The sequence below is a fragment of the Populus nigra genome, chromosome 1, assembly GCF_951802175.1.
Source record: "Populus nigra chromosome 1, ddPopNigr1.1, whole genome shotgun sequence".
Lineage (NCBI taxonomy): Eukaryota > Viridiplantae > Streptophyta > Magnoliopsida > Malpighiales > Salicaceae > Populus > Populus nigra.
Window position 1 is genome coordinate 35,162,797 of NC_084852.1, and position 72,089 is coordinate 35,234,885.

Here is a 72,089-nt window from a genome sequence, read left to right on the forward strand (position 1 = left end):
GATAAAGGCCGATAGTCTCTAGTTTTTGACAACAGTAGTAGTGGAAGAGATAATAAAAAGTGCTAAGTTTTTCTCATTTATTTTTCCTTTTTTTAAAATTTCTCTTATTTTTTATTGTATGACTTATTTTGCTTCTTTGAATTTTTTTTTGTTGTGTTTTTTTGTTGTGTTTCTATGATTTCTCTTGTTTATATATAACTTGTTCTTAGTGGTTATCTTCAACCTATTCTAATATTTTATCTCTTCACCCCTTTTTATTTTTCTCGCAATTCCCTAATCTTTTTATTCTTTATCTTTTAAACTTTAAGTTATTTTAGAAAAGGACTTAAATTCTCATATTTATTTTGGCCTCTATGTCCTTACTTACTTATCGTTTTGATCACTATTACTTAGTAATTTATTTTTTTTTTTTATTTTTGCTCAATTATTTTTAAAAATATATTTGGAAGACAGGGATAAAGAATTGCTTATGACCAAAATCATATCTTATTTGAAGTGTTATTGGTCTAACCTATCAATGGCTGACAACTTTCCATGAAATTTTGTTCGTTGTTTAAAGTTATAAATTGGTTATCTAAATCTTCAAGGTTTAATAACCATAAACACAACATTTAAGTCAACCTAAATATTTTTTTTTAATTTTTTCAATGTAGTAGTTATTAGGACATAAAAATAGGCCAAAATTAAGCTAATGTAGCGGTTATTGGGACACATTATCGGTTCCCTAACTGCCATATAATGTGTATAATTGACATGTGTCTTGACCCTAATTAAAGGAACCAATGGGTGTTATCCATAATGAGCAAGATAAGATACTGAAATAATCTAAACTACTTTTCATATAAATATGGTAGTTAGCAACTTGTGGAACAACTTGATCCATTTCGATTATGGAAACATTTGCCAATATATACTTATAAACACTTGTAGAGGTTTTTTTTTCTAACCACCAAGCTATTATGAAAATTGACACTTTAATGATTACATGACTAATCATCCACGTATACTAAAGTTGTATAAAACAATGCATTGATCCTTTATCAATTAGTTAGGATTGTTTTTGCCAGGATTACTGCAACTAGATTAACTTGGTTTCTTTCAACCTTAAGCAAAACATTGACTATTTTAAGACTAATCACAACCAATGCTGAGGGAAATAATACTAGCCCAAAGATACATACCAATATCTATAACCTATTAAGAACTTACTGGTACAAATATTTTTCTCCTTGAACTTTTCATTGAACCAATCTTTTTATGCATTCTAATGCTAACTTTCATTACATGCTTTTCTTTTTACTCCACTTTTATTTTCATCAGCATTAAAAAGATTTGAAATTATTTGGATGGTTTTGCCATGCTGATGATGGTAATAAATTATGTACATGGATTTAGGCATTTGTAGAAGCTATTAATACTCCTCATTGATGGATACCTTGTCAATTGTTCCCAAGGTGAAACAAATCCTAAAACCATTTTATGGCTCTAATGGCCAATATTTGAAAAAAAAAGTATTTTTAACTTCAATTAATTTCTTGTATTTCTTTCAAAATACATGTTTTCTTAAATGTCTAGTTTTTCCCAACATATATGGAGTTTGTCAACCTCATTAATGAAAAACATTTATTTTAGATTAGATAATCCACAACCTAATCCTAAGCTCAAATAATCTACCTTTTGTGGTTGTAATGATTCAGACTTTTGCTGGAATTGCTTTTGGATATATTTTATGATCTTGGTTGTTTTGTCATGCACTTATAAATTTCATGACTAAATTATAAAGTGAAGGCTTCATACTTATCAAGCCCACCTAGTGATATTACAAGGAGATTTTTTAGGACAAAGTTATAGCCATTACATACAGGTAGATTGACTAACTTATTGGTCTTAAAAGGTCCCTTACCATTTGGGTCAAGAAAATCTAATCAGCTACTAATTGTGACCTCGTAAACTTCTAATAAGAGTTTAGGATTTTATAAATGCTAGTCTAGGACAAGCCCATCGGGGCATCACTATTTCCCTATACTAACCTAAGGCAAGGTATGTGCATAAAAAGGTATTGTGTAGTAGGTGGAAATGCATAAATCCATATAAACCATCAAATCCAACAAATCACGTAATATAGGCAATCATATAAAAATAAATAGCACAACAAACATATCATTTTTAAACAAGCAAAAAAAGCCTAGCACTTACCAAATGTCCCTAATAGGGTCAACATTTTGTCGTATAAGATATCTCAGGCTGATTAGGATTGATAGGGATAGATTAAAAAACAGAAGAAGTAATTGTCACTTAATTTTATGGAAACTAGGAATTCTAACTAGTTTTTAAAAGTTCCAAGCATGAAAATATTATTGCTGGTGGAAAACAATAATGATAAGGTCAAAGCTGGGTTTGACACGGCCACACCCTAGAAACTAGGGTCTAGCAAAGGCGCCATACCTTTTCATTATTTTTAATATTATTCATATAGATATGAATAAATTTGAAAAAAAAAATTATTGCTATAGAGAAGAAACTATAAATTTGATTTCAATGGTAAAATTAAAAATTATTTATATAATTATTAATAAATATGAAATTTTTTCAATATATATATATATATATATATATATATATATATATATATATATATATATATATATTTGATACAAAGCTTTGATACCAACTCACGTAGATGAAATGCAGATAACAAAGATAGAAAGAAAAAACAACATAAAATTTTACAGAATAGAGTTACACCATAAATTCCAATTCAAAATTTTATTACTAAATATTGTTTTTTAAGTAGTCTGTCTTTCTAAGATGTTTGCAACGCTTTAAATAAATCAAAAACCAACTTAAACAAACTAAAAAACATAAAAATAAAGAAAAAAAGTAATAAAAGTCCCAAACAAATTAGAAAAAATAAAATTATTACAAAAATTATTTAATTTTCTAAACTAAATGGGGACAAATAAAAATAATTAAGGAAAAATATTTTTTTATTAAAAACCTTACGGATTAGTCTCCTAAGATGGGAAAGAAAAACTCATTCTCAAGTTTAAATTACTATTGCCTTGATCCCGTGGATATCCAATTAAAGCTCCTCAACATCTTTTCTTTCTTCTTTCAAGTTAATAATAATTTTAGACATCAACTTTAGTCCATTCATCTTATAATTTATTTAAGAAATAATAATTAGAAAATCATTTTGTTTTCATTGGCTTCTAGAGTAATAAATTGTAAACCTCAAACTTGCATCATCAATATATATTGTATCCATATAATCCTTCAATATATTTACCTTTGTGATAATTGTAGACTTGCAATCAAAAGAATTAATACAGTTTAAATCACTATATTTTTTTGTCAAGTATCTTTGATATTTTCTTTGCACTCAATCTTTAAATTATCAATGAGGACACCATTGATGATATCATCACTACTATTATTGTCATTATATATAATATCATTATTAACATAATCATTATTAAAATAAACATCATAAAATAGTGGATAATATCAATCCATATTTGTCTTATCATAGACAAGATCATCAAAATCTCGATGATATTCATCCTAATCTAGAACTTGCCTACTACACTTATGCCTACAAAACAGGTTCTCAAAACTGGCCATGAATTTGTGATCACTATCCTCTAGTCTTCTCTTTTTCATTGCTATTAATTGGCATGATAATTCCTCAACTTGTCTCTGCAACTTTATTACCACTAATCAACAAGTCAATTTTACAATATGTCTTTGTATGTCTTTTATCACTAGTTCTTGAACGACTATTTGCTGAGGAAGAAACACCTTATCTCCTTTTACATGAGCACACCATGTTCTTCTACTTCTTTCAGCCATGGTTATTCCAGCACATAAAAAGAAAATAATTATCGAGATATTGGGCTTTAATACCAACTGACATATAGCTTTGATACCAATTGACGTAGATGAAAACAACACAAGAAAAACAACAAGAATAAACAACATAAAATTTTCCCGAATAGGACCACACCACACACAACCATGTTTGTCTCTTTAAAATGTTTACAACTCCTTCAATAAATATAAAACCAACTTAAACAAATTAGAAAACCTAAAAATAAAAATAAATAATAAAAGTTATAAACAAATTAGGAAAACTAAAATTACTAAGCATATTATTTAATTTTCTATATTAAATATAAAAAATAAAAATATTTTTTCTTAAAAACCTCATGCATCAACATTTTTAAATATTTTTGTTTACAAATTTTTAAAATTAACGGGTTCAAAGTTTTCCTTGAACCTAATTTTGATTAGTTGAAATGCTTTTAGTATTTTAGATAAAAAATAATAATAATGGACTAATAAGTAAAAAATTTAGGTTAAGTGAAATATTGATCATGTAAAACTAATTCGGGTAAAAGAAAAAAAAGAATTCTTGTCAAGTAAATGAAAAAAAAGTTCCTGTTAATGCGAGCAATTACCCCAAATGTCAATTTTTCACCAGAATGCTAACCACGTTACCTTGTCACACCCTAAGTAGCTCTAGTCCTTGTTATGGATAAACGATACCCTGATTTTAATGATTTAAGACATTGTAAGTGGAAAATATTTTATATATTAATACAATATTTTTGTTTTGACAAGATGATCGTGAACTTTAGAGCTTGTGAGATTAATCAAGATATGTATAAACTGGTTTGGACACCCACATTAATAAAAAAAAAATTAACTCCTAAAAAATCAATATAGCAATAATTAATATATATTCTATTGGAAAGTACAACATGTATACAAAGTTACAAAAAAATAAATTAATTTGTAGGTTTAAAATTAAATTATATTTTTCATTATTATTATTATGATGATTTAGAAAGGATCAATGAAAATTCAATTTTTTCTCTTTCAAATATAATTATTTAATTATCTCCCATTTGATTCAGTATTTTATGATAAATATATAATTTTGTAATAAATTGCTTGTTATAAAAATTCAACATGTATTTTTTATATTTAAAATATCTCTTGCGGATGTATGGTGGTGCTTTATCAATTATGCTATTACATTAAAAAATATCACCAAATAAAAAAAATGTTGAGGTAAATTTCTTTTTATTTAAAAGTTGTAAGACTGTAGTGAATAGTTAAACTTCTATGAAATTCATTAAAAGACAATGTTCACCATACCTGTTGCATAATCTTACATCTAATTTGCTAACCGAAATGGTTTGATCATAGTCATAAAAAAGAAAGAAAGAAATGGTTAGTCCATAATTATAAGCTGCACTTAGCGTGTTTTTAGAAGGGTGGTTGTGGTTGTTTTTCGAAGTACTTTTCACTTGAAAATGTATCAAAATAATATTTTTTTTATTTTAAAAAAATTATTTTTGACATCAGCGTATCAAAATGATCTAAAAACACCAAAAAAATTTAATTTGAAGCAAAGAAAAAAATAAAAAAAAATTAAATTTTTTCAAAAACGCTTTTGAAACGCAAAAACAAACAGAGCCTAATCATCTTTACAAATTACTATATAACATGTTGCTTTCGCATTCATCACTATATCAAGTGCATAATTATATTGTTTGATTTGCGACTTGTGTTTCACATAGAATATTCTTGACTCCTCTAATAGAGACATTCAGAGACAGTTTATTCTGTCATCAACTCTCTGAAAAAAAAAACAGCAATTCACACAATCACAAATAACTATTTCTCCACCATTAAAACACAAGTAACATAAGTAGCTCATAATATATTAAATTGCAAATAACAAATGCATACTGACAATTAAGACAACATAACATTTTATTGAAAATTAATCTAACTATATATTTATTCACAATTATCATAACATATAATAGTATTTAATTATATCTAATAATCTCATTAGCTCGTTCAACTCGAGGTCGAGTCTGTAATATCCATGCATGTTTGAGGAGGAACAATATCATCCCAACTTGTGGATGGACTTGGGTCGCTCGTGGACGGGCCTGGGATGCTCATAGACTTATCAACATCCCCAACACTCTCATGTTAAGCAATCTCATCTTTCACTAATGCTACTTCAAGACGCTCAACCCCCCAACCTCTTGAAGTCCACCACAACATAAATTAAATGTGGTGTTGGTCACAATATGCCTCATCTCACCGACACCTTTATAGATAGTCATTGTTGCTTTCTGAGCTTCTCATACCAAGTAATTAATCTGTATACATACATTAATGAGTCATAATCCATAATAAAATTATTTTAGTATTTAATAATTGTAAAATAATATTGCATATCAATCGATAATGTAAAATATTAATGAGCCATTGCTACTTTCTGAGCATCGAGTTGCGTGGATTTCTCATGAAACACAACCAGATCGGTGTAATGAAATGACACGTAATGGATTTATACCATGTCATGTATGTATCTATATCAATCGTAGGTTATCAGTCCTCAAAAAACACGATCTCTTCTTGCATTCTAGAGATCAAGGTAAGATGCATGAATTATCAACTAATTTCCCTATGCTTATCCTGACGATTAACGTTGTGCAACTCCTCTCTGGTATCAACATAATGCGGTATATGTTGAGATAGTCTAAATTGCTGCATTATCTGATCTGGACAATGCTTCTCAACAATGTCAAAGTAGTGCAAAAGGACTTGTGCTAACCAAACGTCATATCCCTCACAGTGTATAGGCGAAGTTGAAAGTATCAAGTTCTCTATTTATGGAATCCATATAAGCAATCAAAGCATATAAAATAGTCATCTCAAATAATCAATTGAACTAAATAATTAACATTAAAATAACAAAAAATTACATACATTTGTAATATATACTTGATACGGCTACTATGCGTCCAACTCATCTCGATAAAACTAGTGGACATGAGTGAAATTTACTATGAAATGTCTAGCCCCCCACCATCTGACAAGACAAGCCACAAAGCCAGTATATCTTTTTACATTCAATTTATATAAATAACATATTGACTACAATCAATTATATTTTATTATTACCTCAAAGCAATGAAGAGCGGCACCTGAGTGACAGTGTCAATCATGTTATTACCTCAGCTCTTTGAACGCCTAATATGAATATGCTTTTATGACTAGAGTTATATTAATGAACATTGAAAATTATAAGTTAGTATTTAAAATGTCATTAATTCTAGTAATCAAATAATTTAAAATACATATACCTAAAGAAATAGAAAACACCTGACAATTTATCTTCTCTTTTTTAGACATGTTTTTCATAGTTGCCGGTATAAATATGCAAGCATAACTCCTCCCCAGCTGTAATTCTGAATGGACTAAAAATCATCAAGTATCGTAAAAAAATACAATGAAAGTGTTTAATATATATTTAGGAGTGAAATGCAGGTGATTAGGGTGATCAGTGGTGAGTGGTTTAGTTGAAAGATCCAACACCCGCTGCTGGTACAGAGAGAAAGTGTGGCTGCCGCAAGTAGAGCTAGAGAGAGAGAGAGAGAGAAATGAGTGTTTTAGATAGAGAGATGAGTGTTTTAGGGCTGCTTGGGGGTGGTTTTGGTGGAGAAGAGAGAGATCTCAGCCAGTGGTGAGAGGGGTGAGAGGGGAGGAGGGGGTAAAGAGAGAGAGGAGAAAAGGAAAGAGAGAAAAATATGCTTTGTTTTTAATTCAAAACAAGTCGCATATGTTATTTGCGACTCGTTCAAGTATGCTAGTTTTTTAATTATTTTTTTAACTGTGTTACTTTACTAATTTTTTTAATATGTTAAAAAACAAAAAAAAAACTCCTTAAAATACACAACAAAACAATTTTATAATTTATAAATGACACATTAATCTACTTGTTAAATTACATAATAACCTTTTGTTTTATAACTAATTAACACCCCCCCCTCTCTCTCTCTCTCTATATATATATATATATATATATATATATATGAGATTTTATACCTTACAACTTGCTAAAAACATTGCAGAAAATACCTTAGTAATTGAGGAATAAACACCTTAGTAACATTTAAAGGATTAGTTTTGATAAAAAGAAAGCTGGCATGGCAAAATATTTTGAGAGGACAGAGAAAGACACGGTAATTATTACTTATTACGTAAGTACAGGAGGTGGCAAAGTACATATTATTATTATTATTATTATATACATTTCTTTTCTTCATTCGGATTACGATCCTGTTCCCTGTTTCCCATGAAATGTATTATCACCCTTCATTAATTATGACATGTTCGGCAACGCCGCGTGGCTGGGTGTTTGAAAAAAAAAATATTTTTTAATTATTTTTATATTGTTTTGTTATATTAATATTAAAAAAAATTAAATTTAAAAATTTATTTTAATATATATTTAAATAAAAAATAATTTAAAAAACAAGTATTATGTCAATACTAAAAAGACTTCATGATCTTGTTTGATATTGCGGTTCAACCATGTTTTTTAAAATTTTTGAAATTTTTTTATGTTTTTTAATTTTTTTAATGTGTTGATATAAAAAATAAAATAAAAAAAATATTATTTTAATATATTTTTAAATAAAAAATAAAAAAATCCTAAATCAATGCAATCTAACTTCAAAAGAAAATATAAAAAAACAAGAAAAAACTTTGAAGAATTTAATACAAAAGGCAGCATTATTTCTGTTCACAAAGCATCCAATGAGCCGCCCGCATTAGTTGACTGTGCAAAAATAGGCAATGTTGCTTAGGCAATAATTCTTCACAGTAGAAGTCAGTACGAAGTGTGCAATCTCCATAGTTCCCACTAGATTTGTTACCCGCAGTTCACAGCGGCAGAGCAAATTTATTTTTGATATAAAAAAATATTAGGGTAAAAAAAAATCTAAGTCTCAAGTTATTAATTTAAATAGTAATTTAAATAATACAAAAAATAACAACAACAAATAAACTAATAAAAAATTGAAAAGAATAGACATAAATCTATTCGGACTATTAAGCAACATAATGCTAACCTAATAAAAAACAAGCCTAAAAGAATATCAAAACAAAATTAACTAAAAAAAAATAAAGAAAACATAAGTTTTTTTAAAAAATAACAAGTAAACTCAGATAAATTTTTTAAACTTGGTCTAATCTTTAAAATTTACAACTTAAACCAAGTTTTAATTAAGAAGCTTAACTCTTAATAAATTTAATTTTAACCAATGAAATCATTGAAAAATATTAATAAAAAAACTTGCAAAAGCCCAAAAAAATAGAAATAAAAAGAATGATGATAAAATTTAAAAGAAAAAAATTTAGGTAGGGTGAAATTAAAAAAAATTTAAAAATAATTCAAAATAAAATAAATAGCAATTAAAAGAATGAGGACAAAATTTGAAAGATTAAAAACTCATAGGGGGTGAAATTGAAAAAAATTATAATTTGATAGATTATTTATAGATTAAAAAATAATAAGAGGCTAGCCTAATAAAATTAAATTGAAAAAACAAAAAAAAACAAAAAAATATTTTAAAAAAGAAAACATCAGCTTTAAAAAACAGAAAAAAACCAAGCAATCCCAGGTGAATCTCCTAAACCTGATCTAATCTCTAAAACCTACAATTTGTGAAATTCTATACCTTAGTTCAATCAAGAATCTTAACTCTCAATAAATTTAATTTTATGGAATAGTAATAATAATAACTTACAAAAGAAACCATAAAAATAATGGAGATAAAATTTGATAGAAAAAAACCTAAGTAAGATGAAATTTGTAAAAAAGAAAACAATTAAAAAAATAATCACAAACAAAATAAATAGCAACTAAAAGAATGATGACCGAATTTAAAAGATAAAAGAATTATAGGGGGTGAAATTGAAAAATATTTATAATTTGATAGATTATCTGTATATTTAAAAATGATATGGGGTGAAATTGAATTTTTTTTCTAATTTCATAGATTATTTATATATTAAAAAAATAATAAGAGGTGAAATTGGAAAACACTTGTAATTTCATAACTTATTTTAAAATACAAAAATAGTTATCAAAAGGATATGAACTAAATGTGAAGGAAAAAAAAATTGAAGGGACTACTCTGAAATTTTGCATGGGTTGCGCAAATTCAAGGTTGAGAGAGAGAAGGGAAAAAAGGTTTTTAGAGCCAAACTAGCAGTGCTTCTGATACACGTGCCACACCACCATGTAGAGAGCCTTGAGATCTAATAAATACCTCCTTAGAAGGCCATATTTGGTGGTCAAACGAACCTTTATGCATCGTTTGAACAGCGTAGGGGCTGCTCACAGAATGATACATGCATTGCAAGCACTAACAGTTTTTTGTTAAAAAATAATATTTAATATATGTCAATTACAAGAATATTTTTGAACAACCTTAAAATCTATAACAAAATCAATATAAAATGACCAAAATACTATTACGAGAGAGTTATATTATTTTTTTTAAAAAAAAACATCAAAGTAATTTAACTATAAAAAAAATAAAAGGATAAAAACACCTTTGAGGCAAAAAGCATAAGAGTTTTTTTTTATTTCAAAGCCTAAGTAATAGTTTTATTGTGCATAAAAATTAAAAATAACAAATATAACCCCATATAATATATCAAAGACACGTCTTACGTCATTGTCTTTTTAAAGAGTAAATTTATAATTATACTGTTATAATAAATAGTAATTCATGTCTTGATGCATGGTAATATCACTAGTAGTTTTAGTTTTTTTTTTTTAATTTATAATTTCTCATCCCAGTGGAAAATCTCTTTCCTTTATTCAAGAGAAGAAAAGAAAATAATTCAAAGTTGTTTAAAAAAGAATGCTCCAACGGTTTAACCTTATGTAATAAAAAATAAAAAAAGAACATGTATGCCTAATCACGCACATTAAGAAGTTAATCCCCTTTCTTTTCTTTCTAGCAAATGCAAGAAAAAAAAAGCAAGGATCTTATGTCACTTCATGTGAGAAGAAACAAAGTGTAGACACACAGTAAACAAAAGTGTTGTAGTAATTACAATCGTAATTAATTTCTTGCTATCCTGTTAATTAATAATTGATATTCCACGTCACCACTTCCAACCAAGCATTGGCCCCACCTGGAAGAGAGTGTGTGTGCGTGGCCTTATAAGAGCACGAGAAAGAAAAGAAAGCACAGAAACTCTCTGCAACCAATTCTCAATCATCTCTTCCTATCCTCCTCCTTCATAGGCGTGGCTTTTGGCTTTCATTACTCTCTCTCTCTCTCTCTACTCTCTACTCTCTTCTCTCTTTAAGCCATCGAGCATACAACAATGAATATGTCTGCTTTGTTCGTTTGTCTTTTATATTTCACATAGTGAGAGAGCAAAAGGACCAGAGTTCCAGTCTGTTTTGTCTTGGTTTTCTCTTTCACATAATCATTCTGGCTTCCATGATCATCTCCTTTACTTTCTTTACCTCTCTCTTCCCCAGCTTTTAGCACTATTTGAAGCAGACAGCAAAGATAAAACAATATCATTCAATTTGCTACTATTTCTTGTGTAGTACTACTGTACTTCAAACAACATTCTCTATAAAGATATAACATGGATAGATGGGAGAAACCACTAAGAGATGATAGGTATAGACACCAAAGGCAGAACCCATCTTTCTCCTCTACTCTTCTTGATGTTATCTACCGTTCCATAGATGAGTCTGGCAATGGCAAAGGAGAAGAAGAGCAGCTGATTTTCTACAGAGAAACCATGAGAAAGAAACATGAGATCAATCATGGCTTTAAAGGTGAAGAAATGACAAGTTTGCAAAGAGCATGCATGATAGAGAAGTGGATGGAGAAGAAAGTTAGCCATGAGAAGGTCTCCGTTAGGAGAAAATCCATGGCTGATTTCGACAAGAAATCTCGAAAAGATTTAGATTCTGTGCTGTTAAATTCAAGCTCGAGTTCCTCAGAATCTAGCTGTGGTGGTGTTTTTTCATCTTCAGAATCCGAATCAATTTATGGTGTCAACTCATCAAGATCATCAACAACTAGTTACACCATGCAAAGGCCTAAGCCTGTCAGAACCAGCATTTCTGCTAGGCCAGAGAAATACCAAAGACGTGAAGATCTTCATCAAACCGATACGTTTCAACATTATGAGAGGAATTACGCACCAAACCAGAAGGCAAAACCTGAAGGCAGTTTTGTCAAGACAAAATCAAAGGCCTTAAAGATTTATAGTGATCTCAAGAAGGTCAAGCAGCCTATATCGCCTGGCCGCAGGCTTGCGAGCTTTCTTAACTCTCTTTTCACTACAGGCAATGCAAAGAAGGCCAAGATTACGACGCCGGGTGGAAGTTACGAAGAGCGGAAGTTAAAGTCCGATCAAGCATCTACATGCTCTTCAGCCTCTTCATTTTCAAGGTCTTGCTTGAGCAAAACCCCTTCTTCAAGAGGTGGGAAATTGAGTAGCAACAATGGAGCCAAAAGGTCAGTGAGGTTCTATCCTGTTAGTGTGATTGTTGATGAAGATTGTAGGCCTTGTGGGCATAAAAATCTATATGGAAGTGATCGTCAAGAGATGAGTAGTACTTTAGTGGCAGCTGCAGTTACAACTGCTACAAGAAACAACGTTCCCACAAGTGATGAAGAGCTTAAGCTGCATGTCATGAATGAAAATCGCCGAATCGAGGAAGTTGCAAGGGATCTCTTAAAGAACTATCAAAAGAAGAAGGAAGAGCAGTTTGATCATATGAGCACTGATCTTTGCAATGACAATACTCATCAAGTGTGTAGTGAGGAAGAGGAAGAAGAATCTGATGACGATGATGATATAGCAAGTTGTGCAAGTTCTGATTTGTTTGAATTAGATAATCTTTCTGTTGTTGGAATAGAGAGGTATAGAGAAGAATTGCCTGTGTATGAAACAACTCATCTGGGTACTAATCGAGCCATTGCTAATGGCTTATTCCTGTAATTCTAAAAAAAAAAAAGAAACTTTTTTAATGAATGGTGCGGGGGTTTACATCAAGGAATAAGATTTCTCTTTGTTTTTTCTTTTTATTATATATTAAAGAGAATCAAATTAGATAGATTTTCAAAGAGAAACTAAGATATAAATATGTGCACAAAAGACCGTGATCATTATATTCATATAAAGAGAGAAGAAGAAAGTAAAGAAGGAAGTGGCTCCAGTTTCTACAAGCTTGTTCCCACTTGAGATGGGAAAAATCAAACAAAAGGGTAAAGATGGCGAAGTCAAAAGCATAGGCAGATTTTCTAACTCTGTCATCCACTGCAAGGGAGAAGGATCAGCTACCTTTTTTCCTTCCTGAATATTAAGTGGGTCCTTTTTTTCCCTTCAAAATAACACTACCTCACCCAATTCGTTATTAGCCAGGATCCTCCATCCGTTAAAACTTGGATTATTTTCTAGAAATTCTTGATCAAAACTCCAAAGGAGTAAATAGGTAATCGAGGAAGAACTGTCCGTCTTATGCGCATGCAACATGATATATATCTATTGAGTTTTCCAGTTAAAAAAATGGGAACTTTGATTTTCTATTGAGTTATTTCCATTCGAGTTAATGGCCAGGATGTAATTTTCCGGTGGAGGTAGTAGTTAATGGTTCTGAGACTAAAAGACAAGGTATATTGATGAAGTTAGTGGGGGAAAAAGAAGAGGAAGATCGATCCATGTATGGTCTCCAAAGATGTAGACATAGGATCTAATATTTGATCCTTTAAGCCTGGATGTCAATTTTGATTGCTTGTAAGCTAATAAGCATGGTTTTCAAGTTTTTGACGTGTTTTTCTCCACAATTAGCTAAACGATGCAGCAGCAGCCTCACAAATTTCATTTTCAAATCAGTACTCCATTTGTGTTTTATTTAATATTTAATCCTGTCTCGTGCTCATGAGATATAGTAAAAGAACTAATTTATAGACCCACGCTTTGTTGCGGGGATCAAAATTTTTATAGATCTAAAAAACAATAGTAAAATTATTTGATATTATTAATAAACTCTTCGATATAATCTCTTTGAATTTTATTCCCTTTCAAGGTACTTATTTTAGCTAATGCAATGTTTTAAACTGTAATCATTGCTTCTCTTAAAAGAAAAATATTTTATGATTGTTAAAGAAATTTTTTTAAAAAATCAAAATAATATGTCAATATTTTACGTGTGATTGAAAACTAAAAAAAAATTATAAATGTGATAAAATCATGTTAAACATATTTTTGAAATTAAATAAGAAAACACTTTGAATCAGATTTTTATGAATAATTTATTATTAGTATTATTATTTTCATATTAGATATATAATAATTGAAAAAAAATTAAAATTCAAATAAAAAATTATAATAGTATTTAAAAATCATGTTAAAACCGAAGAGTAAGTGAATCTATTAAATTTTTTTTTGAGGGTAAAAACAAAACCAAAAAAAAAGAAAAGGAAAAGGCTAGCCTAACGATTGGCTTGCTAGTAATAGGCTAAGCATGCGTGAGCTTGGCCTAATGTTTTTGAAAAAAAAAAGCATAAATGATTGGTGTTTGTACTTGCTGCAAAGAAAATGGAGCACACCTCCCTCAACTCGATCTTGTAACCTTTGAATTACATTGTACATTATTATGGAATGTTATTATGTATATTTGTACTTATCTTATATAGGTTTCTGATCATGTGTAGTATACTATATGGTTAGTATTATGTACAACCTTACATCCATATATATATATATATATATATATATATATATATATATATATAAGTGGAGTGCTCTACACAACACATTATAACCTCTAAAATATATTCTAAGGCTCCTTCTCCTTTAAACTTCAACTTGGTATCAGAGCATTATACTTTCGAAAGGGCTTCTATATACAATTAGTGCCTCCCTCTTCTCCTCATGGACCCTACCACAGCTCAATCCTCTCCTCTTTTTACAGCAAACACGCTAGCCGCATCACTTCCTGTTCCCTGCTAATTCTTCAATTATGTAACCTGCGTCAGGTTTTTCAATGGCACCTCCACCTGTATTTTTTGCGTCATCACCTGTTCATTCTCTTAGATGTAGTTTTCCTCTAACAATGGCAGCAACATCTTTCTCTGCACCGATTGTTTCGGCACTTTCTGGACTCCCTTCTACAGCGTCAATTGTTCCCAACACACATCTTTATAGTGCTGCGGTAGTTCCTCTCTCAAATACTCATCATGTTATCTCCTTGAAACTGACCAACAATAACTACCTACTGGAGAATGCAAATGAAACCATATTTGTTGGGTCAAGGTGTGTATGCTTTTGTTGACAGGTAATATCCTTATCCTGCACTCTATATTACTGCCACCGATACAACAACTCCTGGTATCAATCCATTCTTTCTTTCATAGAAGCAACAAGACCAATTAATTATGAGTGCTCTCCTCTCCTCTTTATCTACTGAAATTCTACATCTTGTGGTTGACTATAACACATCTTATAGCATTTGGCAAACACTTGAAAAAACTTTTACCCCACCGTCACATTCAAGGATTATGCAATTACATGGTTCCTTTCAGGATTTGCGTTAGGGGGATGATTTAGTTAGCGCTTATCTGCAGCGAGCCAAGGTCCTCTTTGATGAGTTGGCTGCTACTAGTTGGCCTATTTCCTTAGAGGATTTTAATCTTTATGTATTTCGGGGCTTACACAGTGATTTCAAAAAGAAAGAGACATGAGTATCAATAGGCTTTAAGAAGAGATAATCATTTCAAGCCATACAAAGACTTATAAAGACGACAAAAAAGGGAAGAAAGAGTAGAGTGAACAAAACTAAATGGATGCTCTATATACACTTCTTCTTAAAGTATCATATTTAAGAAGGAATTATGAACATCTAGTTAACTAATTTTCCAACCTCGAGAAACAACAATAATAAAACCAAATGTTTAATAGTTGGCTTAACTACTAGATTAAAAGTCCCAAAATAATCAATCTTCTCCTGTTGAGTGAACCCTTTAGCAACTAAATGAGTTGTGTATCTCTTAACACTACCATTAGCTTGCATTTTAATTTTATACATACAACAACTACCAACAACATTCATAGATTAGTGAAAGGCAATTAAAGTCCATGTACTATTAGAGTGTAGAGCCTGGATTTTCTCTTGCATGGCTTGATGCCATGTCAGATAACAATTGGCATTCTAAAAATTAATCGGTTTCTTCTCATGTAAAGTAACACATGAAGCAAAAAAACAAAAGAGTGGTATTTGCTATTCTAGGCTTACTTATATAAAGAACTATAAAGTGTTGTTGTGGAATCTAAATATAAGAAATTCAATTAGAATTCAAAATCTACTTAAGAGAGAAGTTAGAGAGATCAACCACTAAAGGCTAAAGCCAAGCTAGGAGGTGACAAGTCATAGGTGGATGGTGAAGAATAACCCAAGGCTGAATCATGTCGTGTAAGTATATAAGAAGCTAGAGAACCATGTGGACATTAAGAGAAAGAACCTGTACCTTAATAACGATCAGTAGAAGAGAAAGCATACAAAGATAAATCATCAGGACTATTACTCATTGAAATAGGTTGATTATGTAAAGTATGTGTAGGTGTTGGGTTGAGAGATGAAAAGGGAGAAGGTGTCAAGGTAGGAATAAAAGTACTTATAGATAGTATAGACAATGTTTCTATCTATTCAAATTCTTCAATAGGAAAAACATTTTCATGAAACCTAATATGATGAGAAATGTATATTCATTTAGAAAAAAAAAAATCAAGACACTGATAACCCAAGTAAGAGGATCTATATTCGAGAGACATAAGGAGTAAAACAAAAATCTAACTTATAAATATTATATGGATAAAGGAAGGGAAAACATATAAAGAAAACTATAATTTGGTGTAGACTTAAAAAGAAATTTAAAAGGCATTTTATTATTTAACACAAGTGTTGGCATGCAATTTATTAAATAAATAGATGTTTCAAATGCATAAGTTCAAAGTTTTAAGGGTGTTTTATATTGACCAGGAAGGGTAAGACCAATTTAAATAATATGTCTGTGCGAACATTCAACTGTGCCATTTTGTTCATGATTATATGGACAAATCAATCTATGTTGAATACTAATAGTTTTAAAATAAATTTTTAATTTTTTTTATACTCACCACCTCAGTCCATTTGTACAGATTTAGTTTTAGTAAAAAACTATCTTTCAACTTGAACTTGAAATGGTTGAAAAACAATAAAAACATTAGATTTAGTAACTAAAGGAAAAAAAACCTAATATATTTAGTATAAACATCCATAAAAATAATAAAATAGTGAAAACCATCAGGAAAAAAAAACAAACATAGAGGAATGCCCCTCAGCATCACTAAATACCAATTTAAGAAGATTAGGGGTTTTGTGACTTTTAGGTTTTAAAGACAAACATGATGCTTTTCTTAAAGAACATGTTGAACAATTAAAATTAAAATGTTTTGAAATACATGACACATTTTTATTTGACACTAAAAGACTCAGAATTCATGGATTAAGAAACACATGCAAACAAGAAAGGCTTAAGGTAACGACATTATAGAAGACTCGGAGATAATATAAAGACCACCCCTACATATATTAAAGTTCTTCACATTTTTTTTTACACTAGGAGTAAAGACGAAACCAGTTTATCATTTATTTTTTCACTGATTACCTAGCTAAGTTCTTATTAATGTCTTATTTGATATTTAAAATTTTTATATCAATTTCAAATAATTATAAGTAGCATCAATTAGCAAGTTGTTTCACGCGTTACTCCAAAACTCCAAAAAAAGAATTACTTTGTATTGTTAATGACGACAACAAATTTTAAAAAATTAAATTTGAATAAATGTTACTCATGCTCCGCCACGAGTATGAATTTGAGATGTTAATAGCATTTTTATGAGCTTTTTTCACTAAATTAAATTAGTCCAAACCTGAGATGACTAAAAAATATTATAAAGCAATGATGATCAAACTTTTTTTGTTGAAAAACATAGCAGCATTATTTTAATGAACATAAAAAAAAAGAACAAGTCATGAATAATTATGTGATAATATCTTTAAACTTGAACAAGCGGGTTAATCTTTAAACTTTACACACTCCACTACGAGTCAAAGAACAAAATGCCCAAAAATAATATGCATGCATTGATAGTGCTTAGTGCAACATTTTAAAAAGCAAAAAATAAATGTGTGTTTGCTAAAATAAATCAAGAAGCATATCCGTTAAAAATCTAAATTTTTTTTGATATTTTATTCATATAATTAAGACTGAATACGACCAAATTTTAGGGTGACATATTTCTTTTTTTTTTTTAATATTAAAACATTGATAAATTGAATTGACACTGAGTAATCCAGGTTAACCGCAACATTCGCGATCCAAGTTATGAACATGATCACAATGTGCTAACAATGCGGGGCATCTATCTCTTTCTTTTTCATTTTCATTATTCCCTCCTAATGTAGGGCCTTCATTGGACTCATGTTGGATGAAATCCTAGACTAAATTGAAGAGTTATCAGATAAATATGAACTAAATTGAAAGAAGATGGCTTGGGTTCAAGTGGAATTAAAATCGGGACTCAATTAAAAAGTTTTAATAGATTCTAAGACCAAAATAAAAGTGAAGGAAAAAGATTATCATGTAGGACATGCGCTAACATGTGGGAAATGACCACAATCTTTAAGAAGCGCGTGAGACATCATACATCCTCTCGAAACAACTTTTTTTGGTGTTATTAGAATTATCTCACCGTCTCGTTCTGTCAAGACAACACATGCATGAAATAAAAGTTTGGTGTGTCTCCAACAATTATTTCTCTTTCTTTCTTTGATAGACAAAAAAAAAAGCCTCTTTTTTGGCTAAGATTCAAGTGTAGTCCTTCTAGTTCTAATTATTTGAAAAACAAAAAGTTAGAATATTTTTATTTTTTTGTAAAATTAAACGTGAACTTAAAACCAGATTTTCTTTTTACACAAAGTTAACCCTATATTAAGATATCAAGCCCATATCTCAAACCAACAAAATGTGAAATTACCTAATAAAAATTAAGGATGAAAAAACATGCAAACAGTGGGTCCAAATTAGTTTTTAGTTAATCAATTAATAATAGTGTGTTTGTATATAACTTTTTAATAGAGAGGAAAACAAAAACAAAATATACCAATATTGGGATCTGGGACCTCTTCATAGTAGTTTTGCCCCCTTATTGCCACGCAAAAATCAACATGATTCATCACTTGATGCCTATTCTTCCAACCACTCGACACATCACCTTTCCTCAGCTAAAATTACTGAAATGCCACTGGTAGTTGTTTTGAAGTTTTCTTAGGCATGGGCATGATTTTGGATATAGAGAGGTAGAAGAGGGGGCTTAATGTTTTTCTCATCCTTGAATTATTTATTTTGTTTTTACTATATATTTTTTAATCTTAATATCAACTATGTATTTTATATTTATTATTCTTACATTATATTGATAGTTAGTGTCATTAACGTCGTTAGCAGTTTTTTTGCTAATATACATTTTCATCCTTGGAATTATTGAAAATTCTACATATTATATTTTTTACAAATAAGTCCATATTTGAAATCTTTATCACCATATTTTACACTTGAATACAATTTAGTCCATAAATGATTTTTTTTAATAAAATTAAGTCCTTATATGTCAAATCATAAACTTAGTCAAACTTTGTCAAATAATTAAAAATACATTGATGAGTATGAATTATGTGGATTTAAATAGTTGTGTTATTAAAAAAAAATATTTCATATGATATCATATATCTATTGTTATAAAAAGGTTTTTATCCTTTTTAATCCATTTACTTGATTTAAACCTAAAATAAATATGATATGGAATTCTTCTTTACTTGTAATTTTATTATTAATTTAAATAGGTGTACTTATTTAAATTCACTAACCCTTACCTTATCTTCCAATACATTTAAATTATTTAACTAATTTTTGATAAGTTTATATTTGACATGCATGGACTTAATATAAAAAAAATCATCCAAGACTAGATTGCATATGATTGTAAAATATGATGATAAAAAAACTTTCAATTAAGGACATAATGATAAGAAAAAATGTAGGGACTAAAATAAATATACAAAAATTCTAAGGCTCAAAATGCACATTAATAAAAAAAAAATGCCTCTGGACATGTCAGTTTTTAATAGTGTTAATGATACTAACCGATGAAATGATGTAAAAAAATTAATAATAATAAAATAGTAATAATTAAGACCTTTAAAATACAAAACAAAGAATATAAAGAATATAAGGATGCAAAGAAATATCACCCGCAGAATATAAAGAGTATAAGAGGGGCACGAAGGCAACCTTTGTTAAAGTAACCTAAATAGATATAAATGGCAATTTAATTTTATATACAATAGATACCCTCTTTAAATTGATTGAATAAAAAAATATATATAATGTAAGGCTACATATATTAGAAATATTATTTAAAAATAAACTTTTTTAATTTCAAAAATAAATTTCATTTGTATAAAAGATAGAAAAAAAAGTTATAGATAAATTAGAAAAGGCGTTTCAAATATTAAATAAAGACAAAATAAAAATCTATATCTAAAAAAAGTTAAATAAGCAAATTTTTAAAAAACGCATATATGAGTGATATTAATTGAAACATAAATTTAAAAACTATTTAAAAAAAAACATATTAAAAAAGGTATGAATAAAAAAACAAAATTAAAAAAATTAAAAGTATGAGTTATGGTTTAACTTGTCAAACATGTGATCTGAGTTATGGACTCAACCAAGTTAAACAATTGTTTTCTCTTAAATTTATAATTAACTTATATATAAATTTAAAAAACAACAAAGGACCAAAAAAGAGCCCAGGCGCGGGGGTGGGCATTTAAACCTAGTCCTGCGCGTTTGAGATTCTTTTTATTTTACTTTTCAAAGGGGCGGACAATATTTTTCTAAAAAAAAATATGCAAGCGACACATCGCCTGAGAACCCAAATTCCAGCCACCAGTATGGTGCCCGGAAAATCAGGACAACGCCTCTTTTGCAATAAGAACCTAAATATTAAGTCATTTCAATCTAAAAACACCTTACTAACACCACTTGGAACAATCACAAATCAATCCATCAACTCAAAACACTTAAAAAATTAACCCAAAAACATGTAATCAAACCCAACTAGATTAATCTTTCTTGAGTTAGATTTTTTTTCTTCAAGTAACATTGAGACTCTAAACAACTATCATCAAGCTACTCTCATCTTATGAAACATGTGAACACCAAAAAAAAATTCATTTTGGTGGCCATAAATGGTTTAAATGACTTTCTCTCTTATCTTTGTAGTCCAAAGACCATTTTCTCTCTCATCTCTTTAACCAAAAATTTAAAAATAATACAAATAATTTTTTATACAAAGACTTAATTTTTTAAAAAAATAAAAGGACCTGAATTGTATAATTTGGGTTATTTTGAAACTTTTGAGGATCTAGGTGTATTTTTCATGAAGTCTCTGCCACGCCACTCATGTTTGGCACTTTCATTTCGGTTTCTTTTCTTTCAATTCCATTATTGCTTAAGAAATCAAAAGTAATTTGCCTTCAATTAAGATTAAATTGCCTAAAATAAGACTTTAAAGACCAAAATCAATTATTAAAAAATACACAATATGTCTAATGTGTTTTGTGAATGTATAAACAGTGCCGGTAAAAAACTCACACCCTTCCCTTTTGAAATTGCTTTCTAAACGGTATTTTTTAAAAAAATAATTTTTTAACTTAAAAATAATTATTTTAATATATTGATATTAAAAATAATTTTTTAAAACTAAAAAATAATTTTAATATATTTTTAAATAAAAAATATTTTAAAAAAAAACTAGTTAATCCATCTCAAACTTTCCCAAAATGTTTTATATAATAAAAGGTGAGGCCAGAAGAGAAATTTTGATGATCCCGCGAAGATTATCGTGGGAACTATTTTATCAGAGTTGCAGCTTTTCTTTTTTTCTTTATCTTCAGAAAGAGGCCAAGGTGAGATAATGACATTTGAACTGTCACTTGTGAACTGTCTACTGATTCCTTCGTCAAGTCCTCTCCTTTGTGTACTTTATGCCATACATGAAAACTTTATTCTAATGGACAAGCTTTCACTGAATATAATTTAATTTTCGAGTTTAAATGGAAACCATTCGTGTAATTTTCAAGGGCTTCGTTTTCAGGTGGCCATTGGGTGGTCATCGTCTCAGCCGGCCGGCTACGGGTAATCGGCTTCGCTTCCAAACTCTTGCCAATGCGCGCATGAAGTGGCAGTAGAAGAATCCGCCGCCTGTGTCTTTAAGTGGAACTAGAGCGATTTCTCTCCTTTTAAACTATTATTATTGGGATCTTCTACGTTGTCTAAAAGTAATAAGAAAAAAAATTAATGAATGTTAGTTCCAAGATTTAAAGTAAAAAAACTAATATGAAAAAATAAATTAACTGCGTACTAGATCATCGTTTTGAGATTTAATTTCTTCCATTATATTTTATTTTAACCGAAGAAACTAAAGCAATTGAGACTTGATCTATTTCGAACCTGTCATGTATACAATCACTAGACCAAATTAATCTATGTTATGTTTACAAATTTGATACCATCACCGATTCAAAATCTGCCCAATATATGCTCTTTTAGAAACTTTGGATCAACATCATCCATGTGAGTTGGTCATGGCGAAATGAGAATAGTAAGTAGTGCTAGACTAGGGTTGGCCTCCAGATTTCTCTTCCTTGACCATCAAAGAAAACGTCATTTAGAAAATTGCAAGTCCATACTGCTTCGTAAGCTTTTTAGAGAGGGGTGATTTTGGTGGGAATAAGTTTGAGATTATTTGCTTTCTTTTCAACTCTTCCAGGCACTTTTCACACCACGTTTCTCACGTATGGATCAAGATTGGCTGGCATATTGGCTACCATCAGATGATAATGATTGCATTCATGGATTAATTAATATAATGAAACACCAAAAGCCTTACGATTAGGTTCGTTAATCAATTCCAAACTCACTTGAGATATGCATCCCATCGGCCTATTTCTCTGGCTAGCGATCGTTTCCACTTGCGCTTTATCTTTTCTGTTAAGAACAAGATAAAATAAAAGGTGAGAGACCATGCCATGCTTTGGAGAGTGCAAAAGGGTTCATTTTTAGAGGTAAATTAATTATAGGTGAGGGTTTCACATGGATATCCAGACAAGAAAACTCCTCATCACCACTGTTTTGTTCAAAATATCTGTAGCACAACAATGTTGAATGAGGGAGTTTTCATGGGATGTTAAATCATGACCTATATTATTAAGAGTGGCAAAACTGTTTTACCTCCTGCTACAACCATAATGGAGAAAAGGACGTATCGCAGAATTTGACAATATGTCCCTTAGTTTTCAGTGAAAACCATCAGACGTCGTCTTATGGGCTGGCTAGTAATGATAGTGACTGAACTAGTTGTTGAACGCTCCAAGAAAATGCAACAACGGCATCTATGGATCCTCTCTCTCGCCCACCATATATATTGCATCAATCTCCTCCGGCCCTTTCAGTCTCTCTTCTTTATTCTTTCTTTTTTATTGGGTCATAAAGTTACATTAATGTTGATGTGAGAAACTGTAGCCGGAGGTCATGAAAGGCAGATTTTTCTTATGAAAGGAAACGTGTTCGGTGGCCGAAGAAGTTGCTAGGTAATGACCTACAGAGATCAATCTTAACAAATGCATCTTATAGCTGTACTATTGGCGTTATGATCTTAAGCGGAGCACCGATCTCTTGTCGTCATCGATAACTCGCAAAAACACCATCACTAACTGTCCGTGCTTTATTCACATGAACCTGAAAGAATGATAGCCACACTAAGTCATAATCGTTTCTGATTATTTTGGAATTACCCATGAAAATATCTGTGGGAGTGATATTTATTACTTTGCAGTGTATCAATAGGGTGGTGATACTGCTTCACGTACGTAGTATTCGTTATTTAATTGAATTTATTTAGGGTAATACGAAAAGGTTTGTAAGTGGCAAAAAACTGTTGCCAACAAAATCACATTGCGCGCATGGGGCTCAATATTGGCATAATTTACCAACTTATTTGCTGCTTAATTAGGGCATATATATGGTAAAAAACTAAAACTTACATTGAAAATTCGGCATGGGAATTTGTCGGCAAGAATTTTGACATTTATGGAGGAAAAAAAATAAATGGAAACGAACATGCTTGAAACTCTTTTACAAAATGAATATATATATATATATATATATATATATAAAAGCAAGAATGAGATTATTGGTTGAGCGTGGACGACAAGCACCTAAAAAATTTGTAGGTGAAATGTTCTTTGTACTGATGCAAGAAAAAGCAAAAGAGATTAATTTGTTGTCGAAATTATTTACGACACTACCTCCACCTCCACCTCCCCTCCCCCGACGAGGTCTTGATGGGGATAGACTAGAACTAGCTAGCATTGATTGAACGCCTGTGTACGTGACTTGTATTTTTGACAAATTCTGAAAAGGACAAAATAAATTTTATGCAAAAAAGTGCTTCCAATAGTAACGGCGACGTTTAGTATATCAATGTCATTATCTTGGAGGGAATTAAATTAGGTACGAGTCCTTATCGCATGGAGTGCTTGATATATATATATGTAATCAAATTTGGTTTCTTGCTTACTCATGGTCGGTGATTGCTTAAACTACATGCAGTTAATAAATTAATACTGTAGTTTATAAAAAGAAAATGCTATCATGAGATTAAACTAAATCCCTAAAACTGAAATGGAGCCAATGAGATGTTTCTTATTACTTTATCCAAAATAAATACCACTTGAAATATAATAAATAACTAAACTGATCAGATTTTAAATTTACTCTTTTATAATCACGAGTTTGGATCTCCTCGAAACTAATAGAGGTTTATATGAATGTTAATTTTAGGACCAATAAGATTAATAAAATTAAACGCAAACTGGTTTGGATACCTACATTAAAAAAAAAAAAAAAGTAATTTATGCTACGCATATTCACGTGAGCATAAATAATTTTTCAAATCGTTCTATCTATCAACGATTATTTGTTACTAAAGGTTAACACAGGGCACCTTATTAATATAATTTACCCTAATTTAGTTATTAGTCCTTGAAATTTTAATCTCATGTAATTAGTCAGTGAAGATGAAAAGTGGGAACATTAATTAGCCATTGAATATGTAGACTCAGGTAATCTTTAGATCCTTTTCAACTGAGATATGAAGTGATTGAGACCACCGGAACTGGTGTTGATTGGACACCGTTCAACGTCTACAGGACTTGTATTTTTGGACCAAGTCCGAATATGACAAAAAAAAAAGTGCTTGAAATATGAATATTGCGGCAGCTAAATTAAATAAACTATAAAGATTCCAATTTTCATATCAAAAGTTGATGGCATTAAATGAAATAAAATTAATATGGACGAAATTAGGTGACAAATGAATGGGAACACAATCTTAATTGTTGCAGACTTTGCTGCTTTGATCAACGTTGAAATTTAACATTACAATTAACAAAATGTATTTGTAGTTGTAAAATTATTGTAGCTGCTGATCTAACAGTGTAATAGTATTTTTATCTCTTCATTCAACAAACTTTGAACTGTTTTATTAAAATATATTGAAGTCTTTTTATATTTTTTTTGTTCATTTTTAGATTGATCAGAAATAAATAAATATTATTTTAAATTAATTACATAGTAAAATAATCAGAATTCTCTTTGAAATAAAAAGATTTAAACTTGACATCAAGAAGTATTTTTATATTTTCATAATGATTTTTTTATTGTTACAATTTAAGCCAAGTGGCAATTTGGTATTAATTTGTCCAAATATAAAAAATTATAAACAATTAAAATACAGTAAAATGATAAAAACACCCTTAAAATAAAAAAAATTAAGCCTAAGGTCAAGGGATGTCTTTGGTTTTTCACAATAAATTTTTTGCAATTAGAAAGTCAGCTCAGTGGTGCTTTCATATTTAACTAAATATTAAAAAAATAGATGTACACGTGTGGAACACCCCGAGCACGTGCATCACCTCCCGATATTCAAAAATACCCTTTTATAGTGTCATTAAAAGAACCTCCATGTGCTATTCCTGTTTGTGCTATGCGCAGCTCTGATAGTGGTGATAATGGTCTCTTTTGTTGTCAATTAACTTTTTTTTTTGTTCCTTTCTCTCTTTTCCCTTAAAAATTACAACTAATGGTTGCTATTTCAAATTCAGTCTTTATTTTTTTTATTTCACTTTTTTAGTCTTAGCCTTTTTATAGAATTTTTATTTATTTTCAATTTCACCATTGAATCTTAATTTTTCAAATATTATATTTTTCAATTTGATTCTTATTTATTGGATTTTTATTTTTTTGCTTTTTGTCTTTTATTAAAAGTTTTATTAGTTTTCAATTTAATCATGTAATTCAAATTGGTTGTATTTATATTTGGTCCTTATTTTTTTATTTCTATTTTTTTCTTAACTCTTTTGTAAAAGTTATTATTCTTTTTAATTTTACCATTTAATTACAATATTATTTTTATTTTTTATATCAATTTTTATCCTTGTTTTGTTTTTCTTTTACTAAATTGATTTTTTTTTAATTCCACCCTCCAATTAAATATAAAATTTATTTTGTATTTTAATTTTGTTCTTCATTCTTTAATTTTTATTTATTAAAATTCTTTTATATAATTGAATTTTGTATTTCAATTTCATTCTTTAATATAAGATTGATTAAAAATTAAAATTCATAATTTTTTCAGATTTGATATTTTGAGTCTAATGACTTGAGTCAAGAGTTTAAAAAGTTAACATGAATTATTATTTTTTTATAGAAAAAAAAGTTTTATAATTTTTTTTATTAGGGTATACCAATAATATTATCTGAGCTATGAGTTTGACAATATATTTCAAGTTAATTTAGATCTAATTAGCGTGATTATAAATTTATTATTACCCTTTTTTATGTTAATCTTTTACTTTATCTCAGAATATAAATATTATTTGACCTTTCACTGCTGCTGCCGCTTTTGCAAGATGAAGAGAAGACCAAAATGTACATTGAGCCTCAAAATTACTGTAATGTTGATTGTTATACAACTGGCAAATCCGAGCAAGAGGTTCAGGATCTAAGAAATTTAGCCTCTGTTTATTTTTATTTTTATTTTTATTTATTTATATACTTCAATTACAAATTTAAAATATTTAATTAACATGGATCTCAATGAAAATTATTTCTTGAAATCTTAATTAAAAAAAATTATAATTTATAGTTTTTTTAAACTACAATTGCAAAATTTATTTGTGTTCGAAAGTATTTTTACAAAAATTTAATTTTTTTTTTATATTATTATTATTATTATTATTATTATTATTATTATATTGTTTTGATATGCTAATATGAAAAATTAAATTAAAAAAATAAAAAAATATATGATTTTAATACATTTCTAATTAAAAATAATTTTTTAAAAAAAAACTTAACAAACTAACTCGTCTATCGAAATCTGTCTGTGTTTGCCAAGTCAGTCTAAGCTATAACTTGGTTCGTCCCTTGTTGGGCTGTTAAATACCAACTTCCCAGGCTTTGTGATTGGGCTAGATGTAGGGCCTGTTGGAGGCCTATTTCAGGTTTTGAGATGTCTCCACTTATAGCGTGTTTGGCAGTGTAGTTGCGGGTGCTTTTCAAATAACTTTTCGTGCCAAAATATATGTCAACGATGTTTTTTTATTTTTTAAAAATTATTTTTGATATCAGCATATCAAAACGATCCAAAATATACAAATCATATTAAATTTTAATAAAATAAAAAGTTTTTAAATTTTTTGGGAACGCAGCCGCAGCCGCGTTCCCAAACGATGCCTTAATCCATTAACGACAAAACATGATGGTCTTTTTGCTTTGTAGTAGGCTTTAACCAGTGCTTGGACTGCTCGGCCCAGACCAAATGAACGGAGTGGATGATATAGGCTATGATGGCCCAGGAATATAGGGGCCCTGATCAGTTGACTTTTCCTTTCACCAATACATACAACTGGACAGACAACTGAACAATATCAATCTTCAATCCTAAGCAAAAGCTGAAGGAAGCAGAGAAAGAGAGCATCCGATATTTGCGCATTAGAACGAAACAGACAGAGAGACACCATGAGTTTTCTTTTCGGAAAAAGAAAAACCCCATCTGGTAAGTACCTCTTCTTTCTTTACTCCCAATTTTCCCCTCAAGTAGTATTTACTTTGTTGAAATTCATGATCAGTTGATTGATTAATTAATCATGAATTGTGAAGAACTGTTGAGGGAAAACAAGAGGATGATGGATAAATCAATAAGAGAAATAGAGAGGGAAAGACAAGGACTGCAAACTCAAGAGAAGAAGCTCATTGTCGAGATCAAGAAAAATGCTAAACAAGGTCAAATGGTATTGTTCTTTTACTTGAGATATTGTGGGTTTGTCGGCAGAGAAAAAGATTTTCCTTTTCTTTTATTCCATCTATTAATTGGGTTTTGTGGTCTACTTATTTGAAAGGGGGCTGTGAGAGTAATGGCAAAAGATCTGATTCGAACGCGGCATCAGATTGAAAAATTCTATAAGCTTAAATCGCAACTCCAGGGTGTAGCCTTGAGAATTCAGGTAATGTTTTTCTCTATTATCTATCCATGTTGCTCATCATTGCAGATCCCAACTTGTGAACATCATACTATTTAGGTATAGGATCATGTTTTACAATTCAAGTTGGGGCATTTCTAGTCTATGTTTGATGCTGTTTTTGTCGGTATTACTTCTTTCAAATTATACTGATATTTCGGTGATAACTCATAAGATACCAATAAAAGCGTGTTCTTTCGTGCTTCGTTAGTGAATTCGGGTTCATGGCTTGCGGTTTTGGAGGATACTGGAAATTTAAGATTTCTCTTTACTTGCAAAAAAGAATGAATGTGTTACGTGTTTTAAATTCCCAAGTTATGCTCTATCTGCTGTTTGGTATGCTCACTCGATTCCTTGAGGTATAATTTTTGCCAATGTACAAGATTGGTCTATATACAACCGATAAACAGAAGCATGCGCATACTTTTGTTAATTAATATCACTTTAGGAACCGTTTGACATTCAAAAGTGAATGTGTTTTTATCAGACATTGAAATCAACTCAAGCAATGGGGGAAGCCATGAAAGGTGTCACGAAGGCCATGGGTCAAATGAATAGGCAAATGAACTTGCCGTCATTGCAGAAGATAATGCAAGAGTTTGAGAGACAGAATGAGAAGATGGAAATGACATCTGAGGTGATGGGAGATGCTATTGACGATGCTTTGGAAGGGGATGAAGAAGAGGAAGAAACAGAAGAGCTTGTGAATCAAGTGCTTGATGAAATTGGAATTGGCATCAATAATGAGGTATATCCATTTCATCGATGCTCTTTTTTATGTCCTTGTAATCGATGGAATTTGGCTATTAGAGGAAAAAGATTATCTTATGGTGCAATAATGCTGTGCCATCCATGGAGCAAAGTTGATGGCAAAAAGTAACAATTTTAATATTCTTGATATGCAGCTTGTGAATGCACCGTCAGCTGCTGTCTCTGTGCCAGCTGCGAAGAACAAGGTTGCCCAAGCCGAATCCACTGGGAATCATGAAGATGGTGGGGGTGGGATAGACGATGATTTACAAGCACGATTAGATAATTTAAGAAAGATGTGATGTTGGAGAGGAAGAGCAAGAGAATGTTGGGATATATGAATGACGTGTTGGTCAATTGCATTATAGAGAACTGATATGAGTGTTTTTTTTTTTTAACTATCATGTCTTATGCTTATATATATGTATATATTTGCATTTTGTGGTTTGTCCCTTAAAATGTGCTTAACTTTCATGTCTACCAACAAGCATTCAAGTATTGATTAGTTAATGATAATTTTGATGGAAAACCGTGGAAGAAATCTTAAATGTAGAAGAGCTAATGATTTTGTGGTGTCGTGGCACCTTTTGTAACCATGGAAGAACTAAGAACTCCCTTTTATCATTCATGAGGTAGGAAACATTGACAATTACATGCTATTTCTTATGATTCACAAAGGAAACTAGGCGGAGGGGAAAGCTGGAGATGAGATGTGTATATCTAGCAAGCCACACCTAGAGTTTTCGTCCTCTGTTGTCAATGAATCAGTGGGACTGGAGAATCCAGCCGCTGTACTGGTGTGCGACAGAGCGGACAATCAGAATGGGAGTAGAGCCGCATGTCTATACTAGAAGCGTGAAAGGAGAGCCTACACACTGAGCACGTCTATACATGGCGGACAATCAGATTATGGACAGTTCTTATTTTCTGACGCTGAATTTGCTCTTATTGGTCCTCTACTAAGCCGAAAAGCATTTCTAAGCCATACAGCAAACAATTTTAAACAGTATAATCGGCACGACGGTTTCGCTTACGAGAGATTACAAAATCGATCCATAGGCGGTTCCTATATTGTTAGCACCCAGTCATTTACTTCATGATCATTACTTTAAAAACAATGACTTATTTGTACGATCAAGTGGAGGTTTTTTTCAATTACTTAACTTTTTTTCTAATTTAATTATTTTATATTGATTTTATTTGATATTTGACTTGATGGTTTATTTTGGTTGCCTTATATATAAGGTTCTTGCAATATCAAGGAACAATTTCAATGCTTGGTTGATGCTTGATTTGGTAAAATAAAAAAATCATGTTGATGTAAAACAATTAAGTGTTGAGTAACCAAAATCAAAACTGAAACAACTATGGTGGGCTAGAATAAACAGACAGGGAAACTTGAGTGGCATGTGTGGAGGATGGTTTCTACGCTTTTGCGGTGCGTGTGATTGCCTTCGATGGCGTAACATCACCATTCGAAGTTGCGCTAGATACATCGCAATAAACTTTTCACAATGATGTGGAACGTGTTACTGTTAGAAACGTATGGCGACCCCTTTTTCTTTTCCTTCTCTCTCTTTTTTCCCTTCTCTTCTTGGAACTCACACTTATCTTCCCAAAAAATGGTTCCTTCCATTTTGTTTCAAATTTGATCATCATTCTTTCTATTGTTATTTTTTTTCTTTAGATCATTTTTTAGAATTGATATTTTTTCAATTTCATCATTCGATATTGAGTTAGTTAGGAATAGGACTTCATAATGTTTTTTGATATGGTGCATTTGGTCTCATAATCCGAATCACATGTTTGAAATGTTAGCCCAGATTGACAACAATATTTTTTAGATCTTTTTATGACACTAATTTTCTTTTTCAATTTTATCTTTCAACATTGTGTTTATTGTAAATTGAGCTTCATGATTTTTTTTCATTTTCTTTTCCAGGGGATCATCATAGTCTCATGATCCAGGTTGCAAGTTTAGTGGGTAAGCTCAGCCAACTTGAGTCTTTTTCGAGTTATTATTTTAGATTGTATAGTTTTTTTGTTATGTCCTTCAACAATGGATTGGTTTAAGAATTCAGCTTCACATGATCCGGCTCACAAGATTTGGCGATTTCTTGTTTTTTTTCTTTTTGTAATTATTTTTTCAATTTCATCCTTCTATTTTTGAATTGTTAGGAATTAGACGTCATAATATTTTTTTTTAGTTGCTTTCTATGGGGTTATCTTTACATAACAATCTAGGTCGCAGGTTTGACATGCTAACTTGGATTGCATATTTTTTATTGTTTTCCATTTGTTTTTAACTTTATCGTTTCTCGCTCAGCCTTCTATCACCTAGCAGCTAACATCTATAATTAAAAAGATTATGAAAAGTCATACAACAAAATACCAAATATGAACATAAAGTATAAAAAGGTAAATAGAAACCATCACATGATTTAACACCAATAATACTTATATGGAAAGACATCTTTGATAACCCTCAAATGATCAAAAAGGTTATTTATGCGTCCTAGCTACTTTAAGTCTTCTGGAACTGTGACAACCACGCAAATATGTCCATAATATTTGGGTTACTTACTCCAATCACACAATGGTTATCTTTAAGCAAGACCTTAATGGTATCTCTCTCTTCTCCCATACATGAGAGGTCGGTAGGAATCACGTACCTGAATTGTAAACCCCTGCATAAATATAGGACCAAATGTAGTATGGTCTCGAGGAGTAATGGAGAGGATGACCTCCATAAATAAATATTAAAGGCATTATTGAAGTTGAAATGGGGATTTTAAATTTTAATTTAAAATTTGTAAGGTAGGTGGAACCGAAAAGGTTGTCAATTCTGTTTTGGTTGGCATTTTATTTTTTCAATTAGAACGACATGTTTCAATATGTATGTATGTTTGTGTGTGTGTGTGTGTAATTCAAAATATTAATTTAACAAACATAATTTCAATTCAAATTCAAAGATAAACAACTTGAAATTATGCAATTCAAATTTCAAACACAACTAAAAAAGTGGGAGTTAAATCGATGTGACCAGATTGACTTGATGAGTCCAAAAACAACCTAAATGACTGTAAAAATATTGTTTGACTAAAAAAACATTTAAAACAACATCTTTTTTTTAAAAAAAATATTAAGATGACAAGATATTAGATTGACCCAGGTTAATCCGGGTTAACCTTCCAAATCCGTGACCCATTTCATGAGACCATGATAACCCCAAATAATGCAAATCAAAATAAATATGAAGCTTAATTACCAATAAATTCATTGTTGAATGATAAAATTAGAAAAAATTCAATCTAAAAGGACACAATAAAATGTTCTGAACGAAATTACAAAAATTTCAACGTCAGTCTTGTTAGCCTTTTCTAAACTCTGATTGCCCTAAAATTCTAACTTATGATAATAATCGGATTGAGAGATATAATTGATATCGTAAAACCAGATAATATATTTTTTGAAAAAAACTATTTGGCTAGAACGAAACAACCGAAATTTTCCTGCTGAAATTTAGGTAGAATTTCTGGAATGGTCTGAAATTTTGAGCGAGATGAAATCTGTTCCAAGTTGTTCTAGTTTTTTTTTATCTGAAACGAGATATACCATCCATTCTAGATGAAATGGAATAGAATTAATAACCTTGAAACCAGTAATGGATTTTGATGAATAGAATAACTAGGAAAACTTAAAATAAATGTGTTTATAGAAAAAGAAAATAATTTAGAGAAATGATAAGGAAAATGAGGAATAAAAGTTAAGAAGAGAAGTACATGAAAAAGTGTTGGTGCAAACATCGATTAAAAATCGGTGATGTTATTGTGAAATGATAATAAGTTCATAGAGGAAATAAATGATGAAAAATAAAAATAAAAATAAAATGATCCCGTTTTTGCCAAAAATTAGACTTATTATAAGGTCAAAAATTGAAGAGGATCAAACAAGAAGTTAATGGGATAAGTTTAGAGGTTCGGGTTAAAAGTGGCCAAATCTGTCATATAGGATCTTTGGCTACTATTCAACCGATATCTTGAGCTTCAAAGTGAGTTTTATTTCGATTCTAGATGGGTTGGTAAGTAGACATCTTTACCTTTGTAATAATATATAGCAAGCTCGCTAATTCAACCAAATAAGAGAGAATGACATGTTGGAAGTTGGGCCTGAAATCATATTCGAGCTGTAATTCCATTATTGTCTAGTTTTATAATATTAAGAATAATTCTTAATCCAACCATTGGATCTTACTGAAATTTTACATGGAGCCACTTGACATATTGGCATACCTCAGGTTAAAATTTCAAGGCAAATAGAGTTTCGAAAAGCCTTTCATAAATGTTAAAAGTTGGATTGAAATAAAGGAAAATAAAAGATGGGCAAAGTAAAGGGGTAAAATAGAATTAACTAAAAAATCCAACCCATCTTCCTCTTTATCTTATGGCATAAGCTACAGTGGTTAAATCCACGGTCATTCTATTTTCTAACAAGTTACTGTTATAACATGATCTAACACAAAATCTAAAGAGAAAGAAACTCTAAGCCAAAGTGGAAGGAAAGAGAAGGGTGGAAATTTTTTAACTTGTTATGATTCGAAGCTCATTTTATCACCAAGTAAGGAGTTCTAGACTTGATTATACAAGTTTAAGTGGATACAAATGGAATTGATGTTTAATTTCATGAATCTGAGTTAGGGTTTTCGAATGAAAATTAGGGGAAATGTGAAATTGTGTTATATTATGGTAATTGGGATGAAATAAGATGATAATAGCTTGGATTAATGAACAATTGAAGAAGAAAATTGGGTGTTCTTCCATGGGTTAGACTTGACCATTAAAAGGAAACTTAAGGAGGTTTGGAAAGTAATTTTCTTGAGTTATTAAATGTAGTATTGATGACATGAATACTTGAGAATTGTTTATATTGTGCTTGAGTTATGATTTGATGTTGGGAAGGTTTAGGTATAATTAAAATTTATATGAAAGGGTAATTGTTTTTCAGTACCTTTAGGTATTTGATGAAATGAATGTAAGTGATTGAAGATGAAGATGTGTATATGTGTTGTTGTATCTAAGATGTTGGCGAAATTGAGGATCAAGGAGTCATGAGTTTGGAGTAGACTTTTATGAGCATGTTGTGAAAATTTAGTAACAAGGGGGAAAAGATGTTATGACAGCCCTATATGAATGAAAAATGGCTATTACAGTAGCCTTATATGTGAAAAACTAAAGGCTAAGATGACAGCCTAAGATGTGAGAAAACAAGGGTTGTTTAGGCAGCCTATAAATATAGAAATTAGAACTTGAAAAAAAATAAAATTTAAAGTAAGATTCTTCATAAAAGTTATAGGTATAAATGTTAGCTTTCAAATGAAACTAGTATTAATCAATTCGAAACTATACAACTCCATATATAAGCTAAAAACAAAGTAAGGATCTAAACTGACATAAATCTAGACAAATTTAGGATGCTACTGTAATTGTTGGTTTTGCACTTTAATACGATGGAATTTTAAGTAAGTTACTCTATAAAAGTTGTATGAATGGATGTTAGCTTTCAAATGAAACTGGTCTTACTCAATTCGGAGCTATACGACCCCTAAAATGAGCTAAAGACAGAGGAAAGGTCTAAAGCGACATGATGTTGGATAAATTTCCTTATGTTATGGTAATGGGTGATTTTGGGCTTGTAAATAGCCAAACTGGTTGTTTTATTCATGAAAATTATAACTATATGTCTTATCTTTTCAAAAAGACAATCCATTTCTAAAACCAAGTTGTACAACTCTAGTTGTACCAAACAATGTTCTAGGTTGGTTAGACTAAATCAACTAAGATTTATAAATTTCTAATACTTGCTTGGAAGTGTTGTTAATTGAGGATCTTAATAATTGAAACTATTAAAATAAGTATGAACACGAAAAAATAATGTGTACATGTGTATTGAATTTTAGGAGTATAAGGGGGGAAATAAAAATATAGTGACGCGATTTATGGATTAATTGACATCCATGTGGGATGACCAAATTGTTGGCAATCGTAAGGGTTCGTCAGGTTAATTGGCATCCTTTTGGAGTGGCTGAATTGTTGGAAATTGTAAGGGTTCGCCAGATTAATTGGCATTCATGTGAGATGATTGGATTATTGGCAACCATAAGAATTAGTTGTTAAAGTTATTGGTAACTGTTTAGCCAAGGTAATTGGTTTCTATAATGGATGATTGGGGAAATATTTGACTTTCATGAATAAATGGTTAGGAATGCATAGATATTGTTGTTAATATTCATAATTGATTTAGTTATTCAACCTTAAGTAAAAGGTTAAATCTCTTTAGAAATATAATTAAGAAAGATATAAAGCAAGCATTGTTAAGGGCATGGGTTATTTAGGATGCTTGTATATGGACTAATGTTCACTTTATTAAAGTCTACTACAAGTGTGAGGAATGCCATCAAGAAAAGATTGAAATGATAGTTGCATGGTTAAGAATTTGATTTGGGGATTATGGTTGTACAAAATGGTATAAGAGTGAGTTAGATCTATGAATTCATAAAGTATAATGCTGGAGTATAAGATGTAGAAAAAATAGTAATATTTGTATATTACATGCATGATGTGAATGATAACGATTTAGTAGATTAAGAAATGAATGAGTTTGACACATTAATGCATAATTTATACAAGATGTTCTAATGGTCAATCATATTATGTTTGATAGATGGTTGGAAGAATCAGATTGGAGCATAATAGAGGTTATCCTGAATAGCCTAAAGGTAGTTATTACAATAGTCACATGTAAAATAAAGATGTTAGAGCATGAAGATAGTGCATGTCTAAACTATTCCACATAGGGAATGTAGACATAATTAAAGGTTATTAAGATAATTTGAATATAGCGAGATAAAGATATATAAAATAACTTAAAAGTGAAAATTAATGGATTGTTAAAATGATCATAAATGGTGATAAATAAGGGTTTAGGATGACAACCTAATTCAAACAGAAAATAGGATTCAAGATAGAAAAAAAAGAATAAAAATAATGATTAAAGGTGGAGAAAGAGTGTTTAATGTATGATTAATTGCATGAATTGTTATTAAAAAAGGAATGACTAATATAATTTTAGTATGGATCAAAATAGCATAGGAAACAAACCACCTGGTTAATGAGTATGGTCAGATAACTAGAGAATTGGCTAAAGTCGTATAGAAACGAGGAGAATAGGGATTTCTAAAAAAGGACTTGACTTTATCTTCGTATGTTATGAATAAAGAATAATGATATAGAATAGGACAATACAAGTAAGAAACTTTCTAGTAAGGTTTGAGGAATTACACTTCTATTGTGACTTTTTTATAAGGTACGTTTTGGAGTATGGATATCCATGAACGATGGTTAAAAATGAAAATGAATTCAACCTCAAAAATGATGATCTTGTAGATTACTTATTATATTAAAGTATTTTATGGACTGATTTATAAAAAAAGATTAAGAAATTCTATTGGTAGTATGCTATATGTCCTTGATGTTGTATTAATATTTGAAAGCATTGTGATGTTAATTGTTTATCTCAGGTACATCTCAGACATGCCAGAAGTAGTAACTTGTTATTATGACTCCTTCAATATTAAATAGTGATTATGAATACTATGATATCTTAGGTCTTTTAGATTGTAAATAATAGAATTTATATTTTTATGAAATGTAATCTAAATGTTTCTTTTACTACATATGTAAAAGTTAACTTAAGTTTTATTAATTGTTGAAGCTTATAATTCTAAGGTTAAGAAGTCATTTTTCTTATTTCACTTGCAAATATCTTTAGTTCTAAAAGAATATTTATGCTTGAAAGATGATGAAAATTATTGTTAAGATGAAGTTTTGTTAATGAGATATAATTTAGGATAGTTGAATCAAGAATTGATTATTATTGTGTGTATATGATTGTAGATATCAACATTTGAGAATGTTTTATTTTAAGAGAGACTATTAAAATGTTGATACATATTTAAATAATTTTAATGGAGTATAACCATATTATTATAGATTATAAAATTTGAATCAAACTAGAAAAAAATTATCCAAATTTTTACATACTTGATTATTAGAAATAAGGATAAAGCTTATAAAAATCCAGGTCATTACACTAATAGTTATAGTTAAGCACTTAAGCTTAAGGCTAAGAACCGGAACTAACTGCAAATCGTGAGGGGTGAGATTCCTATATTGATAGAGAGGTTACACTATTATGCCTCTAAAAAGTGTCGATTATAATGGTCTCATTTAAAAATAAGGCTATCATGAGATAATGTTGGACTCTAGACCTACATCTCTTCTTATGAGCAACTAACCTAGCATTATCAAACTCATATATGTCTCCATTTTTTTAGAAGACTCATCATCTTTCTAAATCTCCTTCTTTTATCTTTTATTTAGCCCTTTTTATGTTAGTGTTTCTGGAGAATTTTCCTTGTTTGTCTTATAGAACCAATACTACTTGTAATTTGCAAATCATAAAGTATCAAACATAGGTGCAACAATGAAAAGCAAAGATTAAAAAAAGAAAGTAAAATTACATGTATGCCATATTTACTATCTTTCAATAAATATCCCTCAACCAGAAATATGATATTATACTAATTAAGGCTCCAACATAGCTAATTATATAATAGCTTTTTAGCACTAGCAAAGCATGGTACAACATTGTACTACCCTTAGGTGACTCTGAAAGATGTAGGACTTCCCCATGCCTCTCGTGGGATAGAAAGGAAAATGGTTCATGTGTATTTATCAACAACTCATTCCCCCTTCAATTCTTAATAGAATCTCGTTTTCCCTTAAAAAAATCTCTTTAAAGGATTGTCAATAGCTTATAGAAAATATAAATCAATATCATCCCTCGAGATCCGTCAGCACACCTCGTCAACTTATAGAAATTTGCAAATGCGTTAAAAGGATGGATCCTCTCTAAATTGTTTCATGGATTTCTCATACATGAAACCATTTAGATGTAATTGGCTCAAACATAAACCATAAGTGAAAATACATCATGATTAAAATCATTAAGGGATATTCCATATCCATGTTTGAATAGAAAAAGGGAAATATGTACCTCTAACTCCCCATTAATGGCATCCTAATTTTACATCCTCTCAGGAGGGAAAGGAAGTTTTGCCGAGTACCCTGCCATTAACTTACTATTTACATCAACAATATCAAACTTAGTTAAAATACTCATGTGCAAGCTGTTTAATTGGTTCAAGGACTGTTGTCTAAAATGACTATTTTCTTCGACGACCCCTTCTCCTAATATGAGAAGCACTAATTCTATCCTATTGGGCATCTCCGACATCATCTAGGCAGAAGCGTTGACCACAAGATGGGGAACCACTCTTATCAAAAGTTTTTTTAAAACCACCTAGATGTTACAAAATAAAATAGCACAATTATAAGTAAAAGTGGAAGATTTCTAACATAGAAACATCAATCTTGTAGTAATCCCTCATCGTCCAACCTGTACGAGTCATTTAATCTCCCTCTCCACGCTATTGAAGTATAAGACACAAGTAATATTAGATGATGATGTATAGTGAGGAATGAAGGCAAGGAAGACAGGTTTTTACAGTGGTGAATTGAACTCCTCTGAATGTTCAAGTATCGAGACACTTGTCAAATGCATGTTGTTGTTGCCATGGAAACTCAAGTCTTCCATGCATGCTGCAATGATAACTGAAGTCTTTATATGCACACAACCATAAAAATCCAATCACGAGAACTATTTCACTATTTCACCATAATAATTGTGCAATGGTTCATGATAAAGATGTTCACCATTACTACCCCTATGAGTAGGTTTGCAACCATACTTTCCACGACAGCATGACGAGTTTAAGATAAAACAACAATGACAAGTATAAATATCAAAGATCAGCAGGTATGAGTTACAATAGAATCATATGCAAAAAAAAAAAATACATGATTATCCTTTCTCATGCATTCATTCACATACGTCAAGTTATTACCTAGACTTGTTTTACAAAAACAACATACATCACAGCCTAAGCCCAGAAGCACACCAAAACAGCCTGTGAAAAGGGTCTGATTCATTTGAAGTTTTGATCTACGACTGCCAGATAAATTATTACAACAGCCACGATACTTGCCCCACTCTTATTATGGATTTTGTAGATGTCCCAAATTTTGCCCAACGAACTTGTCTAATTCAATCATCTCTAAGAATGCCGATGCACTTTTTTGAAATCTTTGCCACATGTTTCATCTTCGCCACAGTTGGCATTATTTGAAACTCCATGGTCACTCGCATCCCTGCATTTTTTTTACGACCGTCTATTGAAGAGTTGATGAGTTGGTAGTAGTCCAAACTCCAAACATACTCCCATCTACATACTTGTTCCTAACTTAGCTTACAAGAATCATGATATCAACGTCAGCCTCCATTGATCAATAGAAATACAAGCCTAGGCTAAATTAAGCTTAAAGTTGGAACAATGATAGAACTCAAATTGAAAAGAATGAAGAAGAAAAAAATTAGACATGCAGTTACAAGGAAAAAAAAAGAGGAAGAATATGACCGAAGAGAAAGGACAAGTACTAAATTTACAAACTTAATAGGGGTAGCCGAAGAACATCCAAGATTTTTTATTTAAGGAGCGAGGAAAGACAAAACTCAAGCCATGGGAGCAAGGGAATGCTCCTACCTAGGAGGAGAGGAAGTTAAAAATGCATTATACAAGTTAGGGTACACAATTAAAAATATCCTGTATATTTTAATACCGTACTCCAGTTACACCTCTGATGTTCTTATGTCTTCAATGGAGCTTTCTTCTCTCTGTCAGATATGCGAGCAGGATCTGTAGAATGTGATTTGAACCGACCCCTTCCTCCCTCTTCCTTTTCCTGGATAACAAAATACACAACTTTCAATTCTCTAAACATACAACTTTTGGTCATAAGACAAGAAAAGAGAAAATCCTGATGAAAAAAGCATTAAGCAGATATCTTAAAGTCCTGATAAAAAAAAAGCTATGAATTCAATGTATAAAAATGGAATCGTGCAGCAGGGGCATTAGATTTAAGGTGAATTCTTGGAGCGTGAAAGTTCCTGATCATAAAGGTTATTGACAGAGTAGTATCCGACAGGCATATAAAATCATGCAGTGAATATTTTTATGACCAAGATACCAATTAGAGGTTTGCCTCACCTTTCTCTTAACAATCTGGACCATATCCTCGTCATGGAGAGAATGACCAAGGCCACAGTGCTGTGGGTGGTGCCTTGCACTTGTACCCCACACTAGCACGTACTCCACATCCTTGATTAAATTTCTGTGTATGTGATTGCAGAAGTCTTCAACCATGCACCCGCCTCTATCCTGTCATTCACAATGAGAACTAAATTAAGCAACATGAAGTTAGTGACTACAAATATAAAGCATAGATTACACGTGAGATGAATAGAAAAAAAAATGATCAATTTGTCACATACAGTTGAAAGAACTACAGGATCAGTAAAATCAGGTTGCTGGCCTTGTGGTTTTGTGTAGACTCTCACGAGCCCCATTTCTTCCCACATTTTTGCAAGTAGTCTGTCAAAGTTGAGCTGTTCAGGAAACAAGAAATAAAGCATATGATGCTTATCAAGCCACTCACAGATTGGAAACTAGCACATGATATTTTATTCATATCACCTTAGCCTTGGAATTGTTTTTGGAAGCGCATAGATGCCATGATAATGTGCTTTTGCAAAATGGTTGCAAGAAAAACATGCATCATATGCATGAAGTAAGATGCATTAGACAACAAAACTCATGACATTCAGCATCTTGTAGCAAAAAAGTGGAATTACGATGAGTTGGGTTACTTTCTGCTGTTTGCCACAAGTTGTTTACAAAAAACAAGACCTTTATCCTCCCTCACACCCCCAAAGAAGAGAGAAAGGGAGAACCATATTTCTTTGGAGATCAAAAAATAGAGAACCTGCCTTTAAATTGCAGCTAATGACCACAGAGTTTGGCTGGCGAGCTAACTTGTCCACATCATCAATACCTATAACATCTATCTTGTTATAGACATATATGCACTTCATGTATTTACGATTACCCTCGATCACATCTATAAGATCATCCACTGTTGCATCCTCACGAAATAGGACCTACAAACAAATTCATCAGTAATAAGTGTCCTGGTTTTGGGGGGCTAGTGAAAGATAGAGCAGATATACTGTGATTGCCATATTAAAAAAGAGAGCAGATATACTGTGATTGCCATATTAAAAAAGAGAGCAGATATACTGTGATTGCCATATTAAAAATTGCACAAGTGCAAACCATGCTGAGAAGGAAAGTCATCACAACATGGTTCTTCCCCATCAGTAATCGAATTCCAGCCACCTAAATATACAACATTGGTATTTTTTAAAAAAAAAAAGCTTCTTTAATGTTATTTTTGTCTTTTAAATAAAATAAACGACCTTCTATCTCAAAAAGCATCACTTCACATATCTTTTGAAGTAAAAACTAACATACTTTTAAACCTGTTTTAATAAAAATCACCTTCCACCCTCAAAAGTTAAACAACTGAATTTTAAAATCCTTACCAAACATTTTGTTTTTTGGTACTTTTAATTGCTTCATATTAAAATAAAGCAATAAAAGCTAGAAAAGTAGAAGGCCAAACAGGCTCTAAAGCATACCACCAGAAAACACCAAAGTCAAAGATTAAACATAAACAGGCAGCAAAGAAAAACATTCAGCTCAAGAGGAAATCATTTTTTAAGTTTTCATTATCATTTATAGCGTTAAAGAAACAATCATTCTGTATTGTAGGCAACTGAAGTCATTAATTCCTTTATTATCAAAAGTGGTTAACACGAGTGTTCGTCACATATAAGGAAAGCAATAATTTGTGGTTAACACACGCAGAAAAAAGTAAAGGAATGGGCAATTGAGCAAAATAGCAACTCCCAGTCGCCCATTTAAGTCTCTTTACTTCCACTATTCTTATCAGTAAACGCTGTTCTGTACCAAACAATTGATTAGTCTAATCAACTATCAAACCAAAAACATGTATCCTATAACTTTGTTAACTGTTGGGAGAGAAAAACTATAAATGTCATATGCAAAATGTAGAAAGTACCTCTGCATTGTGAATTTTGTATTCGTGTAGAATCTGATAACAAAGCTTCTCGTCTACATGTGTTAGAGGCAAAGTGCTGTTGAAAGAGATGCCCCCTGTTTTTTTCTTCTTGAAATAAATCTGGCAGAGAAAAAGAAATGCAAAGCCAAAATTAAACAAATCAAGATCCATAAATCCTAAGAGCTACTGAAAGAAAATAAGCACCTGTTTGACCTCTGCCACACAAAATCATACCTAACTCGAAATATAGTTTGACATCATGCAAAGTTTGACCTAGAGGAGGTTTCCTAATTATGCCAAAACATGGACAAGTAAAAAACACTAGTGGAGGCACCAATGCCACTTAAGAGAAAAGGTGTATACATCATTTTCACTATGACTTTCAAGTTGCTTCATAAATTAACAAGCCAAGGTAACCATTTAGGTAGTTATAGATAATTTAAATTAAAACTAAACATGTAAACTCACTCGAGGTGGTTTCTTGTTTAAGCGCAAACCCACCGATTCTAGTTCCTTTGTTAATATCTGTCGATGACCCTCACTCTGCACCATTAGCAAACAGATTAAATACTCAAAAAGTGTTTTTCCAGTTAAAAGAAGTGAACAATATATATCCACTCATCAGTGGGATCAGCAGCCAAAACACTGAAAAGGCAGACACTTACTTTTGAGGCATCAAGAACCATCAACACTATGTCTGAAGACTTGGAAACAGCAATAACCTGAGAAGAAGAAAAACACAATCTCATCAAAGTTTTCTTATTTCAATGTACCCAAACAAGAAAAGATATAAGAGTTAAATTCAAACAAATGATCACCAAAGCACTCTATGAAGACAATCTATTAATTATTATTATTTTCTTTTTTGAACTTACATGGCATCTCACCCTCATCAACAGTCACATAGACATATGTTTGCAACCTATGAAAGGAGAAAAAATAAGCAGGTCCTTCTTTTACCTGTCTCCCACGTCCCTTGCCTTCAGAAGCACCTTCAATAATCCCAGGAAGGTCAAGCAGCTGAATTTTGGTATCATTATAATGTATAATCCCAGGAATACAGGTAAGTGTTGTGAACTCATATGATGCAGCTTCTGAATGTGTGCCTGTCAACATTGTTAAAAGTGTCGACTTCCCCACACTGCAACCACAATAGGACAACTTCACTTTCTGGCATTGTCATATGTAACATGTAAACATGTCTAGGTTATACTTAAGTGCAAATGTGCAAACCTACATACATACATTGCACACATAGCAGTTTTGAGTTTGCTTACAAGCATGCATATGGAAATGAGAGTAGGCAGCAGATTAAAGGATACAACAGAACAGTTTTCTCTTTAATTCTTTCGACATGTGCACATGTTTGAAAATAATAAAAAGGCAGCAGACCTTGGAAATCCAATAAGTGCAACACGTCCATGGCCAAATTTTGTAACTTCAAAACCATCTCCAGCTCCACTAGAACCCTGATTCAGAAACCATTAGAACGAAGCCCTGGACAGATGTAAAACAGTGGTCAACAAAGATGAAAAAGGACAGTGAAAATACAAACCAAATATCAATTCAAAGTCTAGTAACAGCAAGAGAACAATAAGTTGAAAACAATTTGCTCACATTTTCACCTTTTTGGCCCAAACAATACCATACAAGTTTCAAGAAAATTCAATCCATCAAAATAGCAAGCAATTCGGTACGAAGACATCCAGGATTTATCAATCCCGATATTAAAAAAAAAGTTGAATTACTTTAGGAGGCTCCAATAATTGTGTCCTTAGCTTTGCTATCTTTGCCTTGAGCTGACCAAGATGATACTCTGTAATATTTATTACTCAAATCAAATACCAATAAGAGCCCCATGAGATTTTTTTAGAATGAAATAAATATAAACAAAACCTGTGGCTTTATTTTTCTGGGTACGAGCCATCTCTGCTTCGATTTCTTTAATCCTCTCTATGATCCCCATTTTTGCTTAGTTGCCACCCACTTTATAGATTGAGAACTACCACAAAAGTTTCAAGCTTTTTTCAGCTTTCACAAACTCCCAGTTAATCAATAATAATAATAATCAATGCAAAAAAAGAAACCAATTAGTACAGAAAGAATAGAATAAAAGGAGAAGATCTTTTATTTGCAAATATAACTGCGTGAGCTACAGAGAGAGTGAGAGGTATGACTCCGTCGATGGGTGACTCACCGGAACAGGTTGGAGGAGAAGATACGAGTGGCTAGATGGAAGTGGTGGAGGTATTTGGAGAAGGTCGCCAAGCGAAGAAGAAGAAACAAATAGGGCTTTATAGGATGACAAAGAGAGAGCTTTCCAGTCTTTGATGACTGTTTGTGAGCATGCCATTGTTTTTTAAAATAATTTATATTTAAAAATTTTATTAAAATAATATTTTTTTTATTTTTTAAAATTTATATTTCATATTATAATATTAAAATAATCTAATAATACATAAAAAATAATAATTTAAAACTAAAAAAAATCAAGCAATTTTAAAACATCTTAATTCAAAACCCACACAAATTCACCATTTCTTTTTTTATTCTTTTACTTGTCTATAAATCAAATTTTTTAAACTCGGTTTGGTGATTAATCTAGTTCAAGACTTGGGTTTTGAGTTTTGACCGGATCGTTTGAATTAATTCTAATTTTTAAAAAAATTAAAATAATATTATTTTAATAAAAAAATTAATAGATTATAATTAAATTTTTAATTAGATTATAAAGTGATTTAAGTTTTAACTTTCTATATATCTTTTAAATCTGACCTAACTTAAACCCTTGATCAGCTTATCAAGTCGAACTAGATTTCAAAACTATATTACAAACAAAAACACATTTCTATATCATTATTTTTTTTTGTTTGTACCTGCTTTCGCACGTCATATTGAAATAATACATTCACGTAGATATTTTGTAAAGACTTCTTTAAACTTCCAACCGAACCCCACCTGGATTTTTGGCGCTGTTGTTTTCTACTAGGCGTTTGCAACTAATTTTCTTTCACAAGTACCATTCAATAATATATGGCTTTGTTTTTAAGAATATTTTTTATTTAAAAACACATTAACATATCAAAACAATTTAAAAATATTAATTTTAAACCAAAAAATATTAAGATTTTCAGGAAACAGTCTTACATTCCACCCTGAAAACTTCGATATCCGATAAGCGAGTGACCTATATATTTCAAACATGTTAAAATGTGATGAAGCTGCTGGGTTTTACCCATCCCCTCTCCCATTTGCTAACTTACAAACAAAAGTAGAAATATTCCAACGCAATGGAGATTAACAGGCAACGACACGACACAAGTCAACGCATCAAATGCAGCTTTCCATGTACCAACGTATAATAAAGTTTCCGATGAATTTGCGTTCTGCCGATGAGAAGATTCCACGCTTTTTTGTAAACAGGACGTCCTGAAAAAAACTTCCCAGTGTTTATTTCTGCTCACAAGATAACATTTCTCCCTAGTTACAGAGATCAAAGATGACACGATTAACTATTTTTCTTTTTTTTAACTAATTCACTCTGTTTTTTGGGGTCTATAATCGAAGGTATTTCTAAATCCTGACTGTAGAAGTTAGTAGCTACTCAAACCCCACCAATAAAAGACACAGTAGAAGAAGTCCAGTGGTGTCCCAACTGGCATGGGTTATCTGAATTTATACAGCTGAAATCTAGCAGATATAGTGCCTACAAGAACCCTGTTTGTTTTTCATGTACAATTTTCCTAGCACTCCCGGCCACCTTGGTCAAGCTAAGATTTGGCGGAACCTGTGCTTGCATCTCTGCGAGCTCTCTCACTTTTAACAAAATTGGTATGGGAATGGGCATTGCACCAGAATTTTTCCGGGAATTCATCTGTATTGTTAACCACAGAAAACCATAAGGGTTAGAGTCCATAGAAAAGCGATCGATAACACCATCATTCTTTTTCAAAGATGAAGTCAATAATCATGATTCTCGAGAGGATGGGAGGAGCAGATCAACAAGCAACGAGTCCTATAGGTGAAGAGAGAATAAAAAATAAGGGAAATTACTTACCCCAGTATCTGGAGGTGTCTGTGCAAAGCTCGCTTTCAGCAGATTCCTCCACTTGTCCTGAAAATTATATCCTTTCAGTCAAAAACATAGAATGCATCTAAATAAAACACTAGATGCAAGGCAACTAGAACTCTTGGTGGAGATGCAATTGTATGGAAATACAGAAACATGGACCAAATAACTACAGAGATACCTTGAGATCAACAGAGGTGCGGTATGAATAAGATGCAAAGGCAAGTCGTTTGATCTCGGACCACCTTCCAGCTCCATACCTGGAGACCCCCTCAACTAGCTTCATCACCTCAGAGAGAGTCCAAGCTCGATGATGTTTCCTTCTAATTCCACCTTTGGATGTAGGAACAGTAACTACATTGTCATCTGAATCCTCATATGAATTCATGCATTTCAGATCCGTGTTATTTCCCAAGCCAACCGCACTCATCACTGAGAACTGCTTGTCTTTCTCTGGCACTCCTACAAACTGGGTAATAAAACACAGATCAATCAGCAATATAATCTTACTATGGAATGAGTCCACAAACATAAAAGTTATTACATAATCTTTCTCTTGCGATGTAGAAAACCAGTATGGATTTCAGCTGTCGTGTATGAAAGAAAATCACTAGAACGACAGCAGATTAAACAACAAACAATAAACAACAAACAATCCAGCAGAATATCACTCATTTGACTGACCACATTCGTCCATCTAAAATATTGACATAGCACCAAGAGAACTGCATTCCAAGATTATTATGTTTCATGCTAGTTCCAATTCAGTTAGCAAAACCTGAAATTAATCCCCGGGACAAGATCCACACCTTTTTCATGCCCACTCACCTCTTAAGTCCGGAAGGCAGTAATAGGCATCTCCCCATTGACAAAAGCAACAGGCCTTAAAGAGCATTATAAAACCCCTTCATCCCTTTTCTCATTATATATCACCAATGGATACCACTCCTCCCTTATGTTACACTTAATTATTAATAAAATTAACAAGACAGAATTTAATTGGTCTTACCTGGTGATGAACATGTTCAGGGGTAGAGCTGGCTTTCAAGACTCTGTTCTCATTCCCATCATCTGGTGGAAAACCATGATCATCTAGGGCTTTCTCTACCAATGCAGCTGCCATGCCCATGCTACTTGGATTGAATTTCTACAGAATGTCATTCATATTAAACCACGGTTGCATTCATGTTATAAAAATAAATAAATAAATAAAACCTACAGACAAATAAAATTAGTGAAAACAGAGGTAACAGCAGATTGACAAGTAACAACAGTATCAACCCAAAAATCATGCACACACTTGTGAGTGTGCACAGAGATTCAAATTGACACCATGCTCAACACCAATCCCATAAACTTGCTCCGCTTAGAAGCTGTCACCAACAGTCAAATCAAAACTGCTTTGCTAAGTCAAAAATTGTTTTTGACACCCCAATCCAACAAAAGAAAGGAAAGGAGAGGAAAGAAATTACAACTCCAGCTCCACAGATATAAGCTTTGATTGCAGGCAAACCCACAAAATACTTCAAATAAAATGCAGCAAGTAGTTCAAGCAGGAAGCAAAGAAAATCAAGAACAATCATCTATTGGAGACAGTATCCAGAAAACGAAAAACAATTTTTTTAAAAAAAAATAAGTATCTATTCACATGCATGTTGATCAGGAACAATAGGTTATACATACCAGAAGAGCCATGAAATTTTTCCTTGGACGGCTTCTTCGGACCCGAGAAACACATGGAACCTGAATCCCAGATCCTCCAAGGGAATCCAGCCGTGTGATAACAGTTCTTCCTCCTAAAGAAACATGTCTAACAAGCCTAACATGAGATTTTGGGGATATCAGTCCATCATGTCCAGAATTTTTAGCCAAATTCAATAACCTTTCATTGGACTCTTTGGACTCCACTTCTGAAAGTTCTTCAATATATCGCTTTGTGGGCTTCCGTACTCTTTTAGCAGCTCTCTGTTCTTTATGATGATCATCACTTCCAGAATTGTCATCTAAGTTGTGATTTTCCAATCTTCTTTCAGGAACAACTTTATGATAATCCAGTTGGCCAACATGGCAAGTTGGTAAGCCTTTCTGGTTGACAATTGGTGGATCCTTAGCAAAGGAACCATACATACCATTACAACCTTCTTCATTCCCTTTCTTAACAAATTTGTTATCTTTAATTATAAAAGAAGTTGTTGAAACATCACAAGAATTTGTCAACCCCATGGAAATCCTCCTCTTAAGCCATTGCTTATCTTTGACAGTAGTTTCTCGCCCAAATGTTGCTTTAAAAGTTTCATGAAGTTCTTTTATTGACAGATTGTCTAGGCATATTTCCCCCTTCAATCTGGAAAAATCAGGTTTTGTAGTAATAGACGAAGGTGACCCACCAGCTACCAGTTCATCTGGAGGATGAGAGCACTCCCCAACACTCCCAGATTGATTCAAATGGCTTTCACTCAAACTTGGTGCCAGTAAAGGAACAGGTTCCTGCAAGGGAATTTCACATTGGAGTTTCTCATCAATATGGAGCAATTTATCATGCGGATCAGAACACTGGCTGTCTACAATCACATAAGCAGAAGAACAATCAGGAGATCCACATGCTATGTAGAGCCTCTCTTCCTCTTTCACCTTTTGCAACATCTCCTCAATGTACTACAAGAGATTTTGAAGGTCGAGACGGTCCAAGACATCAATGGTCCAAATTAATGTAGCAAAAACTTGTACATGCAGAAAACAGCCAAAAAAGGAAAAAAGAGGACAGGGAAGAAGCACCTGATATACAAGAGTAATAATAAATAAAGAAAAACAAAGAGAAGGATGGAAGCTAACAGCTGAAAGATTTTATATAAATTGTACACAAATGGACACCTGATTTACAATATCACTATCTTGCCTAAAAGTATGCAGTGCATTCCAAACTCTGTAACCTAATGCAGACTTTCTTATCAAGACTATTTATTAGAGAGTGAATTTTACTATCTAAGTAGATCCTTGTGATTTACATCTTTGGACAAACTCTTATAAATCTAACATAGATACAAGGGTTGTAACATTGTGATTTAGAGTTAACATAGAACCATGCAACAGCAATTGAACAGTAAAGATTGCAATGCAGTCTTGCAACCTGCACTGATAGAATGGTGACCTCAACTTAAAAAACACGTCACAAATGACATGAAAACAAGCGAAAAGATGATAGGGCAAGACACTAGAAAAAGAAAGCCTTAAACTTATGCACAAGTAATCCCCTGACAAGTAAAAGTTTCCTCCTACATTACCAATAATGAACATATCTTTAAGAGCTGAATACAAAAATGAGGACTAGACTAATTTCAAAAATTGAGAGTCAACATTACATAATATTACAGCACAGTTCCACCAATTATCAGGTAACTAAGAGAAAAATGGATTCAGTGCCACAAGCAGTAGCATTAGGAGAAGTGGAAGAACTAACAGGTATATGTAAAGGAGGCAGACAATACCTCAAGCCTTCCATTCAATTTATCTGGATCAACTTTTTTGTTCTCGGGTTGTGACCAACCTGGCATATATTGTTCATTCACATATAGGAGGAGAAGAAGAAACATACAAAAACTAAAAATTAAACAGAACAAAAATTAAGGTAAAAAAAATTGATTTGATCAGCCAGATGATGACATAGAACAAACTGAAAGGGATACCAGATCTTGATTGAAATGCCATGCAACAATGTACACTATTAGAGAGCAAAATTAAAAAATCTGGCAAATGAAGTTCATTCAGATGCAAAGAGAAGAATAAGAAACAGGCAGAAAGTAAAATTAAACATCACCTAAATTCAAGGTAGAAAAATGATTTGATCACCCAAGATGATGACACAGAACAAACTGAAAGGGATAAAAGATCTTGAATCTTTTTTTTTTTATCAAAATGTAAGAATATATTGAAGATCAAAAGTAACAAAGCCGGGTGACCAGCAAGTCAAGAATACAAACATGTATAACCTAATGGGAACAGACTCCCAAGAAAAACTAAATATACAAACATATACAGATTATAATCAAATGAGGACATAGGGAACAAGTTCCCTAGACAAGAAAGGAATGTAAAAGAGGCCATGCAACAATGTACTCTATTAGAGAACTATTAGAGAACAAAAATTAAGTTCGAAATCTTTTCCTACAGGTAATAGAAATAATAGTTGATTCTGAAAACTTGATGATTCTAGAAAGAAGGTTTGTGGTTAAAGAGATTTAAAAGGGTTGGCTCAGGGTATCTGGACTGATAAAGAAGATAACACAACCAAAACGAGAAAACCAAGGAAAAAAGGCTTTTGACAAATGAAGGGTATGAAAACAGAGACACCCAAAAACATTAGCCCATTTATGACAGAGTATGGCCTCTGGTAAGGCTACATGCAATTTTTTGTTGGACCTTAAGTTTGAAAATGGAAATATAATACAAACTACAAAGTAGCAGTAGTAACAAAAAAAAAAAAACCTTCCAGTCTTTTTAACTGGGCCATCCCAGAGGAAGATCCTTCATTGGAAATGCACCCTACAGTCTGCCCAGGGTCTGCAACAACATGCATTCCACATCTGTCATCTATAAGCAGACTCTCAACCTCCATTAATTCATCATCTGTTGCAGGCACTAATCTCCCATCTCCTTCCACCTGCAAATTTGATAGACTTATCCATCACAAGTTCAAGATAATGACCCCAATAAAGAAAGCAACTTGAGACATAAATAATTAAAAACAAAGTTTGAGACCAAAACACATATGATCAGCAATCACCATAGGTTTGACTTCCAGGAATAAAAGTTAATGGATATCACTTCTAGTTAATTTCATTACTGATTACTAAAAGAAGAAATCACAAAATCCTCCTAAATGATATAGCAGGAGAGCTACTGTGACAGAGATCAATCACACAACTCAGTAAGTTCTTTTCATCCACATCAACTAACATGTAATCGAGTCCTTGATACAATAACCACAGTTTCAAAATAACATCAACAGAAATGAAAAAGAAGGGACAAGGTTCACAATAAGCTGTACAGGCAAATTAGTAAACCATCCAGAACACAAAAAAAGTTTAAATCATCAAAATATGAGCAGAAGGATTGACAGTTGAAAATAGAAGGCTAAAAGCACACGATGCTGCTCAACAAACAGTCTGGAAACCTGAGCAATGCCCAATGCCATTCAATTCTACCAATGCAAAGATTAATTCTTGATTGTTCAGGCAAACAAGTGGGAGAGACAGATGGATATGAATTCCCAGAAGTAGCTCAGATAAGGTGGCCAGCCATAACTACTAAACAAACCAAAACACCATTTATAGAATTATTAATCATCAAATTGGAGCTTCTACAAGCTTAAGGGCAATAGGATTTACACAAGGCAGCCTGCATAGCCATTGTCTTCAAGCAAGTCATCACTATAAAATGTTTGAGAGTTACATCTACTTGCCAATATTGTGTGGTTGAAACTCTTGCAAAGGACATTCAAGAATGCACTGAGTGGTTACAAAATTCAGCTAATTAATGACCAAGCGATCCAAGGAGCACCAGGGTTTCAAAATCATGAGTTTACACAGTGCAGCTTATTTTTCTCATAAAGATTAATAACGCTGAAAAGCTTCTTTCAATTTTTTACTGTTCATTACTAATTTGAATCAGAATTACTATCACAAGCAACCTTGATTCCATGTCTATGCCCAAAAAAAGTCCAATTGTGCCTGCTTAATTTTACTATAACATTGAAGCCTCATCAATATTCTTCACTTCACATCAACAAAAAAAAACCCAATAGTTAAAAACTATAAAACCCATAACTATAAGTCTACAACATAAACTGAAAACAAGAATCCAATATAGAAATTAAAGAAATTACCCGAACAAGCTTGTATACAACTGGGTCGGAAATCTGTTTGGGAGAAGACAAGGAAGAGGAACTTTTCCGAATCCCACACTCCTTATGCTTAGCTTCATCATTCCCCTCAACTCCAACCTCTGTTTCCATGGAAAATCCAGCACATGCAACTCAAATACAATAACTGAAAACCCCAAACAAGAAAACAATAAACAAAAAAGACACAATAGATAGTTAATTCTTTTCCTCTCCAAATTTTAAACTTCATCCATCAAAACATAACTGAAACATAAAAACTAAACTAATTAAGCTTCCAAAAAAGATATCATCAAAATTCAAATAGTCCCTAAATTCCACATGTGATCAATCAAAACCAATTTACTTCATGGTTTAGCAACCCTAATCAGAAAAAAAAAATGGCCCTTTGCAGCTTAATCGAGTGTAAATAAAGCTAAATTCAGAAAAGAAAAAAATTATGTTTTCTTTAATTATGTGCAAGAAAATGCAACTGCAATGCGAAAATTTTGGATTTCTAAGCTCAATTGGAAATCTCATAAAACCAAGCATAATTTGGGAAACAAATTTGCATCTCCTGAGGCCCAGCCTCAGGAGAAAGTATTATATAAAATTAATGAAAAAAAAGGGAAATAGTGAGTTGGAAACTCACCATAGGAAGGACAGAGAAGCTAATTTCCGAGTTGACTCAGGCACTGAGTTGTTGGGAAAACGAGTTTTGAGTGGAGATTGAGAGGTGGTTTGGGCTCTCGTTTTTGGCTCGCATTTACAGGACGCTGTGTACTCGGGGATACGCTTCCGGATCCCAAAATCTCTTATCCATTAGAATTTATACAACACTTGGAGTCCCATAACGTTTTTCCTTTGTTTTCTATTTTTCTAATTTATTTATTTATTCATTTGACGTCACACCCTAACGTGAGTTTTGATGACATAGTATTTTGTCATTGTTTTATATAGAAATCACATAAATAATAAAAATAAATTTATATTTATATTTTTTAAAAAAATAAAGAATAAAATATATAAAAATAAATTTATCTCTAAAATAATTTTAAAATAAATTTTTATATTTTGAAAATAAAAGATATATAGAATACATGTTTTCAGAGATAATATTTTATTATTTGTATTCATAAAATATTCTTGCAAAAAACTCACAATTCTAAAATTATATATCTGAGACATATAAAGATAAAATTAATTATTATCATAGTTTAAAAACTCAACTCAGAAGTCGATACGAGACAAAGCCTAAGTCACTAGTCTGATTTACCCGAGTCAATATAAAAATAAAAGTGATTATTATCATGATTTTAAACTCGTTTCAAAGGGTGACACCAGGCAAAGATCGAGTCACGAGTGGTGTTGATAGTTGACATGAGTCAATGTAAGGACAAAAATGATTATTTTCATAGTTGACATGAGTTAATGTAAGGATAAAAACCCGACTTAGGGTCAACCCAGGATAAGACCTGGGTCATATGTCAAGAAAGTTAATATAAAATAAAAGTGGTTATCATCAAAATTTTAAAACTTGATTCAAGGATCAACTTGGGGCAAGGCTTGGGTCATGGATTAAGAGTGTCAACCCAGGTTGACTCGGGTCAATGTAAGGATAAAAGTTGTTATTATCATAGTTTTAAAACTCAACTCGAGGGTAGACCAGGCTAAGGCCCAGGTCACGGGTTGAGAGGGTCAAAACAGGTTGACCCGGGTCAATGTATGGATAAAAATAATTATTATCATAATTTTAAAACTTGAATCAAGTGTCGATCCGAGGCGAGATTCAGGTCACTGGTCAGGAGAGTCACCCCAGCTGACCCAAAAAAAATTAAAAATAATCAAAGCAACCTTGTTTTCATAAAATAAAATAAAAAATCATGAAAGTCAACGAGTTTTTAACCTTTGTTTTATCACAGGTTGACCAAGGTTTTTGACAGGGTCAAGTCGAGTCAATATTTCCTCTATTTTTTCTTAAACTATGACCAGTTCATGCCTTGGGTGAACCAATCAAGTTAGTTCTAATTTTATAATTAGGGTTATTAAAATATTATTAATTTTAACACTCAATATAGATTAAAGTAAAAAAAATATCTAATTATTTTTTAAAATATATAAGTTTGACGACAATAAATATTAAGGGTAAAATAGATTTTTTAGTACTTTATTATTTTTTGTCCACCGTGACCAGATAGGATACAAAGATAATCATTTGCCTTGTACATCACTACCAAACATAATTTTATATTTGTCTTCTTTTATATCTTGTCTCCTGTCTCCATTGTCTCTGTCTATTATATCCCAAGACAATAACCAAATACTATCTAAGGGACTATACGATCACTAATTATATTATAAATAGAAAGGTGACTCACGCTATGTCATGGGCTAACCTAATTGTTTTTATATAGTAAAGGAAAGTCAATCTGATGCAAGCGTTCTTAAAGAAGAAGAGAAAATTGATACTCAGATCATTGACTTAACCCGAGTGAATAAGCCTGTATAATATCGATAATATAAAATGAAAAATAAAAGAATATACAAAGAAAAACAGGTTAAAAAACCAACCTGAATCCATCCAGATTAGCATGCAAAATCTATGACTTGACCGTGACACCAGAGTAACCCTTCCAAAAGAAAATTGAAAACTTAATTATCAAACAATCCAATATTGGAGGGCAAAACTAAAATTTTTTTTAAAAATAATGAAAAAACAAATGATCCTAGTAAAATTAGGCTAACATGTTAACCTCATGATCATAAGTATAGAATTGAGATAATCATGTAAAAAGGAAAGTGAAAAAAAAAACATGAAGATCAATTGCTAATAAATCAAATATAGAAGGATGAGACTGGGAAAAAAAAAGACAAATTCAATAAAAAAAATCTAAAAAAAGATTGAGGTTAATCTGTGTTAATATTCGAAACTTGTGACCTTAGTCATGAACTCAGGACTAAACCCATTGAAAGTAAACCCCAAAAATAATGAAGTAAAATTCTCAATCACAAAACACCAAGATATGAAATTAGGGAGAAAAAAGGCAGTAAAAAAAGGAACCAAAACAAAGCAAAAGGCAATAAAAAGAACGCAAATAAAATTTAACACAAAAATAAATCAAATCAAATGTTGAGTATGGATTGAAATGATTAAGGCCCCGTTTGTTTGTTGGAAAATAATTTCCTTGAAAAATGATTTTCTTAGAAAATAGATTCCTAAAAAGTGAATTATTTTCCGATGTTTGATAGTATCATGAAAAATAAGTTAGAAAACACTTTCCAATATTTGGCTATGTCATGGAAAATGAGCTGAAAAATAAATTGTTAATATTTTTTTTTCAAGTTTATTAAAATAATGAGGAATAAATCTTACAAATTAAAAGGTTGAATGAGAATAAAATTGAAAAAAACAAATCTAATTTCATAAATTATCTCAAATAAAATAAATAACAATCAAAATAATAGAGATCAAATCTAACATATAAAAAAGTTGAAAAATGATGACATTAAAAAAATTACAATTTCATAAATTATTTCAAATAAAATAAATAACAATTAAAAGAATGAGAACCAAACCTGATAGATAAAAAATTTCAATTAAAAAAATGATAAGAGAAAAGCAAATAACAATCATAAAAATAAGGACCAAAGTTGATATAAAAATAAAATTAAATCAAATTCTAAAGGATAAAATTGAAAAAAAATATTTAAAACAAAATATATAGCAATCAAAAGTTTGAGGACCAAATTTGATATAGTCAGCAAATAACATGACATTTCTAAAATTTTCGCAACTTCTGGAAAGTGTTTTCTGCCCAAAATAAAAGGAAAACACTTTCCTGAAACCAAGCCAAATTTTTGTTTGACTAGAAAGTGTTTTCCGTTAACCAACTTTCTCAATGACAAACAAACGCAGGAAAGTTTGGAAAGTGGTTTCTAGAAAACCATTTTTCGTGAAATAAACGGGGCCTAATTGTGTGTCAGATTTCTTAATATTTATACTTTATTTGTTACCTAACAGATAATAAATTTAGATATTTATAACTATCAATCGGATTTTGGGTATTCATATGGGTATTAATCATCTGACTATTATTTATTATTCAATAAAAATTTAAAACATATATATATATATATATATATATATATATATGTGAAGTGTGTGCACATGTATTAAATTATAATATTATAATATTAAGATATGTAAATGCATATTGCATTAAAAAATGAAAATATTTAACAAATATATCTATATAATATAAATATACATTTCATGTTAATTTTGTGCAGGTTTCGGGTAAATTATGATAATATACAAACCTTATCCATTACCTATTGGGTAAGGTAACCATAAAAAAATACTGACTCGTTCAAGTTTGTATTCATCAAGTTCAGATTAAATTATAATATCTAATATTGAGAGACTAAATTATTTATCTACATGGATATTTATTATCTCATAATTATTTATTATTAAATAAAAATAAATTAGCTAATATATAAATCCAAAGTGTGTTTTGTGTGTGTGTGTGTGTGTGTCAAAGTATTAATCTATAAAATAATAAATAGTATGCACATATATGTGTTTTATATCAATATCAAGATATGTATTTATCACATTGTATTTAAAAAATCTAAATGTTAAACAAATATATTTGTATAATATAAATATACAATTTGGGTTATGTTTGTGCGGGTTTCGGGTATGTTTAGATAATATTCATACCTTATTCATTACTCATCGAAAAAGGTTTATTCAAAAAACATCAATCCATTCGGAGTGAGGAAAATTGGGTTGAGGCAGCAACTATTGAATTTATATTGAATTGCAATCCTTAGTATTGAGGGATGAAATTGAAAATAAAATTGAATTAGGAAAAGAATAATAATAAAATAAACAATAATAAAAAAAAAATGAGGACCAAATCTGAAATAAAATAAATAAATTAAATCAAATGATAGGAAAGAAATTGAAAAACAAAACCTACAAGAGAAAAAAAAACAAAATAGATGGAAATCAAAAGAATTATGATCACATTGTATTAAAAAACAAATGAAATGAAGCTTATGTACTTTGCCAAAGATAAGAGAGGGAAAATGGGGAGGATGGAAAAAAAGCCCATTAGAGCCACACCATTCATCCACCACCATGCGCGCCATCACTGAAAAGCTCTCAGTTAGGGGTGATCATTTTCGGTTCAATTCGGTTTTTATCAAAAAAAAGTAACCAATCCAATTTAAAAAAAAAATTGAAACCGAACCGAAACTGGTTCAAACCAACCAGTTTCGTTTCAGTTTTTTAGGACAAAAACTAGTTCAAATCGGTTTGGCTCGGTTTTTTTGGTTTGACTCTGTTTTTTTGGTTTGGCTCGGTTTTTTCAGGTTTTTTTTTCGATTTGGGTTTGGTTCAGTTCTTTTTTTTGGTTTCAGGTTTATATAACCGAAACCGAACCAAACCGGTCGGTTTTTTCAAAATCTTAATCGGTTTTTTTTCACAGTTCGGTTTTTTCAGTTATTTTTTTTTCTAATTTTCTCGGTTTAATCGGTTTTTCAGTTTTTTTGCTCACCCCTACTCTTAGTGCTTTAACGTCATCATGGAAGGTAGTGTTTGACAATAGGAGGAGCTCGTACACGCCTTCTAAATGGCATGAGCTTCTCCCACTCAACGACGCATGCAACTTTTTCTTTTTAAATATATTTTATATATATTAAAAGACTTAATTGCCCCTAACTCTAATTGACTATTACATAAAAGCCAAGGTGAAATGATAAAAACACCCTCGGACCCCAGTTTAAGAAAAATAAAAATGCAAGGGTCGATAAGTGATTACATTATTAAAAAATTTTTTTTAAAAATGCCTCTTGCCTATATGTTATAATTTTTGTTTTTAAAGGGTAGATTAGTAATTCCATTGTTAATTAAAAATATGAAGAGACCGATCGATCCCCAAACAAATTGGTAATGCCATTTGAATCTCATTAAAATATCATTTTGCCCTAAAAAACTCAGCCCTTCCCTTGCAATTATGAAGGGCAAAATCATCAATGCACTGTAACAATTCATAATGCACTAAACCTTGCTCCATGGTGAAAGGCTAAGTAGACTTAGTTTTTTTTTTAACTACATTACATTAAAAAAAATTAAATGATTTTTTTTATTTGAACATGAATTTCTTTCCAAATCATTCTTCAGTGATTTGTATTTTTTTTTGGAATTTAAATTTTTTAGCCATTTTTTTCAATTGAGTCCTTGCAAATTGAGTTCAATAGGATTTCAGGCTTATAACTTATTTTGAATAGCTTTTTATGAAGTTCTTAAGATGTCAAAAAGATATTATGACATTAAATTAATGTTTGATTTGGCAATGCAGGATTTAGTTTTGTTGGTTAACAAAAACTAAATATTTGGAGATCAAATTTGACAAAAAAAGAGTATGCATCCTTTTTTTTTTGTTATGTTGTCATCACCTTTTCTCAAAATTTTGTCTTAAGATTTTTTATAATTTTTTTTGGCACCTTTGGTTTTTCCATTATATGTTTTAATTGAAAACTTCATTTTATTGACATGGTAGTCTTTGAGTTTGAGAAAGAGGAGATGTGATGTGATAAATCTTTGCATATGAATAAAAACACAACATTTAGTAATGTTTTTATAAAGAAAAAAGTGTCAAGTAGGATTAATCATGTTATTAAGTATTGAGATTTATCAAATTAATTACTATTTAAAAATAAAACCAAAACTTTATAGAATTGACCATCTAATTTAAACTAAAGTGTTTGACAAAAGTAAATTAAAAAAAAAAACAAAGAATAAAACTTAAGGTTGTAGAAATAATAAAAATAAATGTAGAGCTTTTGATTTCACCTAGTTAATCTCACATAATTTATTATTCCTTATTAAAAAAATTCCAAATCTTCATGTTGATAGTTAAAAATCTCTTAATTATTCAATGTTTTCTCTCTAAAAACATTAAAAATATCTCCATCTAATAATTCAAAATATTTCTATGTAAATTAAATTAATTCAAGATTCATTAAGTTTTTTGAATTTTTTTAATCTAAAATCACACTAATCATGATAAAGTATCTCTATCTTTCACTCAACTAATGGTGTTTAATCCTAAAAGCTTCTAATAAAAATTATCTCTCGGTTTCATTATGATTCAATAGATCAAAAATATCCGGCAAGAAAATTGCAAGAAATAAGATCAAAGATAAACACTCATCACGAAAATATTGGAAATAAAATAACTTAAAATTTAAATTGTGTAATAAAAACTAGATTACATCAAAGCCCTATAAAAATAAAATTTAGGTGAATGTCATAACTCAATTTCAGGTTCCCTCAAAAATTGTCTTTTCTTATTTTTTTTTTATAAAAAACTAGCAACTTAGCAAAAGTAAGTTGAGAAGGGTATCAAATGCTTGGAGGAACCAAGCCTAATTGTACCCTATTATACCAAATATTAAAAAATAATACAAATTTAAGATTAAATTAAATGATTATCAGATGAATTTGTATAAAAATTAAGTTCGAGAACTTAATTAGATTTTTAATATGCAAATTTGATTTAATCATAGACCTAATTAAAGGTTTAATTAAATTCTAAAATTAATTTAAATCAAATTAAAAGAATTAATCAAGTTCTTCGACTTAATTAGGCTTTTAATGGGTCAAATTAATTTTATTGGGGATGTAATTGGTGAAAAGTTAAGTATGGAAGCTTAATTTAACCTTGATTGGAATTTTAGAGAATGAGATTTTGTTTTTCCAAACTCAACTGGGTGAAATCAATGACAAAATTATAAGAAAATCAAAGTGTTGAGGTCGATTTTGGGCCAAATCAAAGAAATTAAAGACCAGGGACCTTTTTGTAAAAGACACGTGAATTCAAGGACCTAATTAAGTGTAATTAGGGATGAAATTGAAGAAATTAGAAGCTTGAAAGTCAATCAGGGACAAAATTAAAAATATTTAAGGTCAAGGACCAAGTTGATAAAAACATTAAACTTAAAGGGTCATTTTAAGAATTGGTAGGGGTGATATTGAATTGATTCTTATAATCAAAATTCAATTATGGACTTACTTGAATAAATTTAAAGGTTGAGGGCTGAAATGGAAAGAAGTTGATTGTTTGCCTTCATTTATGTGGAAGCTTTTGACGTAATCCAACAAGTAGGATTTACATTTGATATTTTTCTGATTTTTTTCTTTTGTTTTTGCATAAAATGCAAGTGCAACTCTTTTCTTTTTTAATCTTCAATTAAGATAAAAGAGTTGGGCCGGTTGGTTTTGGGTGATAGCAATTCCTTTGTTATCTCATTTGCAGTACTCCTCTATAATAGTGCAACATGCTTCTTTTCAACTTTTCTATTCTATGTCAAATGAAATTAAATTCGGGTCATTGTATTTTGATTCCCGTGCATGTTCTCGATCATATGATGATTTTGTCCTTTGTCAGTCATTGAAGCCATTTTTGTTTGTTTCTCATCATATTAGGTGGTAAAAGTATGTAAAACCCAACAATTCAAGTTATTCAACTAAACTATTATTCCATATTAGTTGGGTTGGCTACATGGATTTGTCTCCTCCATTCTATTTTGTTAAAATATTGATTTTTGTGTAGTTGCTATAATATTATATCTAACTAAAATATATTTTTTGCTTGAAAATAAATAAAAATAATGAACAAGAGTTATGGTTGATAAGGTCCTAAAATATTCAAGTAGCTTAGGATAAGCCGATAAGGTTTAATATTGGATAGTTGATTTATCCCTTAGTTTAAGAAATTTGATTCGTTTTTCCTAGCCAAAATGGCTGCTGGCTTGATATGAATAACTTAATTGACCAGTAGTTAGCAGCTGGTTATGTCTTATAAGCCAAGGTGACTGGTATTTGGTCATAGCTAATGAGGTTCTAAAATATTCAAATAGTTTAGGATAAACCAATAAAGTTTATATGTTGAATAACTGATTTATTCTCTAGTTTAAGAAATTTGATTTATTTTTCCTAGCCAAGATGTCTTCTGGCTTGATATGAAAAGCTTAATTGACTAGTAGCTAGCAACTGGTTATGTCTTATAAGTCAATGTGTTTGGTAATTGGTACCTGGTATCTCCAAAAAATCTTTTTTAATGGATGTGAGGACTCTCAGATGTTTAAATCAGTAACTTTATAGATAGAAAAAATACAATGATATTTTAGAGAGATAGACTCTGAAAATATATGTGCTGAAAATGTTAAAAATAAAGAGATTGTAAATCTTGAGTTTGAAGGATTTATAGTGTATTTATAGCTCATTAATTTTTTTTTGTGGAGATGAGGGGTTAAAGTGTAATTTTACCCTTTTAATATTTTAAGTTGTATTCTACTTAAAATAATATGTATTGGATCAATATAAAATATTAAGACACCCACGTAGGATCCTGAAACTTTTTTCAAGTGTTGGGCTCGAGCAAGTTATTTGAGCCTATTAGAGATGAAAAATAGACCTAAACACATTGTCTAGACTCAAACACGTCGGGCTCAGGCTGCCACGCCCGAACCCGTGGGGGTTCCAGGATGCATGCCCAACACCAGCTGAGCATGACAGTATGTTGGGCTCGGACATGACAACCCATGCCTGTAAGGTTGCTTGGGTGCATACCTAGCACCAATAGTGGTGGGCAGCACACTTAGCACCAGTTGGGCATATGTCTAACATGGTCTTGGGCTCCTATGCCTGAGCCCATGCATTTTGATAGTAGTTGGGCTCGAGCATGGTAGCTTGAGCCTATAAGGATTTTTTTAGGGTTTTTCCCTCCCATTAATTTTAGATTTATTAATGACATATATATTTTCCCCTTTTCATACAGTCTTCCAAACAAGCCATGAACATTATTAATTATTATTAATATATGCTAAAAGACCTTGTCATTTCAATATAACGATGAAGAATGAAATGTTTTGGACTTTTTCAATTTGGTCTTCAAGTTTTATTTTTCAATTTTATTTTTCAACATTAGATTTGATAGGTATTGAATTTCATAATTTTTTTGTTTTACTTTCTATGAATTTATCCTAGTCTCATGATCCAGGTTTGGTAGGTTAACTTAAGTTTGCTCAAATTATTTTTTTGTTCTTTTTTTAATTGATTTTTTTCTCAAATTCATCCTTCAATGTTAGTTTGATCGAGAAATGAGCTTTATATTCTTTTTATTTTCTTTTCATGAGTTATTTATGATCTGATTACCTGGGACGCGAGTTTTGTAAACTAATCAGGCCAACTTGAGTTTTTTTTTTGTCTTTTTTTAATTGATTTTTTTTTCAATTTTATCCTTAAATATTGGGTTAATTGAGAATTTAACTTCATAATTTCTTTTAATTTTCTTTCTATAGAGTTATTCCCATCTCATGACCCGGGTTTGACAGGTTCAACAAGGTTAACTTGAGATATTTTTTTAATTGATTTTTTCTCAATTTAATCATTCAATATTAGGTTGAGTGAGAATTAAGTTTCATGATTTTTTTATTTGCTTTTTACGAGTTTATCACGGTTTCATGACTCGGGTCATGAGTTAGCTTAGTTACCTTAGTTTTTTTTTTAATTTCATCCTTCAATATTGGGTTGATTGGGAATTAAGCTTCATAATTTGTTTCGGTTTCTTTTCTATAAGGTTATCTTGATCTTAAGACTCAGGTCACGGGTTTAGTCGATTAACTTGGGTGATTTATTTACTATTACCAAATATACTATAAGAACTAGAACAAGAAACAATGCCCTAAACATTGTTTCTAATGATTTAATGCCACTATTCATTGCAGAGTTTTGTATGAATACTTTGGTGATTTTTTTTCATTTAAATCATCAATTTTTTTTATTTGCAATTTCATCGTACCAAGTTACATTAGCATGATTTTACATATTGCTTTCTTTCAATTTACATTCTCTCGCATATACAAAATGTTGAAGAATATTAATGTCAATTTTGTAAAATAAAACTTTTTTGATATTTAAAAAATGAATTAAAATAAGAAAGGATAAAATTTAACAAAAACAAATAAAAAAAACCCCATTTGCATATTGTCACATAAAAATCTAATTTGCTCCCTAAAGTTTTAGCTTACCTATTTTTTGGTTTTTGTTGTTTTGGAATTTCACTTTCATACCCAAACTTCATATTTTTACATATCAGTCCCTAAATATTAAGAGAGTAAAGAAAGTCATCAAAAAATATCGAGGAGAGATAAAGTGAATGGATGGCGACGTTTCCACCATAAAAAAAACTGATTTGGTGTCTATGTTTGTCTTTCCTAAAGAGTTCAATAGAGATAATGTTTTATGTTTGTCTTTCCTAAAGAGTTCAATAAAGATAATGTTTTCCTTTAAATATGCTGGAAAAATATATGAGAATCCTAAAACTTTTTTTTTATTCATTTAACTTTTATTTTAAAGAGTTTACATGTTGTTTTTAGAATTGAAAATGGATTTTAAAAGGTTTCCATAGTGTTTTTCTAGTGTGTCTAGGTGAAAACAAGTTAAAAATAGAGTTTAAGGATCCTAAAACTCGAACCCAAATTTTTTGGTCGTCAAAGGTGATCAGAAACTGGAGCAAAAGACATGTCTTCCATTTGAAAAAAAAAAATGGTGTGGACGACATTGTCTATTTCAAAAAACAATTTAACCAGACACACAAGCTTTGGTTTTCAGGCCTAGGTGCTTTTGGACCTTTTTTTTATCCTTAGCCATGTGTGCTGGCCTGACCTACCTAGCCCTATGTTAAATGTTTTTTTTTTTTTTTTATCTTGTAGACAAACTGAGTTGCTTAGTTGATTACTATAATGCAGAGCCATGTGTGCTGGCCTGGCCTACCTAGCCCCGCGTGAAATGTTTTTTTTTTTTAGACAAACTAAGTTGCTTAGTTAATTGCTATAGTGCAGCTGAGTTTGTGGACATGATAAAAGAAACATTAAAACACAAAATGGTTGTTAAAGTTCTTTTTTTTTTGTCATTTTATTTTGATGGTTTTATGTTTTAATAATAAACTCTTTTTTTTTTTATGTTTTTGTTCCTGAAATTAAAGAGAAAAGAGAAAGTTGCCTACTAAAACGGATGATGAGAGAAAAAGTGTTTGATTAGCCATATTTTTGCTACTAAAAAAAGTTAATTTGGTGTCAATAAATTTATCTTATAAAAAGTGTATTAATAAGATAAATGGGTTTTTGGAGAAATCTTTTCTATCATTATTTCAAATCATTAATTCTTTTGGATATTTATTTTAATTTATTATATGTTTTTATCCAATAAACAACATAGCTAAAATATTTTTTTGTTAAAAAATATATATTAATAAGAAAGGAGAGTTTATACTAGAAAATTATGTTTTTTTAATGAAATTAAAATTATTACATTTCTTACAAAGAAAAATCATTTTATTATGGTATAATTAAATAATTTTTTTTTTGAAGAGCTATCTTCAGCCCAAGATAAAAAAATCTTAATGTGCACAGGATAAAATCTTTTAGCTTTCTGTTTTAATATTTAATTAACATTAATAATTTTTTTTTATCATTTATTGGCTTGTGATTTCTTATTAATTTCATTAAGCACACACGTTAACTTCTGATTTCTTGATTAAGATTTTTCATAATGTCAATAAACACATTTACACTGCTTGTATATATATATATATATTATTTTTGTTAAAAATTAACTTTAGATATTATTTGTAACATAGTGTGGGTAGTCATTTTCTAATCAACTTTTTTGGTACGTTTCTCAGGCACTGATTTGGAACTAGAAAATAAAACCCAATAATTAACACCCAATAATTAACATGTCATGTACTAGTTTTTTTTTTTTAAAAAAAACTTAAGAGGCATTATTGTTATATCGTGTATGAAAATTTATTGCACTGTAAATTACTATAATATAATCATATTTTTGCCCTCTATATACAAGTAAAAAAAAAATACAAATTAGGAAGTAAAATAATTTTTTTACTAGGTTTATTTGAAATTATTAAATTAATCATAGTTAAATAGGTTTTTTTATCGTTTTAGTTTAGTAAAAAACCTTAATTACTCTAAAAAAACAAAAAAGAATTAGCCTAGCATCCATAAGCTTCTTGATATTTTTATATTTTATCTTCAAAACAATCAAATAACTAAGAAACTTGCACCGCATTTCCAAAAAAATTAATTTTTTTTGCTAAAATTTAATATAGTTTATATGTTTTGGTTCGTTTTAATATGCTAATATCAAAAATAATTTTTAAAAAATGAAAAAAATATCATTGATATGCATTTTTACATGAAAAATTATTTGAAAAATAACCGCTACCACACTACCAAATTTTTAAAAACAAGAAAAATACATATTAAACTTATTGTTAGGGACTCTTTTATCTTTTTATTATTTTCATTTTCATTATTATCCATTACCGCCTATTCAGTATACACAAGAAGCTCCTGAGATATGTAGTAAAGAAATGTGAAATAAAATGGAATAAATTATTGCCCAGGAAACATCCAATTTTATTTTTAAAAAATTCCGACCATGCCATCATCTTCGATCTTGTTTTATTTTACATTAGCAACTACATTATAAACAATTGTCTGCTTTATTTTATAATTGAGAAGAGAAGGTTTCTTCAGATTGGAAAGAGTGTTTAACCAGATTGATGGAGAAAGCAGAGCAGTAGCATGGGTGACCTCTGTTGCCATGAACAACTATTTATGATGGCTATTGTGGTTTAATAATCATAGAGTAGGTAATCCAGTTGTAAGAATTTAAAATTAAAAAATTTGTTTTTCATGTGATTTCAGGTTCGAATCCTGTGGTTACTAATATAATAACTATTAGAGGACTTATATGATCGTTAACTTCAGGTCTTATAAGATTAGTCGATGTACACACAAACTGACCTAGACATTTATGTTAATCTAAAATAAAAATATTTATTACTCATCACTTTTTTACGTCATCATGTTGATATAATCTACTTTCAGATATGATTATTTTTCTTGAAGTAACTAGTGTAGTGTTTAGTAATATAAAACTATTTTTCTTTTTTTTCCTTTTTTGTTCAATTAAAAAAATTAAAAATGCGTTCATTTTTTTTAAACCAAGATTTAAATTGTATTATTTTTTTAATAAAAAATCAAAACCATAATTTAAAATAATCATCTTAATATTTTTTATCTGTGACAATCTAATTAGAAAATATTATTTTTTTAATTTAAAAATTAACATGAAGAAGTTATATTATTAACTAAATTTTTTTATATTATATTTATAATAAAAATTAAATTTACAACACCAAATAAAAATGAAAATATAAAAAAACTGTATTGTTTACATTTTTTTTCATTGAAAAACCGTGCAAAACTTGTATTGGAAATCTATAAAAAAAACCCCTAAAAAGTATCTTGACTTTCCTAGTCAAATAGGCTATTACCAGAATTTTCCGCTGAACGAAAATAAAAAAACAATTATTTGTACTAGTAATTGTTATTTTTGTTAATATGGCTAAGCTAATAAATAAATCCTTAAAAAACAGTTTTGCTAGCAAAATCAAAGCTACCATACGCATAAAAAAACAGTTTTGCTAAAATACGCCAAGAGAAAACCTGACGTGCATGCGTTAGAAGCTCATTGGCATAGGGAGGGTGAGGCATATTTAGCAACGCGGTTAAAGCTGTATTTATTAAAAATTTAATTTTTAATTTTTAATTTTTTTAACTTATTTTAATGTGATAATATTAAAAATATTATTTTAAAATAAAAAAATATTATTTTTATATATTTTTATATTTATCCTCTTAAAATAATAGAAAACGATAGATGCGGCAGCCATTGCGGCGGCCAACCTAATCAAGAAAACAACAAAAATCGTTACAAGCATGATATTAAATTATTAGTGGTGTCAATTATTTAATTTGTGTTTTTGTTAACGTGTTATGGTCTAATGGGGTATCAATTTCAGTGAAAGCAAGATATAATCTTCTTGAAAAGGACAAAATGAAAAAGGCAAACCGAAATGAATACGAGAAATTAATAAAAAAAAAAGAAAAAAAAAGAAAGAAATTGTTTCCCAGAAATAAGTGTTCATTACGCTATTGAAATTGTTTCCCAGAAATTGTTTACGATGCACTTTTTATGTGCGCAGGATTTAGCCATATTTAATTGTTCAAGAAAAGAAAAAAAAAAAGGGTAAACTTGTTAGTAGATCGTCAATGACAAATAATTATCGTTTTGTTTGTGTTAATGTTAAAAATAATAATAAAAAAACAATTTAAAAAGATAATTATATCACTATATACTTTATTCAGTGGCCTGACGCGGATCAGAATTCAGATGTTGTCACTTGGAATTTGCAGTATGTTCGAGCCTAGGAGATAAGAGGGTACATGCACCAGCGGTCAGCATCTCATTCTCATCCTCTTCTTTTTCAGCACTGATCCAGCAGAGGACATTTATCATATCAACATGCAGCAGCCTACACAAACAAAGAAACGAAGGAAACATTTGAGTGCAGACAAAAAAATCTCTCTTTATTGTCTGATTCCCTTCATCCTTCAACCCCACTTCCCATGGAGGGCATGTCAAAGTTGTTGTTGGTTTTTTTTTTTTTTCATAATTTTTAAAACCAAAATCTTCTCCTCCGTCCTTTTCCATAACACCTTGGAGATTCTCCATGTCTTTGCACTCACTACTGCTCTTTCTTTTCAAAATTCAATCGAATATACGAGGACCAAACTCTTTCATTTCCATCACAAAAATGCACCTCTGCCACTCTGAAGCCCTCTTGTGTATACAGTTTGATTAGAACAACCGTAACGGATCCATCCCATATGCGAGCATCCTTCGTTCAAGGATTTAAACTCTGTAAATTTTCATTTTTTGCTTGAGAAGCAGCCAGGGACGATACAACAACTCAAAAGATGCTCAGAGGAGCACTTAAACCATGGTATAAAAGCAGTGGATAGCTAATTCATTATGTATAATTGGTTTTACCCGAGCTGCATCAATAATTGGGGAAATGACTGTACCAAAAGCGACAAAATCAAACCCAAAAAACCAGCCATTTGCAGCAATCATCCTCATGTCCATTCCAATCAAGAAAACTAATGAATGATTCCACGAATAACATACAGAAATGCAATGGTTAATGGGTCCACAAGATAAGCACTTCTTCAATCAAATTGTCTGTTTCAGTCATTGTTTGTGGAAGAGTCATCAAGGTAAAAGGGACTGTAATGTAATGCAATGACATCATTAGTATGCACTGCGAAACTCTATTTACAAAATCAGAACTTTGAAAGAGATGGGAAGAGAATATCTGTAAGAAAGAAGCAAAGAACCTATGTAAAAGATAAGCAAAGTTTCAACTGGTTCCACTGCTGTGGGATTCACTGGGCCCTTCAACTCTTGTTTATCTTTCTTTCTCTTAAAGTACTCGTGTCTTCTTTTAAGCAACCTAAGGTAGCAACTTCCATTATCTTAATTAATCTTTACGAAAACTGAAACAATCAAGAGATTACTGTTAACGGGGACAAATTAGTGGTCAAAAGGATGTTCACCCAGAACATCAGATTCTAAACTTGAGGTGCTTGATGCAAAACCAGATAGCTATTAAAAAAAGTTGCTTTCTCCAATTGTCTCAAAGAAACTACAAAACAAAAGGCCAATAATGCTCAAGGTCACAACAGAAGTTCCTGTTCCCACTTCCCCCAACAAAGTCAAAAAGGCTGGAAATAATTTTCAGGACAAGAGCTTCAAAAAAATTGAAGACTTACTACCTTGGGGGGTTTTTTAAAAGTTCTAAGCAGTATACAACACATCAAACCTTCACTGCAATGCCCCCCAGACATCATGAGGAATCTTTTGACAAACACCGGAAAGAATAAAGCGGGTAGGTGTAAGTTCCCATCAAAAGCAGATCGGTAGATATGATCAGAAAATGGTGATTATCATCATCAATATTAACAGACAAATCAGATTTAGGCAGCTCTAGAGAGCTGAGTGGCCTTTGAATGTCACACATTATCTCTTAAATTACAGAGAGTGATAAGGGTATGGTCAATTAAGCAATTTATTAAAATCGGAAAAAAGTACAGATGAGGAATCCTATATACAGCACATCAACAAAGAAAGAACAAAGTAATAAATTTATTAGAGAATAAATATAACAAATCAAGATCAAGCATTGTTAAATTAAAATTTCTATCCAGATTTTTTTTTCTTAAGAACAAAACGAGACAAAATTAGAAAGACCTGGGAAATACAATATGCAATAAAGATGCATAATTGAGATTGATCAACAAGATGATACAATTACACATAACTTTATGTAAATTTGTTAAATTGTTATTACAATGGATTTGCTTAAAATTAAACTGAAGCTAAAAGGCTCAAGATCACATATCACTAACAAGGAAGAGACATATAACCTCATCAAGTTCTTTTTCCTCCAATATCAAAATGCTCTTCTTATTTTTTACCATGAAATAAAGTGGAGAATCTCTATGAAAGCTCAGTTGAATTGATTACCCGGATCTAATTCTCTTCGAATTGGCCTTTCCATTAGACTTCAATATCCCACTTGATTCACCTTCTGATGAAGGTTCCATTGACCTGGTGAAATTGTTCGAAAGATCAGCATAAAGGTCAACCACCCTTCTAATGTTGTTGTTTAGCTCCTTAATCAAACCAACATTTCGAGTCAAGTTGTCAGGGATCTTCGATTCATGGTTTTGGTTTATCTCATTAATTAGCAACCTGTTTTGATCTAGAATATTCTGAACTTGCACAAAACTCTTCTGGAATGTTTGCAAGACCTTGCCATCTACTTGGTTTCCATTGCTTAAGCCTGAAAATAAATCACCTTCCATTTCAATCTCCCTTCAATTGATCAAAACCAGTCCTTTTTCCTGCATAAAAAATAACTCAATCAAAAACCAACAGAGGGAAAAAAAATAGAAGACAGAACCGAAAGGTTAGTTTTACTAAATGGAAAGCTCTCTAAATTGAATTATTTTATCTGATCCCTCTGTACTTTTACAATAAAAATCACAGGGAATAAGAAAAAAGCCATGGAATGATATTTAGCCTATGTTTGGTTAATGAGGAAATACAGTAAAAGAAAATAAACAAAGCCAGATGCAATAATTGGGCTTGGTTTGAAGTGACTATACACAATTCTTCGCTTCTCCTGCATTTTCTCAAAAACCAAACAGATCACCAAGACAATGTAAAGAGCAGATAAAAAAAACAAAAATGAAACAGGCATATATGTGTAAGTATTGATCACTTCATTACATTAAAAAGAAAAGCAGACTGCTTTTTTTCCACAAAAAGGAACCTTTCTCTAAAAACCCAATCCCAAGTTAAAAGACCATGAGTGGAGGATAACTCTAAACTATGAAAGACCCCAACAAACCAGTCAATGCCAGATTAATACCCATAAAGAAAAAAAGTACTCTCACAAGAAAACAAGAAAGACATCAAAATGAGTTCACATAATCTTTGAGAGAAACAATAATACAAGACCAGATTAGCTGGGAGAGAAAGAAAGAGAGATCTATATTTCTTGAAGTGGAAAACAAAAAGCAAAAGCTTTTGACTAGCACGTGAATTCTAGGAAACAACCAAGCAAAATTGTATTTACAAAACAAGAAAAGAAAAAAAAATCCCAATAACTAATTTCAAAAAGAAGAAACTTTAACGTTTTACACTTTAGTCCATAGCTTATATTTTACAAGATAGACTCACATAAAGAAACCTTGAAGGCGTAAATTATCTTTCAAAAAACTTCCTAATCTTGACACAGAAACACTATGAAAGCATAAAAGGAAAGGAGAGAGAAAAAATCGAATCCTGACAGTCGTTGTCGTCGACTCTACTTACCTTGAACAGAATCAGAAACATTTTAGTGGGCTTGAGGTAACGAAAGGAAAAGTCAATTTTCTCAAGAAAACACTGGATTTTCTCGAGAAAGATTGTATGAAGACGAATGGAACTTTTGTGGGATTTCAAAGAAAGGCCCAGAAATCATGAAAAACCAAAACAAACAGAAACAAAAGGAAGGAAGGGAGACAGGGATAGAGAGAGAGAGAGAGAGAGAGAGAGAGAGAGAGAGAGGGGTATAGAAGAAAGATTTGATTGACAGAGAAATAAGAAAGAATTATTTAGAGAGAGAGAGATACAAAGAAATAACGTTTTGTTTTGTCTGATAGATTCTTTCTTTCTCTCTACCGCTTACCTCGTTAGCTTCACCAGCAGTACTTTCGTTTTTTTTTATTTTATTATTTTTGTTCATGACTGAAGCTTTTATACCCTGCAACGCTACCCAGCTTTTTTTAACTACGTTTTGAATCCTAGCCGTCCATTTAAGCCTTAACTGCAACGGCGTCGAATAGAGTCCCCAACTTAAACATCCTGAGAACGACGCCGCATCGAGTCTCCAACTATATACGCGTGCGCTCTCTTTTTCGCGCCCGCCAGTGCTCATTTTCCGAGAAAAACCACAGAAAAATCCTCAAAATTTTCACAAACCAAACACAGGTCCTACTCAATCATCACAGGCCTCCATGGGCCTTCTCATCTCTTCAGCGCTCGAAGAAATTTGTTACCATGGTCCCGCT

General features: G+C 31.0%; 5 protein-coding genes across 12 annotated transcripts in view; 2 read left to right on the plus strand and 3 right to left on the minus strand.

Annotated features, from left to right (window-relative positions):
• The first annotated feature begins 11,087 nt into the window (after positions 1 to 11,087).
• LOC133693657 (protein BIG GRAIN 1-like B) lies at positions 11,088 to 12,925 on the plus strand. Its single transcript, XM_062114921.1, has one exon. It carries the CDS (start codon positions 11,494 to 11,496, stop codon positions 12,862 to 12,864), a length of 1,371 nt encoding a protein of 456 aa, XP_061970905.1. The 5' UTR covers positions 11,088 to 11,493; the 3' UTR covers positions 12,865 to 12,925.
• A 15,063-nt stretch (positions 12,926 to 27,988) lies between these two features.
• Positions 27,989 to 29,891, plus strand: LOC133692568 (vacuolar protein sorting-associated protein 2 homolog 1-like). The gene is made up of 5 exons (XM_062113620.1): positions 27,989 to 28,149; positions 28,254 to 28,384; positions 28,493 to 28,597; positions 29,100 to 29,360; positions 29,518 to 29,891. Exons 1-5 carry the CDS (start codon positions 28,113 to 28,115, stop codon positions 29,662 to 29,664), a joined length of 681 nt encoding a protein of 226 aa, XP_061969604.1. The 5' UTR covers positions 27,989 to 28,112; the 3' UTR covers positions 29,665 to 29,891.
• Positions 29,892 to 39,995: 10,104 nt separating this feature from the next.
• LOC133690146 (developmentally-regulated G-protein 2-like) lies at positions 39,996 to 44,854 on the minus strand. 4 transcript variants are annotated; one of them, XM_062110377.1, is made up of 12 exons: positions 44,717 to 44,854; positions 44,416 to 44,521; positions 44,268 to 44,335; positions 43,912 to 43,988; positions 43,480 to 43,660; positions 43,185 to 43,241; positions 43,021 to 43,062; positions 42,520 to 42,639; positions 41,366 to 41,536; positions 40,871 to 40,984; positions 40,587 to 40,757; positions 39,996 to 40,281 (listed from the first exon to the last, which is right to left on the minus strand). In XM_062110377.1, exons 2-12 carry the CDS (start codon positions 44,483 to 44,485, stop codon positions 40,186 to 40,188), a joined length of 1,167 nt encoding a protein of 388 aa, XP_061966361.1. In that variant the 5' UTR covers positions 44,486 to 44,521; positions 44,717 to 44,854; the 3' UTR covers positions 39,996 to 40,185. The 4 variants fall into 4 exon arrangements, with proteins under 4 accessions (XP_061966361.1, XP_061966346.1, XP_061966354.1 ...); XM_062110362.1 differs by having other exon boundaries at positions 42,988 to 43,062; XM_062110370.1 differs by having other exon boundaries at positions 42,988 to 43,062; positions 44,416 to 44,550.
• A 1,095-nt stretch (positions 44,855 to 45,949) lies between these two features.
• LOC133672557 (uncharacterized) lies at positions 45,950 to 53,276 on the minus strand. 3 transcript variants are annotated; one of them, XM_062093014.1, is made up of 9 exons: positions 53,116 to 53,276; positions 52,470 to 52,588; positions 51,071 to 51,245; positions 50,074 to 50,132; positions 48,272 to 49,243; positions 47,598 to 47,735; positions 46,770 to 47,057; positions 46,577 to 46,633; positions 45,950 to 46,393 (listed from the first exon to the last, which is right to left on the minus strand). In XM_062093014.1, exons 3-9 carry the CDS (start codon positions 51,198 to 51,200, stop codon positions 46,226 to 46,228), a joined length of 1,812 nt encoding a protein of 603 aa, XP_061948998.1. In that variant the 5' UTR covers positions 51,201 to 51,245; positions 52,470 to 52,588; positions 53,116 to 53,276; the 3' UTR covers positions 45,950 to 46,225. The 3 variants fall into 3 exon arrangements, with proteins under 3 accessions (XP_061948998.1, XP_061948993.1, XP_061948989.1); XM_062093009.1 differs by having other exon boundaries at positions 48,272 to 49,075; positions 52,470 to 52,632; positions 53,116 to 53,275; XM_062093005.1 differs by having other exon boundaries at positions 52,470 to 52,632; positions 53,116 to 53,275.
• Positions 53,277 to 69,735: 16,459 nt separating this feature from the next.
• The window catches only part of LOC133683631 (protein ELF4-LIKE 4-like), a 2,876-nt gene continuing 522 nt past the window's right edge, over positions 69,736 to 72,089 (minus strand). The window contains exons 1-2 of one of the 3 annotated variants that reach the window (XM_062106787.1): positions 71,708 to 72,089; positions 69,736 to 70,376 (exon numbers count right to left, since the gene is read on the minus strand). The exon at positions 71,708 to 72,089 is cut by the window's right edge and continues 522 nt beyond it. In XM_062106787.1, coding sequence (XP_061962771.1) covers positions 69,993 to 70,337 — 345 coding nt within the window. In that variant the 5' untranslated portion in view covers positions 70,338 to 70,376; positions 71,708 to 72,089 and the 3' untranslated portion in view covers positions 69,736 to 69,992. The other 2 variants (XM_062106786.1, XM_062106788.1) reach the window with 2 other exon arrangements.

What these genes read in the sequence shown, in the direction of transcription:
- LOC133693657 (XM_062114921.1), top strand. Translation starts at nt 11,494, where the DNA reads ATGGATAGATGGGAGAAACCACTAAGAGATGATAGGTATAGACACCAA.
- LOC133692568 (XM_062113620.1), top strand. Translation starts at nt 28,113, where the DNA reads ATGAGTTTTCTTTTCGGAAAAAGAAAAACCCCATCTG. An exon ending in AAAAAGAAAAACCCCATCTG is followed by an intron (nt 28,150 to 28,253) that starts GTAAGTACCTCT and finishes TGAATTGTGAAG; the next exon opens with AACTGTTGAGGGAAAACAAG. An exon ending in ATGCTAAACAAGGTCAAATG is followed by an intron (nt 28,385 to 28,492) that starts GTATTGTTCTTT and finishes CTTATTTGAAAG; the next exon opens with GGGGCTGTGAGAGTAATGGC.
- LOC133690146 (XM_062110362.1), bottom strand. Translation starts at nt 44,485, where the DNA reads ATGGGGATCATAGAGAGGATTAAAGAAATCGAAGCAGAGATGGCTCGT. An exon ending in GCACTTATTGGATTTCCAAG is followed by an intron (nt 43,661 to 43,911) that starts GTCTGCTGCCTT and finishes TTGTGGTTGCAG; the next exon opens with TGTGGGGAAGTCGACACTTT. An exon ending in TAAACAAGAAACCACCTCGA is followed by an intron (nt 42,640 to 42,987) that starts GTGAGTTTACAT and finishes TTTCTCTGCCAG; the next exon opens with ATTTATTTCAAGAAGAAAAA.
- LOC133672557 (XM_062093005.1), bottom strand. Translation starts at nt 52,598, where the DNA reads ATGGAAACAGAGGTTGGAGTTGAGGGGAATGATGAAGCTAAGCATAAG. An exon ending in AAAATTTCATGGCTCTTCTG is followed by an intron (nt 47,736 to 48,271) that starts GTATGTATAACC and finishes GACATTCTGTAG; the next exon opens with AAATTCAATCCAAGTAGCAT. An exon ending in AGACACCTCCAGATACTGGG is followed by an intron (nt 46,394 to 46,576) that starts GTAAGTAATTTC and finishes TTAACAATACAG; the next exon opens with ATGAATTCCCGGAAAAATTC.